The sequence below is a fragment of the Lytechinus pictus genome, chromosome 4 (genome assembly GCF_037042905.1).
Source record: "Lytechinus pictus isolate F3 Inbred chromosome 4, Lp3.0, whole genome shotgun sequence".
NCBI classification, from domain to species: Eukaryota; Metazoa; Echinodermata; class Echinoidea; order Temnopleuroida; family Toxopneustidae; genus Lytechinus; species Lytechinus pictus.
Genome location: NC_087248.1, coordinates 19,725,180 through 19,786,127, shown reverse-complemented (window position 1 = coordinate 19,786,127; position 60,948 = coordinate 19,725,180). Strand labels below are relative to the sequence as shown.

Genomic DNA, 60,948 nt, shown 5'->3' with positions numbered 1-60,948 from the left:
TATAGTTTTTCAGCAACTCATTACATACTTTGCCAGGTCTTGTTTTTATGAATGGTAATGTTATAGAACAAATTGAACTTCTACACAATTCCTTGGTATCTTTATTAATTGTAAATTGTCCTGGAAAGTTCACATTGATCACCTAGTATTATCTACGGAAGTGCTTGAAAGGTCACGTAAGCTCCGCCCCTCAAAAGATGTTTTGGAGGTCAACCCTTTCACACGTAAGATTCGTACTGTAATTTTTATGAAACTTAACTGGAATTCACCTCCGGAGAAGAATTTGAATTCGTGATTGTGATTAGCGTTCGTGATTCTAGTTTGGTTTCACACGTGCTAAAAATTCGTCATTAGAATTATTTTTCACTGGAATCATCATTCAAATTACAATTTTGGTACCGTGTGAAAGGGCGGCATGACCACTATAATGTATTCATATTTCTTAATTTTGATCTATCTTCATTGCGATAGGAGTTTTTAATCACTATTTATTTCTGGGAACCTATGATTATAAACTAATTTAATAGTGTCGTGTACAGGATGAAGTTTTTGCAATTTCTCAATTTGTTATGATGACTTTTTTGCTTCATCTCGTAAATCGATGAAGTAATTTGAATTTACCGATAGAGGGCGTATTGCTATTACGTCTGGTCATGGGAAGCGTGTCGCTTTTCCATAAATGCCGTGAAATGTGTTTAAATTCGTGATACGAGCCCAATGACGTGAGTATTATTTGATTATCTTAATTTTTATTAGTTTTGTTATCATTTAAGCCGAGTGGCACAGAGAAATATGGTTTTTAAGTAATGAAATTTATGTGTCAAAGTTTTAGGCCGAATGAATTAGTTGCATGAAATATTGTATCCGTGTAGACCGTCTATGCATTACGTAATATAAAGCATACAGTCGTACGTGGCGTAGTTGTGTATGAAAGGCAAGAAACTTAAATTTGGCGCCTTCGGGCACGTGATGAATGCATTTTCATAAACCATGTAAACATAAAGAAGTAAACAGAAACGCATTTAAAGCCGTAGTTGATTTCATTTATTATTGATTATAAAGGTTGTTGAACAAAAAGTGGAATTTATGGCAATCAATACATTACTTAGATTATACATTCTATGACCATGAAGGTCACTCTCAGTTTTTGATAAGTTATTGATAAACCCAGTCATATACATCTCTGTTAGTTGTAATGCAAGTTAACATTCATGTGTTTGTTTGGAAATCTGATACGATAGACATATTATTTATATATGTCATGACCTGTCAATTCAGTTGATATAATCACTGTTTATTCTGTATTAAATTGCAGATTGGGCAGGGACTCGGTCTGATTCTTGGGTTTTGTTTAGTTTTCGACGTATCACACGCCACAAAAGGTTCCTCATAATTCATTTGACGTTACTCAATTCAATTACTTTGTTAAACCAAGGAGGTTTCAAATGAGATGGAGTAACAGAATATAAAATCTCTTTGAACAAGTTTAAAAGCCGCCAGCAGAAAGTGTGTCAGCCGCAGTGGCGGACCGTGACCCGGAGGAGACAAAGCATTGGAGGGGCACAGCATTGTTCACAAAGAATACAGTGCCCCTCCAATCATTTGTCTCTTTATGGTCACGGTCCGCCACTGATGTCAGGCATGCACTTTGCTCAACATCTCTTGCAATTGTGTAGACAAATGATTCCCGCATGACTCGCAGCTATAGGTCATACATAAAGGGAAATATGCTTTTGTGATGATAATTACTTTTTCGCGGCATCTTCATGATCTTGGTTATATGTGTAGTACATAATTCGGAGGCATGCGAAAATAAACTATGCAATATGTCCTGAAATATGACTCAAATTTGCTCGACTGGGCTTGTGCGGGCACTCATCTGGCATATACAGTAATGAACAACAATATTCCACCGACCACATTTGAAATTTTTATTCGCCGCAAACGATCGGAAAAGTGTTAAAATCTGGTTTCAGTAAAGGTCACATTCTTTCTTTTTTCACCAATTAAAGGTTAATTGATATAGTCTGGGCAAATATCCCGTCGTAATAGTGTTTGGTTATTGATGTTTTGTCAGGCATTCAAATTTCAGCATGTTTATTAATATGAAAGATGGAAAATTGATACAAATGGATATTCGTAAAATTGCATCCCCTCGCCGCCACCACCCCCCCCCCTCCCATCAGAAAAATAATATCAACAAATAGATAATTAAAGGAAAAACCCAAAGTGCCTTCATTTGGGAGCGATATGCTTGTTATTAATTTATGGATACCAGGCGCCTTCAATTGCTAATGTGACTGATGGCCACCTTTTGTACTTGCTTGTTGCAATCCCTTCAGAAACATCCTGTATCCGCGCCTGAATGATGATGTCTTCATCATTCATGACTGGATGTCCATCGGAAGCGTCTATATTCCCTGTGTGTCATTTATCTATCGGGGGTACAATCGATGTACTTCAATTGTTACCTATATCGTGTAGGAAGTTTGTGAGGTTTGCATGCATGTTCAAAAGAGGCAATTATGCAGTTCGACGAAATCTTAAAAGATATAGGAGAGTTTGGACGGTATCAGAAGCGTATATTTGCCATCGTTGTGATCCTGTTATTCACCGTGTCATGGACGCAAATGATATCAGTATTCATGAACTCAACCGTCGATCATTGGTGGTGCAAGGTAAGAATTTGATAGAGATTTCCGGGAGTATGGAGACATGTGACTTATATTGGAGGGCAAACGATGAACATTTTGCATGATGTGTGCGTCAAACCGTGATAAATCGTTGTTTTTTGTGGACTGATGTGCACACGTTCCCATTGTTTATGTTCACCAATTAATCAATTATTCAATTATTATCCCAGTTCCTGAGGTCAAAAGTCCGAGTGAATAGAATCAGTATAGACCAATTGCTCTCACTTGCAACCCGATGAAATGTTTGAACGTTTATTGTTGAGACGACTATTAAAAGGGACCATTATGTTATCACCCAGTTTGCATATGAAAACAATAGACCAGTTCGTAGTTACTCATGGACAATTTTCGGTCAAATGACCTTTCATTTGTTTCATTATGATACGCAGATCTCAAAGCAAAATATTACATAAGCTTGCCTTATATAGCAGGATGAAGAAATTGAATAGACCAGGTGACTAGAATAGCACACCAATGAACACTTTATGAAGGTGTTTGTTGCATTCCTACTTCGAATGCATATCATAGCATGTTGCACAATGTACTTGGCAAACTGTGAAAACCAGTTGTTCGTGGACGCGTTGTTTTTTGTGGATGTAAATGAAAACCACAATTCAAAAGAATATATGAATAATCAAGACATCAAAGTTGGTGCTTATCTCATTAGATTTTAAACCACCATGTCGATCACTTTAGTACAAATGACCTTCCTCTGATCATGCGTAGAATCTTTTGATCATGCGCAGAAAGGAACTACGAACTGGCTTATAGAGGCGTAGAGAACGCAGTGTTAGTCTTTCTTTAGAGTGTGTATCAGCATCTAGATATTACAAGGTCTTATGTTAGGTGTGTTTTCATAGATTTCTCAAGTGCCTTTAACATCATAGTACCTCACATACTGATAGATAAATTACTCAATATGAATGTCTCATCCGGTCATAATTATCCATAATTTCCTTGTAGAGAGACCACAATGGGTCAAGTGCAATAATCTGAATTCTGTCACCAAAATAAAGTTTGAATCTAGGTGCTCCTCAAGGGTGTGTAATGTCACCAATTCCCTTTTCGCTTTACACAAGCGATTGCAATGTCACTGATCAGTGGCGTACCGTGGGTCACGGCATTGGGGGGGGGGGGCACCAGCAAAAAGTTCGAGTCACTTAGGGAGCGCGCGAAGCGCGCTCAGTTGTCAGGTATCAGTACTGACCTAATAGAGATATTTTAAGGACATGCAGTGCCATTAAACGGATATGTATCTCACTGATTCAATAGTGCAAGCGCGAAGCGCGAGCTGAAAATTTTTGAGATTCAGAGCTAAAAAGGGACATTATAAGCAATTTTTTTTGTAATCATGATACATAACTGTCTCGCTAAACAAACAATGCGAGCGCGAAGCGGGAGCTAAAATTTTTGTATATATTGACCCTAAACAGGGAAATTTTAAGGACTATATTTCAGAATCCATTAAGAGTATAAATATCTCACCATAGTCATCTAATGCTAGTGCCATCCTTTGCTGATTTTGATAGAATTACATCTAAACACAGATCATGAAGCACCTTTTGTAGTCATTGTATTCATGATTATCATACGCATCTTACTTATCAAATACTGCAAGTGCGAAGCGCTAGCTGAAAATTTAGGAAATTCAGACCTGAAGAGATGCATTCTAAGGCTTGTTTGTAGGAATTCCCTAAGACCGTACGTATTTAACTAACCAAATAATGCGAGCGCGAAGCGCAAGCTGAAAATTTTGTATATATTTACCTCAAACATGGATATTTTAAGGACTATGTTTTTTAGGAATCCATTAAGAGTATACATATCTCACCATAGTCATCTAATGCGAGTGCCAAGCGCTTGCTGATTTTGTTAGAAATTAGAATTACATCTAAACACATGAAGCACTTTTTGAAGTCATTGTAATCATGATTATCATACGCATCTCACTAATCAAATACTGCGAGCGCGAAGCGCGAGCTGAAAATTTAGGAAATTCAGACCTGAAGAGGGGCATTCTAAGGCTTGTTTGTAGGAATTCACTAAGACCCTACGTATTTCACTAACCAAATGATGCGATCGCGAAGCGCGAGCTGAAAATTTTTTATATTCAGATCAGAAAAATTGTCATTTTAAGGACTGATTTTAGGAGTTCGTGAAGAGCAGAAATCTCACCAATCCACTAATGCGAACGTTAGCACGGACAGGAAATGTTTTATATTAAGACCTTAAAATAGGGCAATCACTTTAAGTAGTCATGAAAAAGAAGAATATGTCACTACATAAAACAATAATAACTCGAATTGCGAGGAAAAATATATTTGTTGTATATTGATTTGAAAACGGGAGGTTTTAGTACAACAGGATTATATATCTTGTTAAACAGTCTATGCGAGCACCAGGAACAATGAAGACACAATGAAGCAAATAATGTTCCATAAAGTTATGAAAAAATTCTTCTTATGTAATATAACACAATATAATATAACATTATAATGAACAATAATATATTCTTTCCCCACTACGTTTCTCTTCCTTTTTCCCTCTTTTTCTCCTTTTCCCCGTTTTTTTTTTTTTGGCCAGCCGATTGGGGGGAGGGCACGTGCCCCCCATGCCCCCCCCCCCCGTAGTTACGCCACTGTCACTGATGATAAATTTTCAATAATTAAGTATGCCGATGACACTGTCTTGACTGGTTTCATCCAAGGAGACACTAGCTCATATGTTAGGGAAGTTGACCAATTTGTAAACTGGTGTGATCAACACCATTTAGTTCTGAATGTTGATAAGACTAAGGAAATGGTGTTCGATTTTCGTCGTTCCTCTCAACCTCATTAGCTTTTAATTATCCACAACGAGAGAATTGAGCAAGTTTCTGAGTTTAAGATCCACTATTGATGATAGACTTAATTGAACTTCCAACTGAACTGAACTGGCAAGCCCTGTCAAGGCATGTCAAAGGTTACACGTTTTGAGGAAACTCGAGTTTCGTGTTGGCAACAGAATTTTAGCTCTTTTTTTACCAATCTCTGATACAGAATATTTTCAATTTCTTGTGCTTCTTTGGTAACCTCTCCAAAAAAAATCCGAAAAAAAAATCGAAAGACCCAGGAAAATTGCACAACGACTGATTCAGTCAGACCCCCCCCCCCCCCCCATCAGCACTTAGTATCAAAAACCATGTTGCTCATCACATCCATTATATAACCATTGCATCCATTACATAACCATTTTGAATTCACCCGCTCAGGCATTCGCCTTCGCGTACCCAAAAGTATAGTAGTCGTCGCTTCAGACAATCTTTTATATTGTACCCAATGCAATACACATGTATAATGCTAATGTCAAACGCTGAGAGTTAGCCTATATATTTTAAGTATGATTGTAGCATTTGATCCTTGACATTGTCTTGCCAGTCTGCACGGTCTATAATATCATTATGTTTTTAATGTAAATCATTTATATCATCATTTATAGGTCAGCCCAAATTTCATTTCAGAACAATATAGTTGTCCGACCTCCTGCCCATTCTTGCCTGTCACATCGCCATTTCCATTCACGCACCACAAATAGCCGGTTTTCAATGTATTCTTCTTATTATGTAATTACTTTAAGTGCAGCTGTGTATCTTCTCTCCATGTTGTATCTTTCCTTTCTCTCTATCTCTCTCTTTCCCTCTGTTTCCCCTTTCTCCCTTCCCTCTCTTTCCTTACTTTACTTGCCACTCTCTGTCTCATTTTTTTTTCTATCCAGTTGACTTCTTTCTTTTTGCTTTTATATAATGATGAATATAATTTTGTAGACCGCAAATTCGCAAATTGCCTCTAAGCGGTTAAGAGAAAGGAAATATGAAGTATAAAGGAAATTGAAATAGAAATACTTTGCACAACAAAATGTATCAAAACTAATATTACAATTAACAACTAGTTCTCACCAGATCATGAATAAAGAAATACCATCAAATTGGCCAATAAACATGATATGATCCATTTAAGATTTAAAAAGATGGACCGTTGAGATAATATTTCGTAGCTGAAGTTTACCAAGCTGCCTGGGCACGGTTTTTATCATTTTATTTATATTCCACATACAAAGATTTTTTTTCATCATTTAAGTGGTTGCTCCGATCCATCTTTAATCCTTTAGTCGCTCGTTATGTTACTTTCACGTTTCGCTGATCCCTCCGTTCTTTCGAATCAAGCGCGTTATCAATTGTTTTGACTATATGCAAAATAAGAAAGTTTCTCTTACTGTCTTTATGCCATACACCCCCTCATGTTTCCCAAAACCTACCACCCCTTCACAGGGTTAAAAAAAAATTGTAATTTGAATGATGATTCAAGTGAAAAATAAGGCTAATGACGAATTTTGAGCACGTGTGAAACCAAACAAGAACATGATTAGAATCACGAACGCTAATCACAATCACGAATTCAAATTCTACCCCGGTGGTGAATTCTGTTAAGTTTCTCTCAAATTACGGTACGAATTTTTCATGTGAAAGGCTTGACCTTTTTTTTTTTTTTTTTTTTTTTTTTTTTTTTTTTTTTTTTTTTTTTTTTTTTTTTTTTTTTTTTTTTTTTTGATTAGAGTGGGTCGCACCTCATTTTTCCTGTATCATTTGGTCTTGTTTATTAGTGATTCGTAAGTCCTAACTGCACAATTTATGGAATATAGTATACTTTGGATCTATGGATACATCTCGGAGCAGAATTGTGTGAGTTTGTGTTGAACTTTTCGTGTATATTGATTTTTAAATTTTGTACATCATTACGCACTTCGTCATTTCTCAATGGACTTGTATTACATACATTCACACATAGCTAGAGCTTCATGTTTGTGAAACGATACGTGGATGTGAACCGCACTGACAAATCGCATGTTGATTACGTAACAGTCATAAATATTCACAATGTATTGTCACGGACAGTTCGGGTTGGTCTCCGTAGTGAGCCTGTTGCTACTTACCGGGTTTGTGTTGCTTCTTACTAATACCACCTATGATTCCGATTATGGTGTAAAAAACTCTGAACACACGAACATTCGGAAAATAAAATATCTGAAATGTCCAGTATCGTATTACGGTACATGTAATTCATGTTCAACGTTCAACATATGCATACTTTGCCATGGCGATGTCGAGAAAAACCCAGGTCCTCATTCCCTGCACTCCAATAACCCACCCCAATCTGACTCACAACAGAGTACATCAACAAATCGTCCAATTACCCAAATCTCCTCTGTTATATTTAACGCTCGAAGTTTAAGGAATAAGATGAACGAATTTAATTCATTCTCTGAGACGTCATCCCCAGATATCATAGGAATTACCGAAACCTGGTTCTCAGATATGGACACAACGGTTGATGTTCATTTCCCCGATCACGTAACGTTCCGTCGAGACCGATCAGGAACCAGGGGTGGAGGTGTATTGCTTGCTGTCAAACCTAACCTGATACCAAAACGCCTCCCGCAATTGGAAAACGCCAATATTGAGATGGTGTGTGTCGATTTTGCCTGTAAACCCAACATCAAATGGCTTATCTGCGTACTGTATCGCCCACCATCAGCAACTGTTGAGTTCTGGGATCACCTACAACAAGCAGTCGACGACATTCAGGCTATCTCTTCTGACTATCAAGGGATCATTCTTACTGGAGACTTTAACACCAACTGGGCCGATCAGGAGCTCCCCATAGTTCATCAGCTAGACTCCATCATGTCATCGATGGATCTTACCCAGCTAGTAGAAGATATCACTCGACGTTCGTCCCAAGACCCTTCTAGAGGAACTATCATCGACTTACTTTTTACAACTTCTCCCTATTATATTGATAATGTTCAAACCATGTCCAACCCAGTCTCAAGTGATCATGACGCAATTTCCTTCGAAATAAAGTTTAAGAAGCTTCGAACTCCTAAAAATATTATTAGGGAATTCTTACGGTACGATAAAACTGATGTTGAACATTACAATAATCTAATTACTTACGCCCCTTGGGAATTGTTTTTCGACGAAACTGATATAGATAAGGCATGGGAAGGGTTTCACGATTTGTTTGATGCTATATCACGTGATTGCATTCCAAGGAAAGTGGGTCGTGCCAAACAACGTAGCCCATGGATCACGGATGAAGTTCGGAAGTTAGCCTCTGAAAAAAATAAAGCTTTCAAAAAAGCAAAGAAATCAGGCTTAGACACTCATTGGGAACTGTATAGACAATTACGGAATCGCATTAAAATTATTACCAGTAGATTATACCATTCCTATATAAATCGCTTATTTTCTGATGAATCTGATAATAGGAAGAGATTTTTCTCATTCGTCAGGTCCCAGAAAAAGAGTCAAGATCCTCTAACAATCAATGACAATAACATAATATTATATGAGTCTGATAAGATCGCGGAGTTGTTCGGTCGATATTTTAACTCTGTTTTCACGCCCTATTCTGATGCACCAATAGAAACCCCCCAATTAGAGGAAAATCCACTTGCTACATACTTACGTACTATTGAAATCAAAGAAATAGATGTGCTAAATGTGGTAAAGAGTTTGAAGAAGGAAAAATCTCCAGGTCCAGACAAAATCACTCCAATGATGTTGAAATTGGGTTCTTCTACCATTACACCTGTATTATGTAAAATATTTCGCCTCTCACTCTCTCATGGTAGATTGCCTATGTCTTGGAAACGTGCTAATATATCCCCTGTGTTTAAATCCGGGGATAAGGCTCTGGTTCAAAACTACAGACCTATTGCCCTAACTTCGGTTGTATGCAAAGTATTGGAACGTATTGTAACAAACCGTATTCAAACACATATCAATGACTATTGTCTACTTAACCCTAACCAACATGGTTTTGTGAAAGGCCGCTCTTGTGTGACTCAGTTAATGAACATTACAAACAAATGGTTGAAAATTCTTGATACCTCTCCCACACCAAAACTTGACGTTATCTTTTTCGACTTTGCAAAAGCTTTCGATATAATGCCACATGACGTGTTGATGAAAAAGCTCTCTTCACAATTCTTCATTACTGGAAGTGTCTGGAATTGGATTTTTTCATTCCTTCATGGTAGGGAACAAAGAGTAATTTACAGGGGTTCTACCTCTTGCTGGTTGCCTATAACCTCTGGTGTACCGCAAGGCAGTGTTTTAGGACCGTGTCTCTTTAATTTGTTTATAAATGACCTTCTCTCCCAAACCATATCACCATGTGCACTTTTTGCTGACGATACGTTATTATACAGACCAATATTTACACCCTCTGATAGTTGTCAGTTGCAAAACGATATTGATGATATTCATTCGTGGTGTATGAACAATAGAATGCGCATTAATTCATCCAAATCCAAAGTTCTACGGATAACATGGGCAAAGAACCCTGGAGTACCTTACTATACTTATGACAATATTGTTCTAGAATCAGTTCAGCAATACAAGTATCTAGGAATAATGCTTAATAATAAGTTACAATGGAATACTCATGTTGAATACATTGTTAAGAAAGCAAATCGTATGCTCGGTTTTGTATTGTCAGTCTCTAAGTCCTTGACCGCATCTGCCATATTCTCCTTGTTCAAAACAATTGTTCTTCCAATTCTTGAGTACGGTCAACCAGCTTGGCACTTGCATACGAAATACCTATCCCAAAAGGTTGAAAATGTTCAGAGACGAGCCACCCGCATGATACTCAAACAAAGAAGACAAGAAATGTCCTATCATGACAGATTACTAAAACTCAACTGGCAAACATTGGAATCAAGGAGGAAATTTTCACTACTAATTTATGTTGTCAAGGCTTTGTATGGTATTGTACGTTGTGATGCAGTTGGATGTTCCGTTGTGATTAACAGTCGGCATTTGGAGGACGTGAAGTTCAACCACCTCCGAGCGCGAACAAACCGACTTCATCTATCAGCTATTAATTCTTTTCCCCGTTACTGGGATGAATTGCCGGTAAGTTTGCGCTCTGGGGTGGTTGTTAACTCACTTTATTCATGGATGAATGAACTAAGGAACAATTTTATGCTTAACCAGTAATTAAGTAGACCTATGTTTTATTCTATTATAATTGATCTTAAACCTTTTTGTTCATACTCACTCTTTTATCCGCTTCTGTTTTATGTAAGCACCCGCTGGATAGGGTCAAATGGTCTTTATTGACTACAGTAATTTAGTTAACTTTATTTGACCCTGGCAGTCCAGTAGGTGCTCAATCTATACTCTTGTTATGTTTATTATTGTATTATACTGCACTGTACCAATTTCTTATAATTTTCATTGCCGAAATAAATAATAATAATAATAATAAAAACATCTTTTGGGAGGCTGCACGGGCCTAATCACTAGTGGCAGGCCATAGATATTCATTCGAGCCAACCCATTGCTATTTTTTTTATTTTGATATGGCTGATTGACAAAGTGTATGCATATGATTGTCCATCTAACACTGATTCTATTTTTGGTAATTACTGAACTTCCTTTTCCCTAATTGGGAAGAAATATCACCAATTTTGGACTATATTTTGACTGGCGGAAGGATTAGGGCTATTTTGCTGTTTGAGGTGATGAATCTGCTCCCCCCGACGATGTCTTCAAACACGCCAATTTATTTTTAAAATGAGCCGGTCGAGGGACCCTTTTCTGGTCAGATATGGATTGCCAGATATATATCCTATCCACTGGTAGTAAACATTCGACCCCCGAATTTCATCCTTATTTTTTATGAATGTTTTAAAGTGCCAATTTAACACACGAGTCTATGGGGAATGAATTAGGCCTGTGATACCGGGAGCGGAGCTTAAGTGACCTTTCAAGCACTTCCGTTGCGGATAATACAATCACCAGGCACTCATCGTAGTTTGTATTTGCGATGAAGTGCTTTGAATGACAAGTCACCAAGGACACATACCGCCTTCTCTCGGGAATTCGAATTCAAATCACAGTTTTCGGGTGAGCGTGTGAATGGTCCGATGATTCTAAAGACGAATTGCAATCATCATTACAATGACGATTCAAGATATACGTGTGAAAATGCCCCATAGATTAATGGTGACATTTCCTTGTGAAATCACGATTGCCCCAGCTAGAGTAAAATCCAGATCTAATCGTAAAAATCGACTTTCACTTTTAAAAAGGGCCTTGCCCCAGTTTTTGAAAGCGTTTCGTTTGAACGCAGAAACAAGCCCAAGTCCTAAATAGTCGCTTCTGATTGGCTTAAAATCAAGTTTCGTTTGGTTTTTTAAAGTTTGCGTTTGATTTCAACTCTTTCTGCAAAGGCCCCCGCCCCCCTTTTTTTTAAGATGTTTTATTGTTTTTCTCCCAAATTAAATTCATACAATACAGTTCTCAAAGTAACAATTGTAAAAATAATTCGAACAAATTACTTAAAGTTTTAGTCATAATGCACACCATGTGATATTATTTAAACATACTGTATCGTACCAGATGAGGTGCGACTCCCAAATAACTGAAAAAAGCTTATAAAAGTATAGGCACGGTTCAACCTGCCCCTCCTTACCCAGCGGCCTCCCCTTCCATGCCTCTTCCCATCCGATACACACGCACCCCCCCCCCCCCCCCACACACACACACACACACCCACACACTTCATATGCCCTTGCCTACGGTGCTCGCGCGTTCCGTTTGAAACTAGCAAAACACCATAAATAGCGAACATAATCTCGTGAGCTTTTTGCAAAGACTTACGATTAACCCGATCAACCTCAACTATATGGAAATCCATCAGTGTAAAAAAAAAAAAAATTACAGGAAATTTGCACAATGTACTTTGTGAACAAAGATAAGCACGCTGAATTGTCAAGAAAACGATGAATGTATGAGTTTACATCATAATTATTCAGAAGATGTTTCGAATATACATGCAGTTTAGATGTCGCTGGCTTTCCATATAGTTGTGGTTGATCAGATCAATCATAACTACGGACAGCCAGCAACATCAACATCTAAAATGCAAATTTATTCAAAAATATTTCCTAGATATGATGTAAATTCATACAATCATCATTCTCTTGAAGATTCAGTGTGATTCTCTTTGTTTAATAAGGAGATTGTGCAAATTTCCTGTAGAAATATTAATATGGTATGGATGGATTTCCATAAAGTTCATATTGATCGGATCAATCGTAACTCTTTGTAAGGCCGGTCCCTGATCTGTCAGTATGCGAATTTTATTAGCATGTAATTGGAACTTGGAAGCTTTCTACATGTCTGTGTAGATTATATCGAAACCTACTATATTTAGGACATAATTCAAAAATCAACATGAGATGTTAGCCGACCTTGTTAGAAGACTGATTGATGCGCTTATCAGTTTGGTATTAAAGCAGACTTCACCCCTATGTCCCTTGAATATAATCATTGCTCCTCTGTTTACAAATAAGCATCCTTGTTTTGTTAGCAGCACAGGAGAACATGCCAACAACATTTGAGTATACCTATTGTCAAGATTGTTTTAAGTATTCCAACCGTTGTTACCATAAAACATTAAAAAGTATTATTCCTTTATTTTATATTTTTCTATAGACCCCAGAATGGGACGCGGGATGTGAGCAGTATGGACTATCAGGAGAAGATTGTGAACTAGCCAAAAAGACTGGTAGTATCCCATCGAACTATACATCAGATGGAAAGCTGGAATACGCACAGTGCGAGAAATATAATGTGTCAGGAGTGGGATTCTGGTCTGGGATTGATCCATCCAATTACAGCCGAGAAACGATGTCATGTGACAGTGGATGGGTCTACGACGATAGTCAATTCGAATCAACCACCGTGACGGATGTAAATTTCTTTTATACTTAAATCATATACACCTCAGATTAGCCATAATATCTTATTGTAATGTACATGGATGATAATAACAGCAGCGAACGAAACCATTACTAAAAAAAAAAGTAGGTGTCCGGAGTTGGAATACGCCATCATCATGAGGTCATCTCTGAGTGTGAAACGGGATAATAGCGTATTTTAGTATCCACTTCGCAAACGCTTTCTGCAACCTTCATAATCTATTAAAAATGCCATCTAATCACAATGAACATATTAGAGGTCATTGTCGACAGTTGGTGGACCTGGGCAGCACATTGTCCTAAAATTCGGACCGGATAAAAATTGCAAATCAGTGTCGTTTGTTCCGAGTCCAGAGCAACACTGTTGTTTTTAATCACCAATTTTCGACAAATGCTGCTCTGTTATTAGGGGCTTTTGACAAGAGATACTCTGCGCTATACAGCGCGTCCCAAAAAAATGTCCCTCTGACATAGGACTGAATTAATTCTAAAATGTGGTAGTATTCTCAAATAAATGTTCATGAGTAGAAAGCTCATTTCATGATCTAACTTCTATGAAACTTTCATTGGTCTCGCTTCAGCGGTTTTGAATACACACTCTGTTACGTAACAGTGGTGCATTTTAGCCCATTCCAAGTTTGCAGCATTGATGCATATCTGCATTGTCTATGGCATGTTAACCCCCATTTTTACATCCAGGATCTGAGCAGGGACATTTCCCTAATCATATCCAGGCTCATCAAATTATAAACTTGGGCATGTTCAGAAGGGCAAGAAATAAAAAAAGAAAAGTTTTTTTATGATTGATAAGGGGAATCAGTGCACCAACTTGAAAGAAAATGTGAATGATGGATGAGTAAAATAAGCTCAAAAATAAAGGGGAATCCGCAAGTTAAACACCCTTTGCGAAAAAGGAACTTTACCAGAGAAAAATTTGATTTTTTTTCTTTTAAAAAGTTACATTTAATTAACTTGACCACAGTAGCTTATTAACTAAAAAAAACCAATAAAAACAAAAAATGCAGTATTAAGCATGAATTAGGCATGAAACAGACATGGCCCGTTGTCTTAATCATTGTGCATCTCCCATTTTCAAACATGAAATGAGCTGTCAAATATTGTTTTTGCCCTTCTAAACATGCTCAAAGTTGTGATTTGATGAGCCTGGTTAGATCATGGAGATTTCCCTGGTCAGATCAGGGAATTCCTTGGTCAGAATGGTCAAAGGGGGTTGATATGCTAGAAAGTGCAGAACACACAGTAATGCTGCATGCATGCAAACTTGGAATGGGCTGAAAAGCACCATTTTTATATAATAGACTGTGTATTCAAAACCACTGAAGTGAGACCAATGAAATTTTTATAGAAGTTAGAACATGAGATGAGCTTCCTAGTTAAATACATTTCATGGAGAAGAATTTTTATTTTTTGAAGTAATTTAGCCCCATATAAGAGGGACATTTTTTTTGGGACGCGCTGTAGAAAGCGTATGCAAAGTAATTGCTAAAATGCCCTAATATACTGGAATAACGTAAATTTTTGTTTAGGGTTATCCAAGTTAGGATTTATTTTTGTTTTTAAACAAAGAATCTTTACCTACATCTTTGAATCTCATTATTATTGCAATGTCGTTCTAATATACTTTTAGAAATAATTTGTTTGATTAAATTTTGATCTTTTTTCTCTCTCCCTCTCTTTCCACCTCTCTCTACCTCTCTTACTAATTTGAATAGTTCGATCTTGTCTGTGGGAAAGATGAACTTACCCAAGTTTCTCAATCTATATTCTATGGAGGATATTTAGCTGGCTCACTCATATCTGGTATCCTCTCTGACACGTAAGTAACCATAATACTGATAACAATTTAAAGGCTATGAAACTTAATCTCTCAGGTCTTTCAAAAATTTTCCTCGTCTATATGAGCTCCAGAACTTTTCTCGATGAACTTTCAAAGGTCATGTTAGTCTTTCCATGATCTTTTGATAGTACTTGGGCCTTTTCACACGTGAATCTTGAATCATCATTGTGATGATGATTGCAATTCGTCTTTAGAATCATCGGACCTTCCACACGCTCACTCAAAATCTGTGATTTGAATTCCCGAGCGAAGGCGGTATGTGTCCTTGATGACTTATCAATCAAAGCACTTCATCACAAATACAAACTACGATGAGATCATGGCAATTGTATCATCTGCGAAAGTGCATGAAAGGTCACGTAAGCTCCTTCCCAAAAAGATGTTTTGGAGGACAAACCTTTCACACGCAAAATTCTTACCCTAATTTGAGTGAAACTTTGGAATTCACCTCCAGAGTAGAATTTGAATTCGTGATTGTGATTAGCGTTCGTGATTGTAATCATGTTCTAGTTCTGTTTCACACGTGCTAAGAAGTCGTCATTAGCCTTATTTTTCACTGGAATTATTCAAATTACAAATTTTTTACCGTGTGAAAGGGCGGTTTGTCGCGGATTTCGCTGGAAGGCCTCTGAGAGATCATTTAATGATCATTATTTTAAGGGTTAATGAAAGCTATTAGAACAATTGCCTTGAAAGATCTTCTCATGCATAAAAGACCTCTGAAAGATTATGATTGAAAGACTATTGAAAGGTTACAGTAAGACTAGATAAGCTCAGCAAGACACATATCAGTCTTTCAAAATTGTCTCTGGGGACTTGCCGCCCTTTCACACGGTAAAAAAAAAATCGTAATTTTAATGATGATTCCAGTGAAAAATAAGGCTAATGACGGATATTTAGCACGTGTGAAACCAAACTAAAACGTGATTATAATCACGAACGCTAATCGCAATCACGAATTCAAATTCTACTCCGGAGGTGAATTCCAGTTCCATTCCACGTTGCATTTAAATCACAATTTTCGAGTAAGCATGTGAAAGATACAATGAGTCTAAAGACGAATTGCAATCATCATTACAATGATGATTCAAGATTCACGTGTGAATCTTTCCGAGATCTTTCAGTGGTCTCTCCGCCCTTTTCATACGGTTACAAAATCGTGATTTGTGAAAAATAAGGCTAATGACGGATATTTAGCACGTGTGAAACCAAACTAAAACGTGATTATAATCACGAACGCTAATCGCAATCACGAATTCAAATTCTACTCCGGAGGTGAATTCCAGTTCCATTCCACGTTGCATTTAAATCACAATTTTCGAGTAAGCATGTGAAAGATCCAATGAGTCTAAAGACGAATTGCAATCATCATTACAATGATGATTCAAGATTCACGTGTGAATCTTTCCGAGATCTTTCAGTGGTCTCTCCGCCCTTTTCATACGGTTACAAAATCGTGATTTGTATGATGATTTCAGTGAAAAATAAGACTCATGACGAATTTTTAGCACGTATGAAACCATACTAGAATCACGAACGCTAATCACAATCAAATATTCAAATTCTAGTATGGAGGTGTATTCCAGTTATTTTCTTTCCAATTACGGTATGAATTTTACGTGTGAAAGGCTTGACCTCCAAAACATCTTTATGGGGGCGGAGCTTACGTGTCATTTCAAGCACTTCCGTAGATAATACTATTGTCATGCACTCATCGTGTCGACGCATTGCTTTGATTGAAAAGTCACCAAGGACACATACCGTCTTCGCTCGGGAATTCGAATTCAAATCACAGTTTTTGAGTGAGCGTGTGAAAGGTCCGATGATTCTATAGCTGAATTGCAATATAATGATGATTCAAGATTCACGTGTGAAAAGGCCCTCTGTCAATCTTTCATAGATCTTGTTGATCTTTCCAAGATGTCTGATAGTACATCAGATGATCTTTCAGTAATCTCTTAATTGTCTTATCGATATATCAGTAAACTTGCAGCTGTCTTCAATGTTCTACTGTGATCTTTCCAAAATGTTTTTCAGAAGTTCAATGAAAATAATATATAGACCTGTGCGTTTCCAAAACTGTAAAGAAAAATGTATATCCATCCCTTTCTTAAAAAAAAAGTAGAGAATGATATTGTTCTTGACGACTTAATAGTAGAGCGGATTAGCTCCAAAAATCACAACAATTGTGCAAATTTTGACTAAAGCATGAAACTTTCACAAGTATTAGTATATGCCGTAAGATTTATTTTAAAGGTGGGAGGTAAATTTCAAAATGCCATTTTCGGCCGTTGCCATGGCAACGGATTAATTTCTCAAAAATGACATACATTCCCATGTAAATGCTAAATAAACATGACGTAGATGACCAAAATGATAATTTTCAAGTTCCCAATTGAATATATATAAAATTTAGAAACATTCAAAATTAACAAGATAGTTCCAATTGGTCCGTTGCCATGGCAACAGCTTGTTTTTCCCCAGAAAAATAAAAAAACTGATTAAAAAAACGTTGTAGAATAGGATTTATCTTTAATTTCCCCTAATTTTACAGTGTAAAACAACGATATTTTGGTTGCTCAATGTATAAACTACATCTCAAGCCATTGCCATGGCAACCAAATAACATCTAATTTACAAAAATAACATGGTAAACTAGACAATGGACAGGTGGAAAATACAACTGGAAATGACTTAATCTGTATGCTTAAGTTTTGACCCCCTCATTTGAACAAAAAATACAGAATGTGTTCTGCAGGAGTTCTTTATAAAGCTAAAACATTATGTTGCCTTGGTAATGCTTGAATTAAATAAAAAAAAACGAATGTTGCAAAGATCCCGTTGCCATGGCAACAGTTTATTTCCCTCTAGAAAGGTAAAAATATTGATAAAAATATAGAATACATGTATGATCATCATTCCATTTTCAATATTTTTAAGGAACTAATCAAAATATGATTGTGACTACATTTATAAATATAACATCTTAAGCCATTGCCATGGCAACCAGATAACATCTAATTTAAAAAACAACAGCAGGGATGACAAGGTTATGGATAGGTGAAAAGTACAATGAAAATTAACTTATGTATATGCATAAGGTTTGACCTACTCAATTAATTTAGGGGAAATAATACAGTGAGTGTTCTGCATGAACTAATTGGAATGATACAGATTGATGTTGCCTTGGTAATACTTGAATTCAACGATAAATATCAATGTTGCAAATTGCCTGTTGCCATAGCAACGGATCATTTAGTACCAGTTTTTATTAAAAAAGGACTATAGAATCTGGTTTTTCTTGCATTTCCCCCAATCTTAGTGTGTTAAACATAGATATGTTTGATGCAAATTGTTTAAATAAAATCTAATGCTATTGCCATGGCAACCAAATAATATCTAATTCACAAAAAAATAATAATTTGGATGACAAGATCATGGACAGGTGGAAAATACAAATATACCAAAAAGGTAAAATTTGGAAAATTTTGCTCTGTCGCTGGCTCGGTGAGAACATTTTAAAGTAAATTTTGCTTGATATGTCATATCTGGCCCCCTCAAAATTGCACTGCTGATTTTGAAGAAGAAAATTTTGTAATACTGTGATAATTTTTAAAGTAACATATGAATCTATTCAACGCCAAGTGTAATCTATTCACTGGTTATTTTACATGAAAAGTAGACTCGTCAAATAAAATAAAAAATACCTTTACCGGTTGAAAGGTTAAAAATAATTTAAGCAAGGGTATTCCAAGATGGTGCCCTCAGTGGGTGCCATAGGCTAAAAATCCACAATTCATCCATTACTTGATAAAATGGCTTTAATTTGGTTTCTATTCATTGGTTTTAAGGATCAAGTAGTACATTGGACCAAGTTACAGGGAAAGCCAGTGGTCTGGAATGTCCAAAAATCCAAGATGGCTTCAAAAAATTGAATCTAAAATGGTTGCTTATACCTAAAGCGGACATAGCTCATTTCATATTGGCCTGGAGGATAATATTTTGGTGTCTAAATCATTGGTTTCAAGAGTAAATCATTGGTTTCAAGAGTCTAACAATATTAGTACAAGTTACAATGACAGTCAGGTGTATTCGAAAATCCAATATGGCTTCCAAAAACTTTTCTAAAATGGCTGCTGATACTTAAAAGTGGAATAACTCCTTTTATATTCACCTGTGAGATATGATTTTGGTGTCTAAACCATAGTTTCAAAAGTGAAATAATAAATTAGGACATAGTTTGTTCAATATCTGTCTGGGGAATATGATTTTGATGTCTAAACCATCATCATAAAACCATGGTTTAATGCATTAGAACAAGTTACAAGGACAACCAATGGACTGGTATGTTAAAAAAATCAAAGATGGCCTCCAAAATGGGGTCTAAATTGACTGTTGTTACTTCGAAATGGACATATAATTCATTAATAATGCACACTGGGGGTATGATTTTGGTGTCTACACTAGTGTTTCAAGGGTCAACTAATACTGTACATTGTGTTAAGTTGAATGGACAGTCAGGTGTCAATATTGTGTCAAAAAATTCAAAGATTGTTTGAAAAATGGGGGTTTTAATGTTACTTAAAAGTGGAAATAGTACATTAAAAAATACTCCTGGGGATGTTATTTTGGTGTCTACATTAGAATTTCAAGGATCAAATGATACGTTGGGACTGGTTACAATGATGTATAGATCTCCATTTTGCCTGAAAATCCAAGATGGCATCAATGAATGGGTTAAAAAATGACGACTGTTACGTTGAAGTGGATATGATATCCACTTGTGAGAATCTACCTTGGATTTTGGACAAAATTGAAAATTAACCATCCTTGTTACTTGTCCTAATGTAATAGTGGACCCTTCATACCACAGTGTAGACACCAAAGATGTTTCTCACATGTTGTATGAACTCTGATAATTTTTGAGTGATAGAAGTCATTTTAGATTCCATTTTGGTCACCCTCTTGGATTTTTAGGCAATTTGGACAACTGGATAACATTGTAACAAGTCTAAACGTATTTTTCGAAACTTTAAACCAAAGTTTGAACACCAAAATCATTTTTCCTTGGTTGACTTTCAATGAACTATGTCAATTTTTAAGCAACAGACTCCAATTAAACCCCGATTGTTTGAAGCCATCTTAGATGTTTAGACATATTGGATTACTCACTGTCCTTGTAACTTGTTCCATGTCATGATGTATTTACTGACTTTTAAAACCATGGTTTAGATATCAAAATAATATGCCCTTGGCAGATATTACACGAAATATGTCAATTCTTTAGTAACAGGGCTATTCTATAATCCATTTTTTGAAGCCACCTTGGATTTTTGACATACTTGACCACTGAGTGTTCTTGTAACTTGTCCTAATGTATAGTTTGACACATTTCACCATGGCATAAACTTATTCCAGGCTATTAAACAATCTACGTTTTTTTAATGCAGCAACAACAATTTTAGACTCTATTTTCAAAGCCATCTTGGATTTTTTAAATATACTGGACAACTGACTGTCCATGTAACTTGTCATAGTGTATTACTTGACCATTGAAACCATGGTCTAGACACCAAATCATATATCCCAGACGGATATGAAATAAGCTATGTCCATTTATATATCAACAGCCATTTCAAACTCCATTTTTGGAAGCTGTCTCAGGGTCTTGGACACATCAGACCACTGGCTGTCCTTGTAACTAGTCACAATATACTACTTCACCCTTAAAACCATTGCATATAAACCACATTAAGCCACTGGAATTAGATGTAATTTGGTTGTCATGGCAATGGCATAAGTTATTTGTATATCAACAGCAAACATAATGCTTTGCACTCTAAAATTAGGGGAAATTTATGACAAAATGCAGATTCTAAACTGTTTTTCGATCAAATTTGGTACTTTATACGGGAAAAAAGGAGTCATTGCCATGGCAACGGGCTATATGTAACAGTGATATTTATCATTAAATTCAAGCATTACCAAGGCAACCTCAAATTTATCATTCTAATGAACTAATGCGAACCACTGTAATCTTTGTTCAAAATTAATTGACTGGGTCAAACCTTGAGTTAATGGATTGCATTTTCCACCTGTCCATTATCATGTCAACCATGTTATTTTTTTCAAATTAGATGTTATTTGGTTGCCATGACAATGGCTTTAGATGTAATTTGTATGTAAACAGGAAACATATAACCATTCTTACCCTAAAATTAGGGGAAATGAAAGGAAAAAATCAGATTCTACAGATTTTCTGATCAAAACTGGTACTTTTCTTGGGGAAATGAGTAGTTGCTATGGCAACAGGTCATTTGCAACGTTGATGTTTATCGAATTCAATTATTACCAAGGCAACTTCAATGTTTATCATTTTTAGAATGATAAATAGTTCATGCAGAACACTCATTGTATTGTTTCCCCTAGATTAATTGAGGTCAATCCTGATGCATACAGTGATGCACATCAAGTGAATTTTCATTGTATTTTTCACCTGTCCATATCCTTCTCATCCATGTTGTTTTTTTAATTAGATGTTATCTGGTTGCCATGGCAATGGTCTAAGATGTTATATTTATAAATTTAGTCACATATATATCTCGATTAGTACCTTAAAATGATTGAAAATGGAAAGATGATCATACATGTCTGTATTCTAAATTCTTATCAATATTTTTACCTTTCTAGAGGGAAATAACCTGTTGCCATGGCAACGAGCCCTTTGTAAAATTTTAAAAAGAATTTAATCCAAGTGTTACCAAGGCAACATAAGTTCATATCTTTTTAAAGAACTCCTGCAGAACATTTTAAGTACTTTTTGTTCAAATGAGGGGGTCAAAAGTTAAGCATACAGATTAAGTCAATTCTAATTGTATTTTCCACCTGTCCATTGTGTTGTCAACCATGTTATTTTTTTTTCAAATTAGATTAATTTGGTTGCCATGACAATGGCTTCAGATATTGTTTGTATGTTAACAGCAAACATATCAATTCTTACCATTAAATTAGGGGAAATGAAAGAAAAATCAGAGTCCAAAGTCCTTTTTCTAATCAAAACTAGAACTTTTTTTGCGTAAATGAGCCGTTGCTATGGCAACAGGTCATTTGCAACATTGATATTTATCGTTGAATTCAAGTGTTACTAAGGTAACATCAATGTTTATCATTCTAATTAGTTCATGAAGAACACTCACTGTATACTGTTTCCCCTAAATTAATTGAGTAGGTCAAAACTTATGCATAAAAGTTATTTTCATTGGATTTTTCACCTATCCATAACCCTGTCATCCCTGTCATTGATTTTTTTTAATTAGATGTTATTTGGTTGCCATGGCAATGGCTTAAGATGTTATATTTATAAATGCAGTCACAAACATATATTTTTATTAGTTCCTTAAAAATATTGAAAATGGAATGATGATCGTATTCTACATTTTTATCAATATTTTTACCTTTCTAGAGGGAAATATGCTGTTGCCATGGCAACGGGATCTTTGCAACATTTGTTTTTTAAATTTAATTCAAGCATTACCAAGGCAACATAATGTTTTAGCTTTATAAAGAACACTTTCTGTATTTTTTGTTCAAATGAGGGGGTCAAAACTTAAGCATACAGATTAAGTCATTTCCAGTTGTATTTTCCACCTGTCCATTGTCTTGTTAACCATTTAATTTTTGTAAATTGATGTTATTTGGTTGCCATGGCAACGGCTTGAGATGTAGTTTATACATTGAGCAACCAAAATATCATTGTTCAACACTGTAAAATTCGGGAAAATTAAAGATAAATCCTATTCTACAACGTTTTTTTAATCAGTTTTTTTATTTTTCTGGGGAAAAACAAGTCGTTGCCATGGCAACGGACCAATTGGAACTATCTTGTTAATTTTGAATGTTTCTAAATTTTATATATATTCATTTGGGAGCTTAAAAATTATCATTTTGGTCATCTATATCATGTTTATTTAGCATTTACATGGGAATGTATGTCATTTTTGAGAAATTAATCCGTTGCCATGGCAACGGCCGAAAATGGCATTTTAAAATTTACCTCCCATCTTTAAAATAAATCTTAGGGCATATACTTATACTTGTGAAAGTTTCATGCTTTAGTCAAAATTTGCACAATTGTTCGGCTAATCCGCTCTACTATAAGGATTAGTGGGCGGTGTACTGGGCTATCTTCTGTTCTAATGTTCTTTATTACCTATTACAGGATTGGACGATGGTGGACTCTCGTCTTATCTAACGTTCTTGCTGTCATCTCTGGTATTGCTCTTGCCTTTTCCCCGAATTGGTGGTTCTTTGCTGCAATGCGTTTCCTCAACGGCTTCAGCAATATTGCATTCAACATTATCCTTTTTGTTGTCGGTGAGTGATCGACATCGGCAACATTGCCTTAAGACTGAATATGAATATTCTTCTCAAGTCAATTTGAAATACGTGACATGCCGTTGAATACTATTGGGTTTAATGGATCATAAATAGATCGGTCATTGAATTGTTTAGGATAATGTTTTAAAAATTATTTTTCTTTCCATTTTAATTTAGTAATGTCTCGATTACATATGCACTGTAAAAAAATGAAGTGCTTATTTAGAACTTATACAGTGATTGTATAGTGACTGCACTACGAGTGATGATTTTCTAGTGCAAATTTGAACTAGAAAATCAGCACTCGTAGTGCAGTCACTATACAAGCGCTGTAAGTTCTACATTAGCACTTCATTTTTTGCAGTGTGGTCACACTGCAAAAACTCCGGTGTTGATTTAACACCAAACCGGAATCTATATATGTCCACACCAGAGAAGTATTGAAACAACACCAGTTTGGAATCAAACCGATGCTGTTTTAACACTAATTTGTGTTGTATAAACACCTATCTGGTGTTAAACCAAAACCAAACTGGTGTTGTTAAACACTTCTCTGGTGTGGACATATATAGATTCCAGGCTGGTGTTAAATCAATACCGTAGTTTTTGCAGTGCAACGACAATCGTAGTGTGCCCGTAGGATGATCCTACCAATCGCACGATCTCTTTCGGGTTGAAATAGAAATCAAGAGTAAACAATAAATTTGATTATAATTACAAATAAGGTTTCCATGCACTTTGCATTCAGTTAGTTATATCATTGGAATTCAACTTGGAATAGTGTATAGTAAACTCAATCCCCTTTGAAGATAATCTTCGGGAAATAGTTCAACTCGACACCTCTGAACTCTGAACAAGGTGCGACCTAATGCCATACTGGGAGCACCTTTAAAAGGTGCAACTTTATCCCTTTCTGCAATATGAGCATTTTTATGGGTGCACCCTTGCCCCTTTCAGACCAAAATAATAATAAAAAAAACATTGCTGCGTTGCTACTGAAAATGTATTATTTTGCTTATACGTAGGTACTGAGTTTATCGGGCCTTCAAAGCGCTACCTGGTTCTTCTAGCAACGATCGGTTATGCCGTTGGCTACATGGTGCTTGCTCTGGTAGCTTATTTCATCCGTTCATGGCGTATACTGCAACTAGTCATGACAGCGCCTCTCATCGCCATCTTCATTTTATTTAAGTAAGATGTGTATTTTTTCTGTTTTTGGCCGCAGTCAAACACACGAAACCGATACATGTGTAGCGGAGGATCTGCATGGTGCTAGCTATATAGGCAGATACGGTTCTAGAAACACTATCTGCCGGCGGATTTGCGGCAGATATCGTTTTTGCTATTGTTTCTCGATCTGCATGCACACGGTGCCGATTTCCTCCAAAATTGTATAGGACCTACCATTTGAATTTACATGTATCTAGTTTGATATGAGAATAAATTAATAAGAAAATGAAACCGCCTCAACTGGGCAGATAAGGTTCCGAGAAAAGAACGATGATACTTGCTGGCGGATACCGCCGGTGGAACCAGATCTGCCGCTACACATGCCGGTCAAACCCTAGTTTCAATGATATACCATCGCTGGGTTTGGAATCGGTTCGAACTGCAAAAAGTTACCCTGATGATGTTTTTTTCTTTCTATCTTTTATAATACTCGGTTTCTTTCTACTTCTTTTTTTTATTAATGGTTTACACTCGTTTACCCGAATGTTGTTCATTTATATCATGACCAAGCGTCAATTTGGAATGCATTTATAATCTCTGTTTATATATGTTTAATTTTTAATGATTTAAAATGCATTTATATGAGATTATGTGTTTTAAATGTGTATTTTATTTTAATGATTTGGAAATAAAGACATTGAATGAATTAAATTTGATTTAATTTGATTAAATTTCTCGACCATTACAGAATCAGATGTTAATTTTTGAGAAAAATAATGGTCACGATACTTGAAAATTGTTTTGAATGCATTTTTGAAAACGATGTTTGAAAACGATTTAAAGCTTATTAACGCTCGTTAAAATGCCTTCTCAATATTCATGTTAGAATATGTAGCTGATTTCATTGCTTAGACAGTGATGAAATTATAAGAACTGTCGTTTAAGAGGCCAATATAAACGTATCAAAATGTGATAACAGAGACTAAAGCCGCGGATCGTCTCTAACATATTGTTTTCTTCGGTCTAATCAAGGAGAAGTCTCTGCGACATCTCTGGACAAGGTGGCAAGCACTTTGCCCGACAGTCGCGAAGATGTTGCGGCGTAGTCTCCATGCTGTCGCTGTGACGTCTCCGACAACATCTCTGATAAATATGCCGCTGCAACTAGGTCAACACACAGCAAAAACTATGGTGTTAACCGGTGTACATAGAGGACCACACCAATTATCTTACACCGGGGTTAAATTGACAGTGTTTGTTTAACACCTGTAGGTGTTATTACATTTAACACCTGTATGTGTTATTACAACACCTTTGGTTGTTACATTTACACTCTTTGGTGTTATGTTCAATCTCTAGGGTGTAATTTTAACAGCTCAGGGTGTAGTCCTCTATTAACACTAACTGCTGCCAGTTTTAACACCACAGTTTTTACTATGCACAATGTAACCAAGATGTTGATATTTTTTGGCTTACCATAGTTTCAGCACAGAAGTCAGTCCATGGCTCAAGTTAATCTGGTCTTGAGAATATCCCCCATGGATATTTATAGGTATCTCACCTTGAATACAAATGTCTTTTTATTGTCTAGATGGCTTCCAGAGTCTGCAAGGTGGCTTATATCGACAGGGAAATATGATAAAGCTGAGAAACTTATCAGAAATATCGCCCAGACCAATGATGCCAAATTACCAACCCCTCTCTTCACAGAAGAATTCAAAGAGGAACAGGTACGTACATGTACATAATTGAATCACGTACAATATAGGTCAATCATGTTCGTTATGCTATCAATGATAGCTTGCTATCGAGACTAAATTCTCATGAACGAAATTATATATAAATTTACCCTTGTTAAAAAAAATTGTACATAAGCAAAGTAGTTCTTTTTTATGAGGAAATTTATGGGGGGTTGTGTGATGTTAGAACCACGATATCATGGCGTCTCCAAAGAGTCCATGTATTCAAAACCAACGAAACAAGAGCTGTGGAAATTTTACAAGAATTTCAAAGTGGCTTTCTGAAAATGTAATGTTATTTAGTATCATTGATGATTGTGTTAACTACTCTAATCTCTACGGCCCCCATTTCACAGAACGGATACCATTGAAAGACCACTGAAAGACTTGAAATTGGTGAGGTCTTACAGTGAAATTTGTCATCTCTTTGGAATGGCTCAGAAAGACCCTCAAAGAACTTTGAAAGACTGATAGATATTTCTTGTCTTACTGGTCTTAGACTAGTCCTATATATATCTAGCAATGGTCTTTCAGAGATCTTTTATGCAAAAAGTGATCTTTCAGAATTCTTTCCATGGACTTTGCCTGGTTTTTCAATGATCTCTCATGAGTCTTACAGTGATCTCCGCAAAAATCTTGAGAGACTGCCGAAAGATCATTGAAAGACTATTAAGACCTTTGTAAGTTCATCGAAAGACCGCTGAAAGACTACTGAAAGACCACTGGAAGACCATTTTCCTGTAAGACCGTTGTAAGACTGTTTTGAACCGTTTCAAAAAGTTTTGGAGCCCATGAAGACTGCTGAAAGATTGGTCAGGACTCGTGTAAGACCTCAAAGACCATTGTAGGTTCATTGAGAGAACTCTGAAAGATCAACCAGAATTCATGGTCTTTCAAAGGTCTCTCAGCGGTCTTGTTCTCTGTGGAATGGGGGTTCAAATAAGATGAATATTTTACTTACGACACGCTATATGACCTGAAATTTTCTGTTTTCCATAAAAATATTTTCATGTATTTGTCTTGTTCAGGATCAGATTCGGAAGGCACATCGACCGACGGGCCTTGATTTGGTTCGCACCCCAAGAATTAGAAAAAGAACAATAAGCCTTGTCTTCATATGGTAAGTATAATATTTATATCGAGATTTGAAACTGAATTTGACTTTATTTTACACATTTCACAAATAAGCAAAATACAGAATCATTATTCAAATTTAAATTCAAATTGTTTTATTCTCTCAGTAAAACCTGTACATAAGAAACAAATATAATACAAAGTTAAAATACATGTATTACAAATCGTTGTACAAGACCATGAAGACAGTCTAAAAATTGCATTATGGTTCAGAATCATACTGAGGGGTAGCAGCCAAAAAGGAAAAAAAATCTTTATATTTAGGCCGACCCATTATTAAACGAAAATGTGACATAGAAAATGCAATAATAACAAAATATAGCAAAAACATTTCAAAAAACAAAAAAAATAACTTAAAAATGCACATAAACAATGAACCAAGACATCAAAAAGTGCCATGCCCTAATACAATATTACAATAATTATAATAATACAAGTGCTATACATAATTCATACATCATTCAGCCACTTTATTTCTCAAGAAGGTATCTCTTGAACTTTGTTTTGAATAAATTAAGTGTTTTTGCATTACGTATTTCATCTGTTAGCGAATTCCAAACTACAGGACCTTGATAAATGATGGATTGTTGTGACAGTGACGTTCTTATTTTAGGAAGATGAAAATTATTTGCATTTCTCGTGGGATAAGAATGTATATTGCAATTCAAGTTAAAATATTCTAATAGAGAAGTGGGTAAAAGTTTCCGATAACATAAAAACATAAAAATTCCAAACTGGTATTAATATATGTCATAAATGTTTAAAAGTTTCAGATTATAAAATATGGGTGAAGTATGGGCTAAAAAAGATGAATGATTAACTATTCTTATTGCACGTTTTGTAATTTAAAAAGTCTATCGAGATAAATTTTGGCTGCACTTCCCCATACATAAATACCATAATCAAGAAAAGGAGCAATGATAGCATTGAATATCATTTATAAAATCGAAGATGGTAACATTTTAATTCTGAATAATATTCCTATATTCATTGATATTTTATTGCAAATGATAAGATGGGATCTCCATGTCAACTTGTCATCTATTGTCACGCCAAGAAATTTCAAAGACGAGACATGTTTAATTTCAGATCCAGCAAGGCTAATACGTATTTGATCAATATCAACATTTCTATTTGTAAACATCATGAAGTTGGTTTTCTTTACATTAACTGTGAGTTTGTTCATATAATAATAATAATAATAATAGTGTATATTTGTAGAGCGCGCACACCGTCAGTAGACGCTCAGGGCGCTAGCCGAGCAACAGTTCTCTTTTACAATGGAAAAAATGAGATTTTAAAGAAATTTATATAAATACTACACAAGAACCATGAACAAGTACAATGTAAGAATAATAATTTCACATCTGCTTCATTCACCCCAACCCATCCATCATGCGGAACCCAGTGCCCTCTAGCTGCCCCGTTCACTGACAATTTAAGGGGTAAACCCAGTCAGTACATAACTTACAGGAGCTCTAGCAATCTGAGGACACCGGTTCCCACATGAACAGCCAGGGATGAATCATCTTTCTTATAATCATAAATGGAATACAACAAAATACATTTAAAATCAGCTACAATTTAAATAGGTATGTCTTAAGGTGATCTTTGAAAGTAGTATATGTCTTGATGGAGCGAAGTGAGAGAGGAAGCATATTCCATAACCTGGCTGCTGCATTCGAGAAAGCATGGTCTCCCCAGGAATGATAGGTACGGGGAGTTTGAAGCAGCTTACAATCTGTAGATCGTAAAGTGCGGGTAGGATTGTATGGCCTAAGGGAATTCTGGATATATTGCGGTGACAATCCATTGAGGGTTATGGTTAGGGTTATACAGATATACAAATAATAAAAGTTTAAACTGAACTCGTTTGTGGACAGGAAGCCAATGTAGAGAATGTAAAACTGGTGTGATAGGGGCCATTCTTGGTGTAAAGGTAAGGAGTCTGGCACTTGAATTTTGAAGAGATTGCAATCTATTAAGTTGTGAGTCTATAGAAAAGAGAATTACAAAAATCGAGGCGAGATGTGATTAAAGCATGAATTAATTGTTCACATGCTTGTTTGTTTAAGAATTTTCGAATAAACCCTAGGTTCCGCAATTGATATCTAACAGACTTTGATGTGCTAGATACATGTTCAACAAAAGACATATTGGTATCAAATACTACACCTAGGTTACGTACCTTAGAACCTGGCCTTATAACTTTATCGTCAATATGTACAAGCAAGCGATCATGGTTAATTTTCACAATAGACTTTTTCGAACCGAAAACAATGAATTCACTTTTATTTTCATTAGGTTTAAGACTATTTGAATCCATCCAGCACTTCATGTCATGGATGCAGGCATCTAAGACTCTTAAAGCACTGGCAATCGCATCAGGGGAAGGATGTACAGAAATGAATAGCTGAATGTCATCAGCATACTAATGATACTTAATATTATGTTTTCTAATAATTGTATTGATAGGCTGAAGGTAAACAGAGAACATTAATGGGCCACCTACAGACCCTTGTGGCACACCATACGAAAGGAGAGTTCTACCTGATTGGGAATTATTGGCAGACACATATTGGGTTCTTTGATCGATGTATGAAGAAAACCACTTCAGTGCCATGCCTGTTACTCCAAGAGAGTGTAGTCTTTTTATAAGTATAAAGTGATCAATGGTGTCAAATGCACTCGACATATCAAGCAGCACGAGAAAAGTTATATTATCTCTGTCCATTTCCGATAGGATGTTATCTACAAGATTAGTAAGTAATGTTTCTACACTATGGTTTGGGCGGTAGGCAGACTGGTAATTGTCTATTAAACTGTTTTCAAGAAGATATGCACGAAGACGTGAGAAAGCCACTCGTTCAGCGACCTTGGAAAGGTAAGATAAGTTTGAAATGGGTCTATAATTTTGGAGACAGTCGCTGTTTGAATTTAACTTCTTAAGGGTAGGGCGCACTGCTGCAACCTTCATACTATCAGGAACTATCCCTGAATAAAGACTTGAGTTTATAATAGATATAATTGAGGGTAAGATTGCAGGGAGACATTTTTTTCAGAAGCAGTGTTGGTATAGGATCAAGCTCACTGGATATTGAAGGTGAATTCATTATAATAGATGCAATTTCATCAGGAGTAGTAGGAGAAAGTGTATCCAAGGTTTTGTTAGTAATCAGTGGGATATCAAATTCTCCAACACTAGTGAGACTTGATCGAACCTTCTGGACTTTTTCTACAAAGAATTTATTAAAACGTTCTGGAAGATCTGGAAAAGTAGGAAGAGGATTTTGTTTACCTCTGTTTAGCAGAGAATTGGCAACTCTAAAGAGCTGTCTCGTATTTGTGCATTTTTCAACCAGCATAGAGTTATAGGATGTTTTGGCAACACGAACAATCGCCTGTACTACCTGACGTTGTTTCTGGGGCCCATTTCATAAAGAGTTGCTATCATAGCAAGTTGCTATGATAGCAACTCTGGTAGAATAGCAGCTTTTGCTTGCTATGCAAGCAATTTGCTATGCTAGCAACTTTGCATTTCATAAAAGCACATTCGCTGGAAAGTCAGCTTGACTTTCCAGCGAATAATTTGAATAGTCATGTACGAGGCTGATTAGGGGGAAATTCCCTTTCTCTCCAGTTTTTTGTTTTCAATTCAAGTCATACGTTTAGGTAGAAAGTACTGGCGGATCCGGGGGGGGGCACAGCCGGCCCGTGCCCCCCCCCCCCCACCTTTGAGAAGCAAAATTAGAAGAGACAAAATTGAAGGAGAATATATATTTTTTTTGCTTATTAATTTTTTGGGAGCGAAATTGTTATTTAGCAGCTGCAAACAGGGTCTGTAGCATAAGACTAGCCGTTGATACAGAGTGATGGCTCTATGGTGATGCCTGGCTTGCAATTCTAGAAGAGAGTAAGAAGAAAATACTAATTTTTCCTGGGATGGCATAGCATTGTTCTCCATTGTGTAAGTTTTCAAAGAATTCATGTAATTTAGCCCTATGCCAGGGAAAAATTTATTTTTTTTAGGAGTGGAAATGTATCATTATTGCCGGTCGAAATTTCACCTTCATCAAAGTTTCTACTGTACAATTTTCATCCCAGTCCCACACTTGACTATTTGTGTCAGTAATGCAAGGTTGTATCAACAACAAGGCAGGCGCAGGCCACTGCTGGTGCAGTGCTCTTAAAAATCACCCTGAAGCAAGTAAATTTGTAGGCTCTAATTATGCATGAAACATCGAAAATGACCTTAAAATATTATTTTTGTTCATAATGGAAATATTTTTAAATAATCGGTTTCAACGGCAAATAACCATTCAGTAATCTAAATGGATTCAACAATGGCCACAACTTTTTTTTTAGAAAGTCAAAAACAGAAAAAAAAAATTTTATCATTTTTTATGGCCTAGGACTTTTTGAATTTAGACCTTGAATTAAACACTTCCACATAAATAGATCTACCTTCCTCTATTTTTTCCTACAAGAAAAAAAATCCTCTCCATTTTTTTGTTTTTATAAACTCTGTCTATAACCTCCCTTTTTTTCCTTGGCCTGCCCTGGGATAAACTGAAAAATTCACTGTTTCGGAGGAATTTTTTAACATTTTTTTTTTGGTAGGTAGGGCAAAAAAAAAGAAACTGCATTTCTACTAGATATATTCTTTATTAGCATTATTATCACAGAAATTGCTCTTAATATCCGTTCTCTTGTAAGAGCCCTTTGGCCTTGGGCATGGCTGAGCACAATGTACGCCATTCTTAACCATGAAAAACCCTTTCAGTGTCAACTTGACGCTCCCCTATGACCAGCGTCAAATATGTGACCCTATTTGACGCTCCAGTAACCATAATTGACGCTCCAGTAAAAAGTTGACGCTCCTGCTGGAGCGTCAACTTTTTATGAAATGCGCTGCAGCGTCAAATATTAAATTTAACGCTGCGAGTGAAAATTTGACGTTGTTTTGGGACTTGACGCTGACGCTGTACCTTTATGAAATGGGCCCCAGATATTTCTTATGATCAGACTCTAGACCTGATTTTAGCCATTTGCGCTCAAATTTCCTGCGCTGAAGTTTTTTGTCGCCAATGTCTTGAGAGTACCACTGTGTATTGGGGTGAACTGTTACATGTCGCTGTTTTACAGGAGCATGTTCATCAAGAACAGTTCTTAGAATTGTATTGTAGTGTTCTACAGACATCAGAAGAGCAGTTTTCATGAAGAGATAGATTAGAAATTCTGTTAACAAATTTTTCAACATCGATAGATTTGATATTACGTGTGTAAATCAAACTCTTTATGGCAGGAGGCTTTATCAGGTTCAATTTACAAATAATGTCCGAGTGGTCAGAAAGGCCATCAACAACCATTACATCCTTCACAATATTTCTATCTGACTGGCGGGTGATGAGTAGGTCCAGAGTATGCCCATGAATATGAGTTGGCAAATGAATATGCTGTGTGAGATCGTAAGCACTTAAAGTTTCAAGGAAAAGCTTAGTATTTACAGAATCATCATTCACATGAACATTAAAATCTCCAGCAATTAACAAACTGGAATTCTTAAAGAGAAGATAATCTTATAGACAAGAGAAATCATCAATGAATTCCTTGAGAGAAGATGAGGCACCTGGTGGCCTATAAATGATACACATATCCACAGATATAGAATTCTGTACAATACTGATTTCAATCATTTCAAATGTATTAATATCAAGAGAAGGAAGAACAACTTTTATATTAAGGTTACTACGATAAAGAAATGCAACTCCACCGCCTCTTTTATGAAGTCTTGGAGTGTGAATGAACTTATATCCACCTGGATTTAATGCTGCTATCACTGCATCATCATCTGGGTGCAACCATGTCTCACAAATACCAACAATATCAAATTTGTGATCTACGACGAAGTCATTAAATTCAGAAGTTTTATTACGAACTGACCGTGTATTAATCGTGCAGAATGATACATTCTGTTCAGCCTGATCAACTTTATGTCGTGAAGAGTCAGAAAAAGTTCCTACCCGTTTATTTCGGCGACAGTTTCGGCGAAATGTTATCAAGTTCATTATTAAAAATACTTTGTAATTCAAATGGATCTTTATGTGACATAATGCTAGTGTCGTCTGCAAATAAAATGTACTTTAAAACCTCAGACGTATTGCACAAATCATTGATATAAATAAGAAACAACAGAGGTCCAAGAATGGACCCCTGGGGCACTCCACACCTCAGATGCCTCCTTTCAGATTTAAAACCATTGACAATGACAAACTGCTCCCTATTTTGCAAGTAACTTTTGAATAAATCTAGAACAGCACCTCTAATACCATAAAGTTGTAATTTGTAAATCAAAATATCGTGATCAGGCGTGTCAAATGCTTTACTTAAATCTAAAAATACGCCTAGCATCACTTCTTCATTATCAATAGCATTTGTTACATTCCGAATAAAATTGGTTAAAGCATGAGATGTGGAGTTCCCGGCTCGAAAACCATACTGATTTAAAGACAGAATATTGCACTTCTGAATAAAAGATAAAAGACGATTGTATATGCATTTCTCAAAGACCTTTGAAAAAACTGGCAATACGGAAATTGGCCGATAATTTGAAAGCACTTCTCGAGATCCACTTTTAAAAATTAGAATTACACGAGCTACTTTCAATTTATCTGGAAAAACACCACAGATAAAACATTTATTAATTATTTTAGACAATGGTTTACATATAAAAAATATTGATTTTCTTAACAACTTTCATACTAATATCGTCATAACCGGCACTGGTATTGCTCTTGAAATTCTTTATGATATCAAAAATTTCACATGGAGAAGTATGATTTAAAAATGCAGATTTAGTTTTTCTGATAATGTTCTTTCCAACATGGTTATTATTATATGAAACAAATTTATTATTCAGGTTGAATCCAACATTGACAAAAAAATCATTAAAAACATCGGAAATTACCTTTTCATTAATAACACTACCATCATCAAAAACTATTTTACTAACATGAGTTTTCTTATTCTCTTTGCCTAAAGCCATTTTAATAACATTCCATGTTTTGGTCATGTTTTCTTTGGCATTATTTAGTTGGTTTATATTATATTCTTTTTTAGCTTGCTTAATCTTATCAACAGTTTTATTTCTAACTTGTTTATATACAGTATTTCTATACATGGTTTTGTTCTTCAAATATAGTTTATATAACCTGTTCCTCTTTTTTATGAGTTTGTGAACTTCTTCATTGAACCAAGGTGCACTAATAACCCTTTTCTTTATTCTTTGTGAAAATATTATGAAATTTATTATAAGTTTCATTGGCATTCAGATTAAAAAAGTCCCACTTATTGTTATATAAAATGTCTGCAAATTGCAACATGTTATCATCATTTATGTCTCTTTTATAAATAAAATTGTCCTTTCTTGGTTTGTTTTGATTTTTATGAGCAATACAAAATATAGGAAATTGGTCACTGATATCCGATAGAAAAAGCCCTGAATAACATATTTCGGGATCATTTGTAAAAATGTTATCAATGAGAGTAAATGAATTTGATGAAACACGTGATGGATATCTAATTAAAGGAGAGAAATTGTTGGAAAGCATTGTATCAAGAAATTCATCTACATATTGTACTTTGCCCACATGTAAAATGTTTATGTTAAAATCACCCATCAAGTAAAACAATTTCTTTTCTGATTGCACAATATGTAAAACTTCATTTAAATAAGTAAAAAAATTGGTCTATTGATTGGTTGGGGGTCTATTCAATACACCGATCAAAATCTTTTGATGGTCAATATCAATTTCAGCAAATATACTTTCAGCTGAAGAAGAACTGAGATCCATATCTACTCGTCTCACATAATGAATATCCTTGCGAATGTACATCCCCACACCTCCACCTCTCTTTGATCTGCGTCCATTTGCGTCCATTGCTGATAAATACATAATTGTTAGAAGACTCAACATGATACAAATCAGACATGGCACTTATTTTTTTTTTTTTAAGAACAGCGATTTGGAAATTAAAGAAAATCCAAAATATGGTGAAATAGACGACACCTGCATAAAAAAAAATCTTGAAGGATCCAGGTCAAGTCTTGATATGTAAGAGAGGACATGTACGATAAATCGATTACATAAAGAAATGCCAACATGTAAAAAAAACTGTTGGCATTTAAAGTAATGATAAAAAAGGTATTGGCTACAATTACTCAGCAGGGGCGTAGACAACGGGGGGGGGGGTGAGGGGGATGCATCCCCCCCCCCACCTCACAAGGTGGGGGGGATGGCATGTACAATCATCCCCCCCCCCCCAGGTTTTGGGAATGATATTTGGTTACTTAATAAGTCATAATGATGATAATAATAGTAATAATAATAATGATAACAATTATAATATTAATAATAATAATAATTATGATGATGATAATAATCCTCAACATTATTGTAATTGTGTTTATTGTTATTAGCCGCATTCACACGGTGAAAGCCAATTCAGACGGTAAAAAAGAGAAAATCTTACAAGTATTTTGTGGTTATCTTGTGGTTTGGAAACCACAAGATAACCACAAGATTAATCGCGCATATTTTGCAGTGCGCGCAATCTCGTGGTGTGGAAACCAAAAGATAACCACGAGTTTTGCGTGTTCAAATGGGGCAAACCACAAGATAACCACAAGATACCTCTAAGATTGCAAACCACAAGATAACCACAAGATTGGCTTTTAACGTAGTATGTGTGTGGTGCGCGCACCTGTGTGTGTGTGTGTGTGTGTGTGTGAGTATGTGTGTGTGTGCGTGCGCGCTTGTGTGTGTTATTTTACCTCATTAAGTATGCATCAGATTGCACGATTTCAAGTTCAAAATTGCAAAAGCTCCCTACCGTTGGAGGGGGGACACCCCCCTCCCACACCCTCCCCCCGCTCGGTCGCTTCGCTCCCTCGCTCGGGCGCTTCGCGCCCTCACTAACGTTGGCAGCCCAGACATCCCCCCCAGGTGTACGAACCTGTCTACGCCACTGTTACTCAGTCACAATGAATTTTATAGAAATTAAACATGTGCCACGATATGAAATACATGCAATATCCACATTGATGCAATCCAATGTTAAAAAAATAAACTTCTTATAATTCGTATTGCCCTTGTCGTTACTAGAAGTTCCTTGTCATGTATCTTACCATGTTCAAAATGTGTCGCTTTCTTCACCTTGTGATATATGAATTACGTCTTTTTTTCTTAGTTATATTTTTTTCTGTGAAATAACGACAAACTTGAAAACTATCTCTGGTTGTCTTTAACAAAGATTTTAAAACAATATCCGAAGCTAAAAGAACTATCCATCGTTGGGAATATATAAAGCAATAGAATGCAGCACAAATTTCATGCATTTTTGCTTTTTTCCCAAATGTTGCATTCCACTACTAATACATATATTCATGAAATATTTTATGTGGCGAAAAGAAATGGTGCAATAAAAATGTTTAACTTGAGTATTTCGGAGATGTCAGAGTAAGAACGCAGGACCAAAATGATGATTCGGGAATGTGGCATTGTAACTTGTTTTAATGTCCTAATGTGAATAATGCTTATAGAATAGCGTTCAAGCTTTAACGTGCGATAGTTTTTTTTTTTTTTTAGAAATACAAATCTTTGTATTTTGTACATTGGTAATATTGGTTGAAACTCTGACAAGAAGGAAGAGAAAGGGGAGAATGCTAATGATAATCATAATAATACTTACACTTTTGATAATAACGATGATAATAATAGTAATAATGATAACATTGTTAAAAGTGATGAAAATATTGATAATTTGATTTGATTTGATTTGATTTGTTTAGTTCCATGTTCCAATAACAAAATTACATACAAGTGTAATAATTTTTTCTCAGCATAACATGACAATAAGCAAATGACATAATGAATAGCATATGCATACATACATTCTAACATTGAAATTGAAATATAATTATACCTGATATTTTTTATTATTATTAAAACATATAGCAGAAAAATATATATATATACATATATCGACATAATACATTTTGACCTCCATCTTAAGCTTTGCTTGAAATTGATAAAGGCCTCGAAAGGAAAGGGGAAAGAAAAACAGACAAGCAGTGCAAGAATGGTAATCAATATTAAGTTATTTTATTGATCCCTTATATCACTTCACAGATTTCTCGAGATGATATTTGTCTTACTGGCTAAATACAATAAGGTTACTATGTTGACAAAGGGTGTACCCTCATTGTTGTACAAGATCTGTTCTCGGATATTTGTTTAATCTGTTACATTTGAACGTTCATTCCCTAATGTTATGACCCTAAAGTTATCTAACCTATCATAAATGTTTATAAAGGTCCAATAACGAACGAGGCCAATTGTTTTGTAATAAAAAAATGTATTTAGACTAATGTTACATCAGGGTTTATTCACCTTGGATGACTTCAACTATTTTTGTTGAAGAGAGAGGTCTTTATTGATAATTCAATAATGGCTATTTTGTCCCATTCGTTACAGTGAAGATCAGTGGCGTACCTAGGATTTTCCACAGGGGGGGGGGGGCAAAATCGGCCGCCAAAAAATTTGACAAGCCAAAAAAAAAAAAAAAAAAAAAAAATGTCTTCAATAAAAAAAATATAGATTTTCGTACCCAAAAAAAAATTGACAAGCAAAAAAAAAAAAAAAAAAAAAAAAAAAAGTCTTCAAGCTCATCAGGGGGGTTGTAAAGGTCTTCAAGCTCGTCAGGGGGGCAATAAAGGTCTTCAAGCTCGTCAGGGGGGGGGGGCAAAAAAGGTCTTTTAAGCTCGTCAGGGGGGGCAGGTATATGTCTTTTGTATGGGTTGTTGCTCGTCAGGGGGGGGCAGAGTGCCCCCCTGCCCCCCCCCCCTGTAGGTACGCTAGTGGTGAAGATAACGTATATCAGATTTATCCAAAAGGTATGGCTACGTAAGATTTTATATAGATACATTTAACAAAATACATCAAGATTTACCTACCGTACCTCAGCCGTTACACGGCAAAACAATGTATCTGCAAAATGCAAATTCTTAGAAAAAAATCATTTTGAAGTTACAGCTTTTTTCTTTCTTCAAAAGAAAATTTCCCAGTGTTGAATTTTGTTAGATTTATAAGAATGTCATTGAATTCATCTTCCATAACAATTTTTATAACATTTAACTTTTGTTTTTCATCAAAATAACTGTTTTTATGTTGATACAGCATATAGCCAAAATATTCAACTGTCCACATTAGTCCTACGTTTATAGCAAAAGGATGTATCTGCAGATGCATCATTTTGTGTTTTTGGTCAAATTCAATTTAGTCATGAAACAATCCTTTAAAACTTTAAAAGTCATGGCAACTGGTAAATGGGTGTAATTTGCACATACACACTTTTACCATAAACTAGTATTTGACTTTTGTTGGCACAATTTGTGGAAAAAGATGAATGTTGCAGATACACTATTTTACCATAAACTAGTCTCTGAATTTCGTGGCACACAATTTGTAAGTTGTAGATCCATTTTTTGCCATCAACTAGTCTATGAAGCTCGTGGCTCACCGATTATGGTAAAAATATGTATGTTGCAGATACATCCTTTTGCCATATTTCACGAAGCTGGTTCCGCTCACTCATTTGATGGAAGAAAAGTGTATCTAACAGATACATCTTTTTACCAAAGAACATTGCGCTCTACTGCGGCACTTTTTGAGTGTATCTGTAAAATACATCCTTTTACCATCAAACGAGTTGGCAAATTTGAAAAAAGTACTGCAGATAGCCCATGCTGTCTTGAAAACTAAAATACCTGTAATTATGAGAGTAAGAGAGTAAGAGAAACGATAAGACCTCCCTTAAAAACCCCACCTACCTTGGATCAAATAAACGCAAATAAAATTACTATACAATTAGTACAATTAGAAACAAAAAGATTATTTATGTGTAAAGGTCACCCCCCCCCCCTTCCCCTACACGCTGCCTACACAGACAGCCATTGCCCACTTCCCTTCTTTTCCCCAGGTCAGGAGCGGACCCCCCAAAAAAAAAAAAAATTATAATAATAATAAATCTCACTCTCATACTTTGTCACGCTTTGATATGCCTTGCATTTTATCGTACATGTACCTGTATCTTTGAGCTCTTTACATTTGACTCTGACTCAGCTCTCGAGGAAATAAACTTGACCCATTTTCTGAAACGGTTTGTTCGTAAACCTTTCTGATCTGCTAATTTCCTTTTTTTTCCGTAACCTGATCAAGGGTCGGTTTTTTTTTTTTAATTACCATTCTTAAAAATCTTTTACTTAATTGGGATTGTTATGTGATTCAATAATTGAGCCTCTCCTTTAGTTGAACCTTCCACTGACGCCAACGTGACCATCTTTTTGATCCATGTGTAATAATGGGGAGCTGAAGCATGTGCACACACTCTATCCATAGAGTGTATATCCTATCACATGAAATGGCCATACTCATTGGCACAGCCGCCCCCCTCCCCTTTTAGAGCCATAATGAAAAATTGTAATGTAAATATAACGTTTTTTACTCAAGTGTGCCCTCCTCTTTTTTATTAAGTGAGGACCTTTTTTTATTTATTTTTTTGCTTGTCAAATTTTCCGCGCACTAAAAAAAACGGTTTTTTTTTCTTGTCAATTTTACATCGGGAGAATGTGCCCCCCTTTTGGAAAATCCTGGATCCGCCCCTGATGATACCTTTTTTTTCTTCACTGCCATATAAACATTAATCGTCTGTTGTCATTTTTAATTGATATGAGTCTGCTGTTCAGAATGGATTTCCGTGATCTTAGAAAATTTATAAAACTGTCTTCATTTTTTTTAATATCATACCTTTCCTCAAGCTTCTTAAATGCCTGGGGTCTTTCAATTCTCGTGAGGGCCCTATATTATTTTTGATGTGATATCTTGTGATCAGAAATTTGCATGGAAATAACACATCACACATTCGTGTTCTATATAGAATGGGGGGGGGGTAGTTAGTGACATCAAGAAACTAAAAATCTTCTCTCAGATGTGTATTATGTAAATGTCCTCAAAGACTCCCAATAAACTCTTTTCCCAAATCACAAATACACAAATGACTTTACGTGATAACGAAAATAAAAGACCGGATATACAAATAAGTCATATAAATAGATTATCACGCACAGACCATATCTTGGTTTTTTTTTACTGCATAATTAACCTGGAGGAAAATCAACAACTTTTATTACCCTTCTCTGGGTTACATATCAATTAGATCTATTACACAAGTCTGACTAGAAATTGTTCGGCGTTCGCTCCAGAGTTGAGGTATGAGAACCAGAACGGCTCCATGAAATTCCAAACCAAGTTTAAGGTCACATCACTTTTCGATAACCCTATGTACGTACATCGCATCCTTCTCACATAGAATAACACGAAGATGGTCAACGCACTTAATTATTTGTGTTAATAGCTCCATGATTATATGAGCGTGATTACGATACAGAGATACAGTAATACAATTTAACCCTATCTAGGTCGGGGTATTTTGGGAGTTCATATGGCTTGACTTTGTCATGACCTTCTTATTTTATATCCGATGACATTTTCAGCATTATGCTAATTTAATTTTTGTTTCTATATATTCAAATCAACATTTTTCTGGGATGGACTTGACCTTTAAAGGTCAAGTCCACCCCAGAAAAATGATAATTTGAATAAATAGAAAAAAATCAAAGAAGCATTATGCTGAAGATGTTCATCAAAATCGGATGTAAAAGTTTTAACATAAAGTTTCGCTTATTTTTCACAAAACAGTGATATGCACAACTCAGTGACATGCAAATGAGACAGTCGATGATGTCCCTCACTCACTATTTCTTTTGTTTTTTATTGTTTGAATTAAGCAATATTTATTTTTTTACATATTTGACAATAAGGACCAACTTGATTGAACCATATAGTATTACATAATGCTAATTCCACATGTTCAGGGAGGAATTAATCGTTGGTTTATATACTGAAAAATTGAGAAAATTTGAATATTTTATATTTGATATAATAAAATACATAAGAAATAGTGAGTGAGTGATGTCATCAGTCTCCTCATTTGCATACCGACAAGGATGTGAATATAACTGTTTTGTGAAAAACAAGCGAAAATCTAAAATGTCATAACTTATTTTACATCCGATTTTGATGAAACTTTCAGTGTTATGCTTGTATGATTTTTCTATTTTTACCCGAATCAACTTTTGTTGGGGTAAAGGCCCCCAATCAAACTGAATCTAACAAATCGAAACCTAGCTGCAAAGCATAACAATGTGATAGGCCTATACATCGGGGTCTTCAATGAGATATTAAGACCAAATATATATATATATATATATATACTGAGCAAAATTTCATATTGGGCAATGTATGCATTTTCAATCCAGTGAAATTTATATGACAAATTTCAATCGGAAATATGAATACGTCTTTTATGTCGAAGGTCCCCCTTAAATCTGCCTAAGTTTCCTATGATTACTTTTTTTCTTCCAATTTACCAAATCCCTTGGCTTTTCCCAGTTCTTACCTCCCTTCTCTTTAGATTCTATTTCCTATAACATCGTCTACTTTCTACTTTCCTTCACTGTTTCGGGACTGTTTCTCTCTTCTTCATTTAGAACAGTAAACTATGTGGTCTACAACGGACTATCCCCTAAACAGCTCAAGTCTTGGGGTCGATCGCAATTGCAAGACTGTTTCTCTTTTTTCTCTCCTTTTACTTGTATGGGATGGTCAACAACAGACTATCCATCGATATTGAAAAAAAAATGGAAAGAGCAACATCGCGCTCTTTTGAGGCCATCGGAAGCACTTAAAAGTAGGCCTACTCAAAAGGTCAAGCGCGCACAAAGTTTCACATTTCCTTTTCTCTTGAGCGAAAACGCCGGTGGTAATGTAACACCAGCCTGGTATCTATATCGGTCTACACCAGAGAGGTGTTAAAAGAACACCGATTTGGCGTTAGGCTTACATTTGTATTTATTAAGCAACACCAATTAGTGTTAAACCAATATCGGTTTATTAAACTGGTGTTGTTTCAACGCTTCTCTGGTGTGGGACCAATCTATATATAGATACCAGGCTGGTGTTCAATTAACACCGGCGTTTTTGCAGAGTATACTTTTAATTGCGTCATGGAGTACTTTTCTTGTAGCTTGAAGGTCGTGTATGTGATAGCATACAACGAGCTCTCTCTATTTTTTGTTAATATCTATGGGGCTATCCCTCAACAGCTTCGGTCTCGATGCTGATTATTTCAAAACTGTATTTTTTTTTTCATGTATATAGGATGGTAAACTCCATGGTATACCTGGGGCTCTCCCTTAACAGCTCCAGTCTCGGTTCCAATGATTACCTCGCCTTTGCTCTCTCAGCTGGTGTCGAGATCCCTGCCTTCATCATGGATGTGTTTATTATCGAATATTTTGGTCGGAAGCCGAGTCTTTTTATGTGCATGATGTTTGGTGGGATTGCCTGCGTCTCGACCGCGTTCCTATGTAAGCTCATCTACCGTTTTCGAAGGGAAATCAGACTAAATATGAAAGGGTTTTTTTTAGGGCAATGTAAACAAAGTAGAAGCAGATAGGTGAAAGTTTGAGCAGACAAGTTGGACAAAAAAGCTCATCTATTCTTTTCGAAGGGAAATCCGACTATAAACATGAAAGGATGTTTTGAAAGGGAAATTAAGTAAAACAAAGAAGAAGCAGATACTGTAGGTATAGATACCGAAGGTAAAAGTTTGAACAAAGTTGGACTGACAATGAAATGGTCATGACTTCAAAAAGTTGTTAATTCTACCTGCGGGGATTTAGAATTGAGAAATGCTCCATATTTTGTTCAAATACTAAAGAAAACGTAATAAATGTATCACCTTCTTTCAAAGAAGTGTTACACAGCCACAGGAAGATATATCTATCCTTCAAAGGACAATTTCATCATTTAACGTGTTTAACTTTTAATTTTGTCGGAAATATGTGTCTTTTTGCTTTAGGGGAAGATGCGAAAGAGACAAGGAAACTTTTATAGTGAACACTAATTCGTTAAAGGTCAAGTCCATCCCAGAAAATTGTTGATTTGAATCGATAGAGAAAAATCAAACAAACATAACGCTGCAAATTTCATCGAAATCGGATGTAAAATAAGAAAGTTATGACATTTTTAAGTTTCGCTTATTTTTCACAAAACAGTTAAGTGCACAACTCAGCAATATGCAAATGAGAGAGTCGATGATGTCCATCACTCACTATTTCTTTTGTTTTTCATTGTTTGAATAATACAATATTTCAATTTTTACGGATTTTACAATAAGGACCAACTTAACTTAACCATAAACTGTTAAAATGATGGTAATTCCACATGTTCAGGGATAAATAAAACTTTTTTTCACTTGACAAGGAGGAGAAAATTAGAATATTTCATATTTCATATAATAGAATACAAAAGAAATAGTGAGTGGATGACGTCATCAGTCTGCCAATTTGCATACCGACCAGGATGTGCATACAACTGTTTTGTGAAATTAAGCGAAACTTTAAAATGTCATAACTTTCTTATTTTATATCCGATTTTGATGAAATTTTCAGTGTTTTGCTTGTTGGATTTTTCTCCCTTTTTCAAATCAACTTTTTGTTGGGGTGGACTTGTCCTTCAAATCACATCGGATAAAAATTCTCTTTAGACGACTTAACTTCATTTCAAAGCCATAACCACTTTAGGACAGACACATTCAAATAGCTAGCATGTATAGTCTTATAATGATCCAGAATTGTTATAAAAATTTTGGGGGATTATCAAAACCTATAATTAATCTTTATGATGACAACTAAACACCATCTGAATCGTCTATGTGTGATTATCTTTTGATATCTATACGGACTTGACACATTTCGCAAGTGTAATTTTTTTGGCGAGAAATATTGTTCGATTCCTAAATCCTTTTTTTCTAGCTCCTGGTGCTGCTTTGACAACGGTTGCTATGATAGGCAAGTTCGGAATCACTGGATCCTTTTGTATAATGTACCTCTACACAGTTGAACTCTATCCAACGAATATAAGGTACATATGACTAGAGGATTATTTAATTATTATCAAATCCAATATAACTGACAAAAACCTTTGTAATTGAAATAATTTAACGAACTTTTACGAAAAACCCAAGTGAATTTGATGGGTATTGAAGCCCTTATTTCGGATCTAGAATATTCACAAGTATTATATTCAGCTACAAATTCATTTGGGAAGATGATTCAAGAAATAATTTTATTCGTTTAATTTTCAGATATCATTGGCCAAGGCTTTTAACTTCGATCTGTGACTCTTGCTACATAATTCAATCTACAGCAATAATATATATTCAGTATACATTGTTATTGTTCAAGTAATTCACATTTCATATTTGATGTTTTGTGTGTGTCAACGTAAGAAGCAAAAATGGGGTGACATGCACGTTAAAAAATACATATAGGTGTATATAGATGACCACAATGTGTTAAATTTCCCGTGTTCATTAAACACCCATTGGAGTTATTACATTATTACTCTCTCGGGTTATGTTCAACCACTAGGGTGTATAATCTTAACACCTCGAGATGTGGTCCCCGAGGAATACCAACAGGCGTCAGTTTTGAAACAACAGTTTTCTACAGTGTAGGAAACGGGCTGTGTTCAATGACTTGACACTTTATCACACTAAGCCAGTGCGTCAAAAACCAGTACAATCATGTATGATTAATATTACACACAAATTATTTTTAATATTGTGATGCATGGCAAGAAGAAACTCTTGTGAAGAGAATCATAATAAAGGATTCATTGTAATGCGGCTATTTGACCTATTCGTATTCAGGGGTGTAGCCATCGGCAACTGTTCAATGTTCTCAAGGATAGCGAGTATAGTAGCTCCTCTCATCCTACTCCTTAGCAAGTACTGGTCTCCTCTGCCTCTTGTTATATATGGCTCCGTTGCGATCATAGCTGCACTTTTTGCCTTAACTCTCCCTGAGACGCGAGGAAAGAAACTTCCCGAAACCCTGGAACATGTCGAAGAAGGAGAAAAGTTCAACGTGTGAGTACTCTACCGTAATCTTTAATAATTAATACCAATAATACACAGCAAAAACTGTGGTGTTAACCGGTGTACATAGAGGACCACACCAGTTATTTTACACCGGTGTTAAATTGACAGTGTTAGTTTAACACCTATAAGTGTTATTACAACATCTTTGGTTATTCCATTTACACTATTTGGTGTTATGTTCAATATCTAGGGCGTAATTATGACTCCTCAGTAAGTGGTCCTCTATTAAACACCGACTGGTGTCAGTTTTAGCACCACATGTTTTACAGTGTAGGGAGTTATTCGCTTCCTCGGCGCACGGCGGATTCAAGAACACATTATGTATTGAAAATGACCGTCAAATGACAATGGAAAGCTGAGAGGGGCTTTGTCGAAAAATTGGTGAACCGGAACAGCAGTTTCGTCCTAAGTTTCGGAGCTTGCAGATACGTCGTCTGTCCAGAGTCCAGGACGAAATTGCTGTCTAGATTCACAAATTTTCGACAAAGACTTCGTGGTTGTTCATTGTCATGAAGGGCATTTGACAATACATTTTCTATGTTCTTGAGGCGTCGTGCATTGCTGGAGCGAAAACTCATACTGCGCACATATTCACCTCATTGGGTATTTAAGGCGCTTCTATCCCCAAGTACATTCCGGTCCTCACAGCTGAGAAACTCATGAAGATGATAATAATGATGATGATTGCGGTGTCGTTGGTTATGGTGGTTATGATGGTTGTTATATACTTGCTGAAATATGATAAAATAAAGAAAACATAACTCTAAATTTGCAATATTTTATAACACATTGCAAAATATTATGCTGGTCCTGGTGGCTGGGAATTCTTCGATTGATTATATTCCTACAACGTCCTAGATTTTTAATGATAGAGATTTCCTTCATTTCAAAGTGTAGAAAATATTAATCAGGATGTTTAAGTAACAGAAGTTGAGAAGTGTTTCATATTTGGCAGTATCTAAAATGGCCACTCCTCCTTTATTATTCTATTTTTTTAATCTCACCCACAGAAACCCACACCTTTTTGCGACTCGATTACCGTGTGAGTTCAGCACCTCATCTCACACTCTCATATTTGTCTTCTTGTTTTCCCTTACAGAGAAGAGCGGGTATGATGTTTGGATTTTCCAAGATGGCGATACGCATAGAATCCAGATAGAGTTCTTAGGTTGGCATGTTAGTTTACTTCATCATGGTCATGGCGTATTTGGATGCATTTGTCTGCTGCTTCAGTTACCCCGACAGACCGACATTAAACTCTTCTCAAGCTAATACGCTCCTACTGGATGTTCAGCAAGGACAGATCATGTGTTGGGTGAGATATCGGATTGTCTGGTTCCAGGAAGTCTTTCTATGAGACGCCGATTGTACCAATATTATATAGAACAATTATTTGTTATATAATCATTATTTATTAAATAATAACTATTATTTATATATAATTTACATTTTATTTGTAAATAATTACCATTATATAAAATAACATTTCTAATTATTTATATATAATTCCAAGTAATAATTATTCTTAAATAATAATAGTTCGACATTCCATTATTTGTAAATAATGATTGTTTTTCATTATTTATAAATAATGATTATTTGTTTTTCATTATTTATAAATAATGATTATTTGTTTTTCATTATTTATGAGTAATGATTATTTGTTTTTCATTATTTATAAGTAATGATTATTTGTTTTCATAATTTTTTTTTTTAATGATTATTTGTTTTTCATTATTTATAAATAATGATTTTTGTGTTTCATTATTTATAAATGATGAAAAACAGTAATCATTATTTATAAATAATGAAAAACAAATAATCAGTATTTATAAATAATGAAAAACAAATAATCATTACTTATAAATAATGGAATTATATATAAATAATTAGAAATGTTATTTTATATAATAGTAATTAGTTACAAATAAAATGTAAATTATATATAAATAATAGTTATTATTTAATAAATAATGATTATATAACAAATAATTTATTATATAATATTGGTACAATTGGCGTCTCATATCTTTAGTGAAGGAAAACTGGAATATCTATGAAAGGACCTAGCTGATCACTTTTGAGGACTCATCGGGCATTTATTGGGACACGAGTTGTAGAGAATTTTAAAAGGCATATACAGGATTCATTTTTTTTCTTGTCGTCTGTTCATCATTCCGTCCAATTTCCTTAAGAACTGTCAAAATCCATTTCAAACTTGAACCATGCAATGATTTGACAATCTGATTCAAATTAAGGTAATGAGGCCATAGGAAAACGGTCAAGCAGAATGATCTACCTGAAAAAAGGATCGTTCTCTGGATAAATTAAATGAAATGACCGATCAATTTTAGACTTAACTCAAATGTTTACACATGTATACTCATTAGTTGTGTTTTGGCATTTATGTATACTTTGACTTATTCATTTTAATTAAACCATATGGCCCGTATTCTGAAGTCAGGTTTAACTTAGACCAAGGACTTACTAAACCATGTTCTAACTCTGTGCTAAAATTATGGAAAGAAAAAGATTATCCAATTTCGTTTACATTGTATATTTCTTATGTTTAATATTTTGCCTTCATAATGAAGAAAAATTCTTCAAAATACTTATTTATCATTCCCAGACAATTATGAACAATTTTAGTTTAGCAATATTTAGTGAAAACAGTTGTCATGAATATTCATTAGGTGGGCTGATGATGTCACATCCCCACTTGTTCTTTTGTATTTTAAGATATGAAATTAGGTTTATTCAAATTGTTTTCCTCCAAGAACTAGAAAAAATGGATTGACAACTGATTTATTGCATTAGATATTTATTGCTGCAACTTATTTCATTATCAGGGAGACATATTATTCACACAAGTATGAAATAATGAAAAAATTATGATTTTATGTAATAACATAAGAAAACGGAAAGTGGGGATGTGACATCAGCCCACCCAATGAATATTCATGACGACTGTTTTCACAAAATATTACTAAACTTTATTAAACTTCTTTAACTTTATTATTTGTTATCCGATTTTGATGAAATTTTCGGCATTTTGCTCAGTAAATTCTACTCTATGTATCAAGCTAGAAATACCTTCAGCCCGGACCATCCCTTTCATCCTCATCTCCGGTTTGATTCAAACTCTGGGCCCCCGTTGCATAAAACTTACTATCATGGTAGCTTTACCACCCAATGGTAACTACCACGGTAATAATGCTAAAGAGCCAATCAGGATCAATGATATTTTTCAGCCCGGACCATCCATTTAATCACGAGTTTTCATAATACTACACAGTCGCTTTCTGGAACGTTGATAATCTATTGAAAATGCTCGTCAAATCACAATGATGAACAGATAAGAGGTTATATTGTCGAATATTTGTGAACCGGGAGCGCAGATTGTCCTAAATTTTTGAGCTGACGAAAGAAATTGGAAATATGTCGTTTGTCCAAAGTCCAGGACGACACTGCTGCTTTGATTCACCGATTTTAAACAAAGACTGATTTGTTATGAAGGGGTTATGACAATATATTCTCACCGTTCCAGAAAGTGTCTGCGTATTAGTTGCAAAAAAACGGTGATATAAAATACGGGCCGTAGCGACAGTAATCTCATTTGGGGCCTAATATTATATACATCCAAGAGAGGATTAGCCTTTTTTTTCATAGAGGTACGTATGAGAAAAATGATCTGAATATTTTATGAATTACACAATTTTCAAAAGAAAAGAGAGCAATTATATATGCCATGTCCTGCCAATGGCGGAGGTATAAGTTTCTACGGCGTGCAGTCGAGGAACCACTTTTTTTTTTTCAACGAGAGGTTTTATTTTTATATGCAATCTTAATGATAAATATTTTATATACATGAGTTATATTTTTAATACCCATTATGTATTTTACATATATATTGTACGATTTTATAACATAATTATAAACGCATATTAAAGTGATCGAAAAAGAAAGTTGTTGAATTAATTTGTTGGTGCCTTTTTTCATGTTTACTTGAGATTGCCCATTGTCATTATAGGCCCTATATTATTTGCCTGTCCACTGGATAATACCTTGATAAACTGTTAAGCCTATAGAATTATATTATCATCGAACTTCTAATTATTATTATGATTTTAAGTTTGCCACTTCTGTTTTTCCCCGTTTGGACACATACACTGTTTTTATTTAATGTTCAGGAGTGAATCTGTTACCCGTTTGCCAGAGTGGATGAATCATCACTCGATGTTGGGTGGGAACACACTTGCGTTTGACTTCAGCAACTTTTTCTCCGGCTACAAGAGAGAGCCAAGCACTTGAACTGAATTACCCCCCCCCCCCACCGGGTGCTACATAAGCACTTGCCCGATTGTCCGGGGCAAGTAAACGTTGGAGTCGGACAAGTGTTTTGAAGTAAAGACCAAAACTACTTGCCCAAATCGGGCAAGCAAAATTCTCACAGTAAAATGACAAAAATTAGGGTCGATATAATATGATATTGACCCTAATTTGGGGCATGGCAGGCAAGATAAAATCACTTTTGAAAAAGAAATGATATAACAAGGTAGATCAGTTCATGTCAAAAGAGAGAAAAGGGTCAATAGTTATTAAAACCGCAATACATGTACTTTCTTTTGAAGAGGAAAAACTTTTTTTCAGGATTTTTCCGGGCAAGTGAAATAGATGTTCGGACAAGTATATCACAAAGTTACGAAGCACCCTGCCCCCCCCCCCTCCCATAAATTTTAAAAAAATTGAAGAAAAAAAATGAAAAAGTGTATGCAGCAAATGATTTTTCTTTAGTGAAAATTAAACAATATATTGTCGTAATCAGCATGATTGCTGGGTCTTCTCATTTGCATGTGTTGCGCAACTGCAAATAACCCCTCAAAAAAGTTCTGCAACTCAATTTTAAAGGGATGATATATTTTTTGGTTACTGAGATATAATCGGATTAACGTGGTGTCATTACAAAGCTTACCCCTCTTTACAATGATGTGCAATCTGCTGTGATTATGTAATCATGAAATGTGCAGTTACCCTGCATATAGGGAAAAGTTAGAAGTGGAATGTTGCAAAATGCATTGTTTTCTAACCATGCAGAGTCTTAATTTCTATAAAATTTTGACCATGCAGGCGAGTGACAGTAAATGTTTTGCAAAAGTGACAAGACTGGTAAACAGCATTAAAGGTATTGTTTAACTTTGTGAGCAGCCGATTTAAAAAAATTCTCAAACCAAGATGAAACATGTGTACCAGTGCATGTATTAGAACTTATAAACCCTGAAAAAAACCATTATTGAGAATGAAAAGCTAAAACTACAAGGCAAACCCCGATTTTGTAAATAGGCGTCTTATAGACGCCTAAAAAGTGTATGGGATGAAATTAAGATGCTGTTTTCGGTCACTTTATATTTCAATTTTTGAAGCACTAAATAATAATTTTCGAATGCAATTTTTTCTGGGCTTCATTTTTGTAACATATCACAGACACAGGTGACAAGTGTGACCTTCTAGTTCAGATTTTCTAAAAGTCAAACCAATGATAGCCAATCACTTTAAAGTTGAAAAGAGTGGTTTGTGTTGTTGAAGAGATGTGTTTCGACCGTTTACATGCTGTGTTTCAGATGAAAACTGCACAAGATGAAACTTTTGCGTGATTAAGCTTTGCTTGGAGTGGAAGCTTTCATTAAAATTCAGTAACAATGAAACTAACATCTCAGCTTTTTTTTTATTAAACATCCTTAAACGTTTTGACAAGGTTCAACATTTTTCAAAACACATTCAATCCATTGCGCAAATGAGAATACACAATATGTGGATTTGGGTGCTTCAGTAGCCCTGCTTCCCATTGCCATGAAGTTGAATAAAATGAGGTACTGGTAAATCTGCATCTCCTTGTTTGGAGGAATGAAAAAAAAAAGGTTCTTGTTCTGCCAGCAATGTTTATAGCTATCATAGCTATCCCAGGGATAGCTGAGCAAATATACATTATAGATAAACGATTGTTTTATCTTCGTACAAACAATATCAATCCATGAAAGGCGCTTCCCCGACCTTGTGGGTAAGAATCTGTTAAGTGTTTTAAGTAATCACAAAACAATTATCGTAATAGATGGTTAGGGGGTAGGGGGTTATGTTTTGCATACATTTCGTGCATTTTTTTTCTTAGAAAATGCATTTAAGAACGTTTTAGTTTTGGGGGGCAACTACCCCACCCACCGCCACCGCCAAGGCTACGTACGACCATAATTTAATCATGACCAGATCAAAAGACGGTTTTAAAATGCCATCGACTGATCATTAATCATTCAGGATCACAGGCAAAATGAAGTTCGATGATATTTTAAGGACGGTTGGTGAGTTTGGGCCTTACCAGCGTCGTCTTTTTGCCATCGTTGTCTTGATAAATTTCATTGTTTCCTGGGCAACGATGGTGGCCATTTTTCTCAATGCATCTGTGGACCATTGGTGTGCGGTAAGCAGTAGAACCAAACGATAACTCTCTCATGTTGAAGTTAACTTTTCATGTAGATATCATCGCACAGTTCTTCACTCTGAAACGTTATATGTGAAAAGGCCAACTTTTGATCTTTCAGAAAATGTGGGTTTAAGTACATTGGCCATGTAGGCACAGGACATGGGGCACCCGTCCCCTTTCAAAGAAATCCAATGCCGGTTAAAATTTTATTATAATGATAATAGCCTGATCATACTTCAAATAAACCATTATCCATAACTTTATTTACATTCTATTTTCAAAACCATTTTACCTACATGTATGTCATAAAGCAGCACTTTTTCAGAAATTCTGATAACTGAACTCTTCAAACGGTGCTTGAAATATCCCTTATTCGGGTTAATAAATAAACATTTCACAGGCCGCGATTCGCGCTCTCATATTTTCTATATCATTTCTATATAATTCGCTCGTAAATCAGAAAATTACGGATGTGGGGGTCCGCGCAAGTGAGTTAAGGTATACAAGCTTGTCAGTACTCCTATCCTTTTTCCTGATACGTTATGCCAGGTTGACCCTAAAATCTGCTTTCCATGTTTCTAATTTGCCCCTTTTTGTGCCAACCCCCCCCCCCCTTAAAGTTGAATTTAGAAGGGGTGAGTTTCCATAAATATGGGTTCCACACACAATATATAGTATATATCAGTTGTTCAAACAGATAGCATGTCACAAAAACCCTCTGCCTTCTCAATATTTTGCTTTGAAAGTTAATGAAATTAGCCACCTGTCAGAGCCCGAGAGACGAGCTAGTGTACAGAAAATTACTCTGAGTGTGACGTCACCGCCGGGAATTTAGTATAAGAGGTGCCCGGATGTAATACAGAATGATATGCAGAGAGAGAGAGAGATGATTTTACTTTTTTTTTCAAAGCAACTCATATCAAACAAATAAGAATCATATGTACAAATCTTTACTTTCCCTGTATAAAAAAAATAGTATGAATAACTATCATGAACTCTTAAATCATGAAGTTAGATTGCAAACAGTGAGTTATTGAATGATATTTTCACTATTTCATTTATTTTATCACGATGTCCGATCAAGTGAGTAGCTGGAAAGTAGATCCGGCGGCTAGCTCATTTCTGCGCTGCACGCCTATACAAATACACACAACACAGCTAGCATGTTTACGTATACCGTATTTCGAATTGCGGTGGCTTTATATTTCCCACCATGCAGCGTAGACAGCTGGCAGCCGTTTGTTTCGAGGAGTTTTTTAACATGTTATTTTTCTTTTAAATTCTCCTCGTACACAGACGGCTCGCTATCGTGCAGCCACCATTAGGGGGTTAACAATGCAAAATCCCCAAGACTGGGCAATTCGACTTTTGTCTTTATTTCATAAAAATATATAAAAAGAAGTGCATATTATACCCCTTTCATACTGCCCTCTTCCTTTTTCACCGGCGAACTTCGCCGGCGAACTTCTCCGCCTCGCATTCCTCACTTCCCCGGCGAAGAAAAAAATGTACCCTTTCGCACTGACATTTCTTCCCCGGCGAAAGTCAACGGGCGATCGCAGAACAAACGAAAGAAAATTGTAAACATTACTTCTTACCTATTACAAAAAGGTATCAAAAAAATTAATTACAACATATTTTGGAAGTATTACGATAAAAACAAACAATATCACCTTGTTTTTATATCTTAGCGCATTTTATACATGTAAAAAGTGCTTTTTAATCAATATTGTTAGTAAAAAAAAAAAATGTTCGAGGGTATCTCCTGTGTACCTTTCATACTGGACACTTTCCCCTTCGCTGGCGAAATTCGCCGGTGAAGTTCGCCGGTGAAAGGCGCAATATGAAAGGGGTATAAGAAAGCATGAATGCTTGTAAGCAAGCAACCAGAGGACCGACGGCTTAAGGTCCTCTCCGAAGGACCTGGTAATGAGTAATAATGCCTTACCAAAGGGCACTAGTGCACCAAGTGGGAATCGAACCCGGGTCACCGGAATACGAATCCCCCGCTCTACCGACAGAGCTATCGCGCCTCCCAATTCGCCTACCGACTGAGCTATCGCGCCTCCCAACTTCCAATTTCCTGGTTTATCCGAAATTCATCCATAAACATATGGCCATTGAGTGCCTGTACAGATTGAGTTAAAACTTCGGTCTCTGTATTTGGTGAGTGGAGCCAACGGAGTTCAGCGGAACAACCAATATCACAGAGACCGAAGCTTTTGGTCTACACGCAGCGATCTCCCGGGGGGTCACTCTCCACATGGCCTGCTACGCACCCGCGTCCAGAAAAAGCGTCGAAAGGGGTCCCGTTTCAGGCACTCGGGCGGCGTCGACGTCTTTGGCAAAAAGGGTTGCATTTCAGCACCATTCGCTCGTAAATCGCCGATAAGGGTAGCATTTTCTTTCTCTCTTCACGCCGTTTAGGGCCCGGGGGGGCACTCAGTATATAATGCATAGTGGGTATGTGCCGCGGAGGGGACCCCCATTTTTACACTCAAATTTCCGTTCCAAGGCATAGCATTTTTGTCTTATTGAGAAAACGAACAAAGAAAGCCGCTCCAAAGCATAGCATTTTCTTCTTATCGAGAAAAAAGGAGAAAGAAATCCACTCCAAAGCTTTAGTCCGGGATAGGCCCCATAGAAAATTGACCAAACCTTGTTTTTTCATATATACAATATTTTTTTATGGTTTCATGTCAATTCGAGGGTGCTGATTACGAATCTGATGATGCCACTCGCGTAACCTTGAGCATTTTCCGCAAATTGGCAAAATCCAATATGGCCGCCAAAATATGCAAATTACTCATGAAAATCATAAAATTGCCCGCACATTGGTTATAATATGTATGTATTTGTGTTGCAGGAGTAAAATACTCTCTGAAAAAACGATTTTTGACAAAAAAAACATTTTCTAGATATTCAAAATGGCCGCCATAGACACCTGTATTCTATATTATCTACAATATGAATGGGGAAAACTAAATTTCACAAATTTAAAGTGAGAACTAAATGCAAGTAATTGTGATTTTTAGTGAAATAATGGATGAGTACATGATTGCTAACGAAATGTATCATTTGTTATGTCATGTATGTAATAAATGAAGCATTCTAATATTCAAAAAGCCACCAAATACCCTGACAGTATTATGTGCAATGTTAATGGGGACCTAAAGAAAATCATAAGAGTGAGTACTAAAATGCATATTACTAGTATTAAGATAAGCGAGTGGAATACTGGCTAAAAACATATTTTTTTACGAAATATAAATGCAATTTATGTGATAAATGCTGTATTTTGACATTCAAAATGGCCGCCATAGGCCCATTATACATTATGTACATGGGATTGGAGAAATTAATTTTCACAAGAGTAAGAACTATAAAATGCATGTAATTGTGATCACCGAGTAAAATAATATCTGAAAACTTGTTTCCTAGCGAAACATATAATTTCTTTTGTCATGCATTAGATAATGCTGTATTGTGAAATTCAAAATGGCCCCTATATAAGCCCTAACAGTATTATCTACAATGTAAATGGGGACATGTAAAAACATTTCGTAAGAATTTCGATTTACTTGACTATGAAATCCATAAAATTCTGCTGTATGATAAAACATTATTTGAAAAAATGATTTTTATGAAATATAGCATTTTTTCTGACATGTAAGTGATAAATACTGTATTTTAACATTCCAAATAGCTAATACAACCCCTAGCAAAATTATTTTACATGCGTATATGGAATCTACTTTTTACAAAAGTGAGAATCATAAAATGCATGTAACTGTGATGTATGAGTAAAGATATTGTCTTAAACATGATTTCTGAATAAATACATCACATATTGGTCATGGAGGTAATAAATGCTGTACTTTGAAATTCAAAATGGCTGCCATAGGTCCTAAAAGTATTACGTACATTGTAATTTGGGACATATGATTTTGACAGAATTTTGGCTTTTCTTGAATATAAGTATTGCATATAATTGTGATGTAAGAGTGAAATATTGTCTAAAACCGTGGTTCCTAACGAGGTATATCATATCTGGTGTATTTAACATGATAAATGCTGCATTCTGAAATGGAAAATGGCCGCCATGGGCCCTTATTGTATTATGTAAAATTTGAATGAGGACAGATAATTTTCACAAAAGGGCATAAGGTGGCCATTTTGAATTTTGAAATATAACATTTAGCACCTACATTTTGGATGATATGATACATTTCGTTAGTAATCATGTTTTCAGGCAATATTTCACTCATACAACACCATTTAGTCAAGCAAAGCCAAAATCTATTAAAATTATTTGTCCCCATTCACATTGTACATAATAATGTTGAGGCCTGAGCGACCATTTTGACTTTCAAAATACAGTATTTATCACCTACCTGGCAGAAGAACTGATATATCTTGTTAGAAATTATGCTTCCAGACAATATTTTACTCATAGATCACAATTACGTGCATTTATGGTGCTCACTCATGTGAAAATTTATTTCCTAGTTCGCATTGTACATGATACAATCAATGTCTATGGCGGCCATTTTGAAAGAAAAATACAGTATTAAACACAAACTTTAAACCTGAATGATATATTTTGTTAAACATTTTGTTTTTTAGACAGTATCCCATTTATTCATCACAAATACATGCATTTCAATGCTCACACTTGTGATTCCTTTGATCCCCTTTCTCATTGTACATAATACTGTTTATTTATTTATAAGTCTTTTTTTTAGTAGGGTGGCTCCATCAGTAATTGGTATACTGTTGTCCTTGGAGGCCCTACAACAAAAATACAAACATATAACAAACATGGGTAAAATAGTGTACAATGTAAGTTGAAACGAACAAACTGTAAAGAAAAGAACAACACATAAGGGCCAGTTTATACATTAAGATTATTATAACGCCAAAATAAAAGACTAAATGAGGATTCGGATTGGGCATTTCAAAAAAAAATTGGTAAATTGTTCCAAATGAATGCACCAGCAAATGAAAAACTTTGTTTGCCCATTTCTGTTCGAATTTTGGGTAAAATCAAACCTGTGCTTTGTGCACTACGAGTACGAATACTATGAACAGATTCAGATTTTTTAAAGATATTTAACAAATAGGCTGGATTTTGATTAAAGAATACAGAAAATATCATTTTACATTTAAAATATTTCCATCTATCTTCGATTTGAACCCATTTCAGTTTGTTTAAATTAGTTTTGGTAGGAGTTCTTAGATTGGCTCCCAAAATTACCCTGGCCATTTTTTGTGTTGTTTAATCATGATATCTTTTATGTTCTGAGCACAACTTGACCAGGCATTACTGCAGTATTCGAACAAAGGTAAAATCAATGCATTAGCAAGGAGTTTTAATCCTTCCAGAGGTAAGTATCTTCTCGAACGACCAAGTAATGCTTTCCTCGATCCTATTTTTTTACTGGTTTTTGTCAGGTGTTCTTTCCAATTTAATGTTGGATCTAGCCAAACCCCTAAGTATCTGTAAGTGTAGACCTGTAAAATTTGTTGTTGGTTAACTCTAATGGAAATATTTTTTTCAAGTTTAGCCAATTTTATTTGTGATCCAAACAACATAAATTCAGTTTTGTTTGTATTTAACGTAATATTGTTCTCTTTTAACCATTTGTGTACTTGTTTTAAATCAAAATTCAAGGCTGATTCAATTTCATCACTGCTTTGACTACTGAAAAACAGAACAGCATCGTCTGCGTATAGCATCACTTGGCATTCGGATACCACATTTGGGAGGTCATTTACCATAATAGTGAACAATAACGGGCCCAAATTGGCGCCTTGTGGTACACCTGACACAGTGGTACCCCAATCAGACTCATATTTCCCTAATACCACTTTTTGTTTCCGATTAGTTAAGTATTCGATAAACCAATGTCTTTCCTTTCCAAGTATACCATATTTACGTAGTTTTTCTATCAAAATGTTACGGTCTACTGAATCGAATGCCTTGCGCAGGTCTATAAAGACTGCGCCTGTCATTTGACCTTTGTCCATTTGTCTATAAATAAAATCAGAGAAATAAGTTAAAACAGTGTGGGTACTATGGCCTTTACGAAAGCCAGATTGATTAGGGAAAGAATATTATTTTCTGTTAAGTATTCTTGTAATTGACTGTGCACTGCCCTTTCCATAAGCTTCATAACAACAGGTTTTATGGAGATGGGCCTATAATTATTCAATTCTAATCTCTCACCACCCTTGAATAGTGGGATAACCTTAGCTGTCTTCCACTCATCTGGTAGTTTGCCTGAACGTAAAGATAAGTTGAAGAATTTAGTAAGGTGTGTATAAATAACAGGTGCAGCAATTTTTAGAAGTACACCGCTTATCTTATCAAGACCAGGTGATTTATGCGTTTGTAATCTTCTCAGCTCATTTAATACAAAATCATCACTTATTTCATCAAAAATGAATTTAGTAGGCAGTGATTGAAAATATCTACCAACATCACCATGACTACTATGTGCGTCATGTTTACTACTCCAATAGAAATGAAATGTTCGTTAAGGTCTTTCACAATAACAGATTTCTCATTTTGAATAATTCCATTTATCTTCAAACCGTGAATATCGTTAGCAGTTTTTTCATTTGTTTTAACTGATTTCAGAATTTTCCAAAGTTTCCGAGGGTTTCTCTTGTTTTCTTTTACACCAGTTACATAATATTTCTTTTTTAGCATAGTTCTAAAGTTATTGATGTGATTTCGTACCCCTCTATAATATTTCCAATCTTGTAACTGTCTACTTTTGTCAGCTTTGCGTTTTAGTCTATCTCGTAATTGAGTGAGGGCGACATACTCTCTTGTCACCCACTTTGGTTTATAGCCCCGGACTCTGTGTGTTACGAGTGGAGCGTGTTTATCACAAACTTCACTGAATTTCGATCTCCAAATAGACCACGCCTCCGAAATATCATCTTCGATGAGACAGCTCGACCAATCAGTCTCACTTAAATCTTGCAGGAATACCTGCTCATCAAAATTCTTAAACGACCTATATGTAACCATCTTGGGTTGTATAGTGGGTTTATACAATTTACGAACAATGTATACAAGATTGTGGTCACTCAGACCAAGAGAAACAACGTCACTTTGTTTTACATTTTGAGGGAAATTCGTTAAAATTATATCAATCAACGTGCTTGTAGTTTCAGTAATCCTAGTATAGTAGAGCGGATAAGCTCAAAAAATCACAACAATTGTGCAAATTTTGACTAAAGCATGAAACTTTCACAAGTATTAGTATATGCCGTAAGATTTATTTTAAAGATGGGAGGTAAATTTTTAAATGCCATTTTCGGCTGTTGCCATGGCAACGGATTAATTTCTCAAAAATGACATACATTCCCATGTAAATGGTAAATAAATAGATGACCAAAATGATAATTTTCAGGCTCCCAAATGAAAACATATAAAATTTTTAAATATTCGAGATCAACAATGTAGTTCCAATTGGTCCGTTGCCATGGCAACGGCTTGTTTTTCCCCAGAAAAATTAAAATTTTGATAAAAAAACGTTGTAGAATATGACTTATCTTTAATTTCCCCTAATTTTACAGTGCTAAACAAAGATATTTTGGTTGATAAATGTATAAATTACGTCTCAAGCCATTGCCATGGCAACCAAATAACATCTAATTTACAAAAATAACATGGTTGACAAGACAATGGACAGGTGGAAAATACAATTGGAAATGACTTAATCTGTATGCTTAAGTTTTGACCCCCTCATTTGACCAAAAAATACAGAAAGTGTTCTGCAGGAGTTCTTTATAAAGATAAAACATTATGTTGCCTTGGTAATGATTGAATTTAATAAAAAAAACAATGTTGCAAAGATCCCGTTGCCATGGCAACAGCTCATTTCCCTCTAGAAAAAAAAAAAAAAACAGGGATGACATGGTTATGGATAGGTGAAAAATACAATAATAATTAACGTATATGTACATGCATAAGGTTTGACCTAATCAATTAATTTAGGTGAAATAATACAGTGAGTGTTCTGCATGAACTAATTAGAATAATACAGATTGATGTTGCCTTGGTAATACTTGAATTCAACGACAAATATCAATGTTGCAAATGGCCTGTTGCCATAGCAACGGATCATTTAGTACCAGTTTTGATTAAAAAAGGACTGTAGAATCTTATTTTTCTTGCATTTCTCTCAATCTTAGTGTGATAAATAATGTGATAAATGGATGTGTTTGATGCACAATGTATAAATAACCTCTGAAGCTATTGCCATGGCAACCAAATGTCTAATTTATATAAAAAAATTATAATTTGGATGACAAGATTATGGACAGGTGGAAAATACAATTACAAATATAACTCAATGTGCGAATTTTGAACCAAAAAAAAAGATCACTAAGTATTCTGCATGAGTTCATTAGAATAATAAATTGATCATTGCCTTGGTAATACTTGAATTTAATGATAAATATTAGTAATTCAAAAGTCCCGTTGTCATAGCAACAGCTCATTTCCCCCCAGAAAAGTATCAGCAGCTTTGATAAACAACAACATTG

General features: G+C 35.4%; 3 protein-coding genes across 3 annotated transcripts in view; all 3 read left to right on the top strand.

The window, feature by feature from the left end:
• Positions 1 to 7,330: 7,330 nt before the first annotated feature.
• On the top strand, positions 7,331 to 28,119 carry LOC129258884 (solute carrier family 22 member 21-like). The gene is made up of 7 exons (XM_064098972.1): positions 7,331 to 7,410; positions 13,243 to 13,500; positions 15,242 to 15,345; positions 23,585 to 23,739; positions 24,768 to 24,933; positions 26,504 to 26,642; positions 27,680 to 28,119. Exons 1-7 carry the CDS (start codon positions 7,360 to 7,362, stop codon positions 27,773 to 27,775), a joined length of 969 nt encoding a protein of 322 aa, XP_063955042.1. The 5' UTR covers positions 7,331 to 7,359; the 3' UTR covers positions 27,776 to 28,119.
• A 15,005-nt stretch (positions 28,120 to 43,124) lies between these two features.
• On the top strand, positions 43,125 to 49,876 carry LOC129258333 (organic cation transporter protein-like). Its single transcript, XM_054896621.2, has 4 exons — positions 43,125 to 43,332; positions 44,782 to 44,890; positions 45,681 to 45,899; positions 47,011 to 49,876. The coding sequence occupies exons 1-4, from the start codon at positions 43,125 to 43,127 to the stop codon at positions 47,024 to 47,026; spliced, it is 552 nt and encodes a 183-aa protein (XP_054752596.2). The 3' UTR covers positions 47,027 to 49,876.
• A 2,128-nt stretch (positions 49,877 to 52,004) lies between these two features.
• Positions 52,005 to 60,948, top strand: part of LOC129258334 (organic cation transporter protein-like) — a 36,808-nt gene continuing 27,864 nt past the window's right edge. The window contains exon 1 of the mRNA XM_064098572.1: positions 52,005 to 52,380. Coding sequence (XP_063954642.1) covers positions 52,231 to 52,380 — 150 coding nt within the window. The 5' untranslated portion in view covers positions 52,005 to 52,230. The remainder of the gene's footprint in view (positions 52,381 to 60,948) is intronic.

Bases quoted from the DNA above. Each gene is read 5' to 3' on its own strand.
- LOC129258333 (XM_054896621.2), top strand. From the start codon at position 43,125: ATGGTAAACTCCATGGTATACCTGGGGCTCTCCCTTAACAGCTCCAGT. The intron at 43,333-44,781 runs GTAAGCTCATCT...CTTTTTTTCTAG, and splicing joins CGTCTCGACCGCGTTCCTAT to CTCCTGGTGCTGCTTTGACA. The intron at 44,891-45,680 runs GTACATATGACT...ATTCGTATTCAG, and splicing joins CTCTATCCAACGAATATAAG to GGGTGTAGCCATCGGCAACT.
- LOC129258884 (XM_064098972.1), top strand. From the start codon at position 7,360: ATGGAATATAGTATACTTTGGATCTATGGATACATCTCGGAGCAGAAT. The intron at 7,411-13,242 runs GTGAGTTTGTGT...ATTTTTCTATAG, and splicing joins ACATCTCGGAGCAGAATTGT to ACCCCAGAATGGGACGCGGG. The intron at 15,346-23,584 runs GTAAGTAACCAT...TACCTATTACAG, and splicing joins TCTGGTATCCTCTCTGACAC to GATTGGACGATGGTGGACTC.